Raw genomic sequence first — 72,089 nt, forward strand, 5'->3', positions numbered from 1 at the left:
GGCCGGGTCGACTCGTTTGCAGAGATCAACGGCGTCTTCTATGTAGCTGGTAAAGGTCTCATCAGCGCGCTGAACACGATCGTGTAAACGTTGTTCGGCACGAAGCTTACGCACTGCCGGGCGGCCGAACACTTCCGCGGAATTCTTTTGAAATGTCGACCAAGATGACAGGTCAGCCTCATGGTTGCGAAACCAGAGGTTCGCCACGTCCGTCAGATAGAATATGACGTTACTGAGCTTGTATGAGTCATCCCACTTGTTGTAGCTGCTTACTCTTTCATACGATGACAGCCAGTCGTCGACATCTTGATCGGCCGTGCCGCTGAACAGGCAAGGGTCACGCTGGCGCACGATGCCAGCACACATGATCGTGGGTGGAACGGCCGGCAGCGTCGAAGTGGACTCGTCTTGCATGGCGGTCGTAGAGGGTAGTGTACGGCTTCGCAGTTCCAGTTTGGGTGGGATCGTTTCCGGCACCTCCGCCAATTGTAATAGGGCGTTTATTGACGCTCAGATGGAGAGCTGTGAGGACAGGACCTTGCAACGGCGAGCCCAGCGTACTTCTTCTTTGTCTTCGTCGCACAACGCACAGGTGCATGCCGATGGCTGAAGTGCTGACTATCACAGTACAATATATATATATATATATATATATATATATATATATATATATATATATATATATATATATATATTTATATAAATATGTGTGTGTGTGTGTGTGTGTGTGTGTGTGTGTGTGTGTGTGTGTGTGTGTGTGTGTGTGTGTTTGTGTGTGTGTGTGTGTGTGTGTGTGTGTGTGTGTGTGTGTGTGTGTGTGTGTGTGTGTGTGTGTGTGTGTGTGTGTGTGTGTGTGTGTGTGTGTGTGTGTGTGTGTGTGTGTGTGTGTGTGTGTGTGTGTGTGTGTGTGTGTGTGTGTGTGTGTGTGTGTGTGTGTGTGTGTAATGCAAAAGAGGGGTTTATTGAGGCACTAGGCCGCGGTCCAGAAGCACGTCAAGAACAGTCCGCTGACAACCAGGTCTAGTGCACACACCGATAGCGATGTCACTGGCGACAGCGCACAGAAGCTTCATCTTTACGAGGGTCCCCGGGGAGAAAAGGCGCCACTCTGACGACTTACGGCGTTAGCAAAATGGCAGGGTCGTAATACTGTTTAAGGCGTTGGAGAGTTTCGCGGCCTCGTCGACAGAGATCTGGTGAAGGGGTCAGGGGTTCAACAATAAAATTGACTGGAGAGATGCGCTTCAGGACATGATAGGGGCCTGATACTTGCAAATAAATTTTGAAGATAGTCCGGGAGTACTTGATGGAATCCAGAGCCACGCAAGACAGCCAGAAAAGAATTGCGGTGTCGTCTGGTGGTAGTCGTGGCGGGATTTCTGGTGGGACTGGGTTTCAGTTGTGAGAGACCAGGCAATTTGGTCGCACTCCTCTTCGTGTCGGGCAGCAACAGAGGCAGCGGTATACTCAGATGCGTATGGTTGGGACGGAAGATTGGCGCATAGTGGAGCAGGAGGGTGATGGCCGTAAAGAAGATAAACGGAGAAAAACCGGTAGTTGACTGTGTAGCAGTATTGTATGCGTACGTCACAAATCGAAGGAGGAGATTCGAGTCAGAGTGGTCGGAGGAGACGTACTTTGAAAGCATGTCACCAAGGGTACGGTTAAAACGTTCAGTCACTCCGTTAGTCTGCGGATGATAGTCGGTGCAGGTTCGGTGAAATATGTGGCAATGTTCAGGTGAGCTTTAGCAACATCAGATAAAAAGACAAGTCCTCTGCCACTGAGTTGTTCACGTAGTGCGCCGAGGCGAAGGACGAATCACTGCAAAATGAATGAGGCTACGTCTGAAGCTCTGGAAGATGGAAGGGCAGCGGTTTCAGCCTATCTCGTCAGGTGATCAACAGCAACGATGGCGCAACGGTTGCAATTTTCAGTGTACGGGAGCAGGCCATATAAATATATACCGACGCGATCAAAGGGGAGTGATGGGCAAGGTAACAGCTGCAGCTCGCCAGCAGAATAATGAGGAGACTTGCGACGTTGACAGGCGATGCACGAGCGAACATATTTGAGGACGAAGTTGTACATGCCCCTCAAGTAGTATCTTAGGCGTAACCGATGGTATGTCTCGAATGCTCCCATATGGCCGCATTCGAGGTCAAAGTGGAAGCAGTCACAGACTTGCGAGCGTAGGTGGCGGGGAATGACTAGCAACCATTTGCGACCATCAGCACTGTAGTTCCGGCGATAAAGATTGTTGCAAATGGCAAAGTATGATGCTTGTCGGCGAGGCGCACGCGATGTAGAAGCAGCCGATGATCGAACAGGAGATCGATAAAAGAAGCGACCCAGAAGTCTCTCCGCTGCTCAGAAGGCATGTCACTGATATAAGGGGACGTTGACGAGGCATCCGAGGTGGAAACGATGGTGACGTCAGCTTGTAGAGGGCAGTGAGAAAGGCAACAGCGTCTATATGCTTACGACCAGAGCGGTAAACTACGTTGACATCAAATTCCTCTAGACGAAGAGCCCACCCGGCTAGACGGCCGGATGGGTATTTCAAGGAGGAAAGCCAGCACTGCGCATGGTGGTCCGTCACAACTTCAAAAGGGCGGCCATGCAGGTAAGGGCGGAATTTGGTCAGAGCCCGAACTATCGCCAAACATTCTTTTTCAGCTACCCAGAAATTTGACTCCCCCTTCGTGAGCGCTCTGCTTACATAGGCGACGACGTATTCAGCAAGTCCAGATTTCCGCTCAGCGAGTACAACGCCGAGACCGACACCACTGGCGTCGGTGTGTCGGTGTGTAGAGGCCGTCGGGTCGAACTGACACAGGACGGGCGGTGTTATGAGGCTGTGGGGCAATGTATTGATGATGTCGCATGACGGTGCCCAGAGCGAAACGTCAGAACTTCCTTACAGAAGCTGTGTCAAAGAGGCAGCAATGGAGGCAAAGTTTCGTATGAACCGACGTAAGTAGGAGCTCAATCTTAGGAAGCTGCGTAGTTCTTTGATGGACCTAGGTTTGGGAAAGGCAGCGACAGCACGAAGTTTGGCCAGGTCTGAAGAAACTCCTTCGTTGGAGATACGTGCCCTAAAATGGTCTGTTGACGGGAGGTAAAATGACACTTCTTTAAGTTTAGCTGCAAGCCGGCATCAGAAATGCAGGTCAAGACGTGCTTCAGGCGGTAAAGATGAGTGTCCAAGTCAGGAGAAAAGACGACAATGTCGTTGAGATAGCAGAGGCCGATCTTCCATTTCAGTCCACGCAAAATTGTGTCCATCATTCTTTCAAATATTACAAAAGCATTGCAAAGGCCGAAAGGCATAACAGTAAATTTGTACAGGTCATCTGAGCAACAAAAGCGGTTTTAGAGCGGTCGCCCACTTCTATCGCGACGTGCCAGTATCCGGAACGTAATTCTAGGAAGGAAACGAATTCAGCCTCTTGCAAACAGTCCAGTGCGTCCTCTATGTGCGGAAGAGGATGGACGTCTTTCTTCGTAATCTTATTACGTCGGTGGTAATCTACAGAGAAGCGGATGGAACCATCCTCCTTTATAACGAGCACAACAAGCAAACTTTACCGGCTGTTTGAGCGCTGAATTACACCGTTATGGGGCATCTGGTCTACTTGATCTTCAATAACTTGACGCTCTGTTGCTGAGACACGATAGGGCTACTGTCGCAGTGGTGCGTGGTTTCTAGTATCGATCCAATATGAGTGACAGTGAACTTTGGCCCAGGGAAGTTTGATGGGAGTTAAAGGATGGAGCTGAACTTTTGAAGGAGAAGTTACGCTTGCTGAAGCGGAGGAACACGAGCGTCGATTTAGTGGCGGAACAGGTCTGTTGAAGAGGAAGCTGGTACAGAAAGTGGAAGGCTGAGCGCAGTCATGGCGAGGCGAGGTGCGTCGTAAGTCTCTTCACCGAGAAGAGATTAAATGGGTTGTAGGCTCCCGAGACGTTCACCGTGTTGCAAACGAGGGGGGTAGTTAAACGGGTTAGAGACCCAGAGCACAGAGGAGCCAGCGGAAATAGTGAGTACAGCATAGGGCCACGGAAGGTACTTTCGGCACAGAAATGTATGTGCTGGTGTGAAGAGGTCAGTTTAGTCGCACACAGAGTCAGAAGTGATTTACAAGAAGGGCAGAAGACAGAGGAATGTCGGTGTCTGCGGCGACGAGGGCTTTAGCGCATAGAATTGGAATAGCGTTGTCTGACACGATGGTCGCTTAGGGTAACAAACTGGATTCCAAGGGAAGGAAAGCGTAGCAGGGGTCGGCAAAAAGGTAGGTGGGCGGATGAGGTTAAGAAGTTCGCAGGGGTCAAGTGGATGCAGCTAGCACAGAACCGGGTTAATTGGAGAAATATGGTAGAGACCTTCGCCCTGCAGTGGGTATAGCCAGGCTGATGATGATGATGATGATGATGATGATGATGATGTCTGACACGGGCTCGGGAAGCTCAGAAAATCCGACTTCAGCACGTGTATAACCGATTATAGCGGCTGGACGCGGCAGGAAATCACAGCCTACAATTACAGCGTGTGAGCAACTTGGTATCACGACGAACTGAATTGTATAAAGGCACTTCTGGATCACTACTCGAGCGGTACACGCTGCTAAAGGCTTGATATGCTGAGCGCTGGCCGTTCGCAACGAATGTCCAGCAATTGGCGCCGCCTTCACTTACTTTAAAGTGCTACATAATTTTACTTTCTTTACCGAAATTGCAGCACCAGTGTAAATTAGAACCATGGCAGAAACACGACGAAAACTTCAATAAGGTAGGCTGGCGACAGATGAGGACTTGGGAAGTTAGACGGGGTCGCAGTTCTCGCCTCAGGAACTACGGCCTCTAGTTTTCCTCACGTGAAGCGTTTTGTCGACGTCGCATTGGAGAGATAGAGCGGCGTCGCGGCGATGGTCAACGGTGGTCGGACATGGCTGAGCGGTCTGGGGAGAAATGACGGCTTGCTGGAGGCTCAGTAGATGCGGAATACTGCGGCGTCGAAGACCAGTACCCAGAGCCGTAAATAGGTGGTGCTGACACTGGGAGACGGTTTGGGCAATAAAGGGAATAATGTCCAGCCAGCCCGCAAGTGTAACAAATGGGCCGGTTATCTGTCGTGCGCCAGTGATTGCGTGGTCTTGGAGCCGGTCGAATAAACTTCGCAGATTCTCGAGCAGGACCAGGAGGCGGCTGAACGGAGCATATGTAGGTGGTGGTCGGGCAGCAACAGCCGCATATGTCAAAGGGGCCGCGACAGGCATGGATTGAGGGGCTGGAAGAAGAGATTCAGCTAACTGTTTTTACTGGCCCAGACTGGGAGCTAGGTATAATAAGGTTCTTCCTGGCAGGACATAAGGGAGAGCTGTCGGGTTATTTCATGCCGAATGAAGCTCTTTATTTGTGGCAGAAGCGCAGAATGTTCACCTGCATTTGTCAGGCCAGCAAGCGACTCAGTGTGCATGGTGTTCGCGCGAGTTATAGCCCTTTGTTTGCGCCTTTCATCAAAACTTTGACAGTGTGACAACTTCTGCGACGGTGCTGTGCGAATCTGAAAAGCATCGTCATCGATTCCTCGTAGAATGTGCTTGATCTTGTCGGCCTCTGACTTCTACGCGTTCACGCGCTTGAACAACTCGACGACGTCCTCGATATAACTCGTAAAATTCTCGCCAACCTGCTGAGACCGTGCACGAAAGCGCTGTTCAGCGCGGAGTTGCTTCACTGCTGGACGGGTAAAAACTTCAGAGAAGCTGGCTTTGAACACGGACCATGATGGAATGTCCGCTTTATGGTTACGAAACCAGAGATTTGCTACGCCAGTGATATAAAAAATCACGTTGCTGAGCTTAGTTTCCGCGTCCTTTTTGTTGTAAGCACCCACTCGCTCATAGAATGTGAGCCAGTCCTCGGCGTCATGGTCGTCAGTGCCACTGAAGATGGTGGGGTCTCGCTGGCGGAGGGAGCCGGGACAGATGATGGGCAAGCCAACTTGTGCGGCTTGTGGTAAGCGTCCTCAGGCATCGCAAGAGATGGTAACTTGCGGCTGCGGAGTTCATGGGCGAGAGGATAGATCTTAACCGGCAGCTGCACCAAATGTAGGATGGGGGTTTATTGAGGCACTAGGCCGCGATCCAGAAGCACGTCAGAAAAATCCGCTGACAAGCAGTTTCAGGGCACACACCGATAGCGATGTTGTTATTGTCCAAATAACTTATGGCACATACCCACAGAGGGGGATTGGCCAAGAATTGGGTAGCAAAGAATTTTTGTTTAAGTATACTTCCATAAAAAAATGATTTGAGGGGTAGAGGAAAGGAAACAAAACGGAAAATAAGTGAAATATAAAATGAAAAGTGGTAACACTCACGGGAGAGTGACACTACAATTGTAGAACAAGTGACGTTTAAATATTTAGCAAGGCAAACGATTTGATTGCAGTAAGAAATTTTGCATGGCGGTAAAAACATTCCTGTGACTGTGCCCAAGGATGGTGGCGCCAAATGATAACAATGTGGGGCTGCTTAAACTAAGGCCAAGCTGTTGCAATAGCCTTTCCATCAACTGTCTTCTCAACGTAGTGAAGCGGCGGCAAAACAATAAAAAGTGATCTAATGTTTCTTGTTCACCGCAAAATGCGCAGACGGGAGACAGTGCAAAACCAGACCTGTAAAGATAGAAATTTAATGGTGGGATACGGCATCACAGCCTTGTTAGAGAAATCTCAAGTTGCCGTGAATGACATAATTTTCTATTTCAAGAATAATTTAGATGCAGGTAGTCATCAGATCTTAAAAGAAGCCCATTTTTCATATTTATTAGCACGTTTCTCCGAAACCTCGCTGCGGTGATGTACGCTGTCGCCGGAAGGATAGATAATACGGGGCCATTAAGGCACTCTTTTGCCAAATTGTCAGCATATTCATTTAAAGTCACATTGCTGTGGCCTGTGATCCATACCATATGTACAATTTTCAAATGTCTAGGGATGAGGGAGACAAAGGTTTTTACTATTGAAGAATCCACCGACGAAGAGAGAGATGAACACAAGGATAAAGAGTCAGAAATTACAGCCACTTTAGAAAAAGAGGAGTCTAATTTCCGTAAAGCGAGTGCCACCGCCAGAAACTCTGCTTCAAAAATTGGGGTGAAGTCCGGAAGCAGGACAGAAAAAGACCAGTCTAAATGTGGATAATATATACCCACACCCGCCTTTTCATTACTTTGAGATGCGTCAGTAGCTACTACTAAACTAGCAGAAAGGCTTCTTAAATGATCTTCTAATAATCCGTTTAGAATAACGGATGATAAGTCTTTAGCATTATTCGGGAATATGTCGTCAAAGACAATTTCAATAGATGAACCGATGGTTTATATGTGTAGAATACTAGAAAGGGAAGAATTTAAAGGGTCCAGAAAATTTTTGACCATAACCTGCGGGGTGTGAAATTTAGGCAAATGGACACCGAAAAAGGAGGTCGGTTGACAGCAAAAAATAGACATAGATCGGTGAAACTCTGATTCATATATCCTTAGGTACGTCTGAACAGTTGGAATTTGTAATCTATATATCAAGGGCGGAATCCGGGCTTCAAGGTAGAGCACATTGTTGGCAACAAATTTTGGAAGTCCAAGACACAACCGAAGCGCTTCTCGCTCCAAGAGAACAAGCGGTCGAATTTTATAAGCTGCTGATCCAGAAAACAAGACTGAACCGAACTCTAAAATTGGACGCACATACATAACATAAACCATTAAAAGGACATCTCTCCGCATTCTAGACCTGGGACGACTAATTCGGCGCAACATGCCCACGGCCCGAGCCCCTTTCGTAGCAATATGGTTAATGTGGGGCTGCCATGAAAGGTTATCATCATAAGTGACCCCTAAATACTTTAATGATTTAACCTGTGGTATTATTTGCTGCTGATACATTACAGACAGACTTACAGAACCTTTTACATTGAATACGAGGACCGCGCTTTTGTTCACATTTAATGTGAGACGCAAGCCACACAACCAATTCTCAATAGAGTTTAGGTACGTTTGCAAGTGGAGATAAAGGGAGTCAATATCCGATGCAGTTGCAATAAACGCAATATCATCCACATATACGAAAGTGCGAACGTAATGATTAACTGGTATTGAGCTGACTAGTACGTTGAAAAGGACTGGTGAAAGGACTGCTCCCTGCGGCACTCCCCTGGCTTGCTTATATCTGCCAGAATGAACGCCACTTAATGCAGACTAAAACTCTCGGTTTTGGAGGAAATCAGATATCCAGGCACTAAATAATGTGGAAACTTAAGAGATATCAATTTTTGCAATAGAATGCTATGCTCAACGCTATCATAGGCTTCTTCTTCTTTATCTTCGCCCGAACATCTTCATCTTTACAATATATTGGAACCCTGGGTCTATTTGAAATGAAGGAATTTTAGACAGCCCGTTGGCAGCGGGTGGCCCCCGCTGTGGACAGGCGCTCTATTTTCACCTCTCTACTTCAGAGGCAAGCCATAAAAAGTTTCAGAGCCCCAGGTAGTCAGCGAGGGTGCTTAGGTGGTGCGATTTCCTGAATCTCAAAAAAAGAACGGAATTCACGACCTTCCTCAAAGAACAAGTTAACGCCAACACCTTTCCAGAAAAGGTTAGGAACGTGGTGATTTAAGACTGGTGTTTGGCATTTCGTAGCTGATTCTTGACACACACCTTGAAGCCTTTGCAGAAATTCTCAATACCGCTTGCCATTTTGGCCAAAACATCATGTTCCTATCGTACGTGTTCATTTTGCCCGCTCCAGATTGTGCCGCTTGAAGGAGGTGGATAACGTATCTTTTTGATGACGAGGTTTCTTGTTGCTGCGAAACACGAGAACATCCTGCGCGTGTATCTAGTCTCGGTACCCCAGGTGGGTCCGAAGTTGTTCTATGAGTCCGAGCTTGGAGTAGCAACGTCGTCTCTGCGTGATTCCTTCGCTCTGTTATGTAGTCCTCGTCAACAGGTGCTGCAAGTAGTGCGCCGAGACAAACTCAATCAAGAACATTTGCCTGCAATTGCTCGTGTTCTTCCATGCATGCTTTAGAGAGAAAGCGAGATAAATCTTCAGCGAGGAACAGTTATTTGGCAAATGTATACGTCGCCATGATTGGATGCCGCCCTAAAGCCAGCCGCTGCGTTGCAACAGTAGGAGAAAATAGTGGAGTCGTTTACTGATAAGGATGTCAAATCCCAAATGATCTGTCTCAACTGTTACTGCATGCTGTTCAAATATATAATCATGAAACTTGGTGAAACCGTGCGCTGTCACAAGAGTTCCTGTTTCTAGCTGAGCATATATTTACCGGGGAATTTGTGGGTGACCGTTACGAAAACGCAACGATTGGTGCAACTTGTATCAGAACGGGGCCTATTCCAAAGTTGCTTGCGTCAGAAGGTAAGGTAACGGCTTTCTGGAGGTCAACTTAACGGAGAATCAAGGCTGGCATCAGAACCTCGTACAACTTTTCGAAGCTTTCTTAATGCTTTTCTTTTCTACCCATGTCATTTCTTTGCGCCGCATAGACCGAAGAGGAGTGGTCACTGCAGACATGTTAGGGATGAAACATTGCGCAAAGTGTAATATGTCCAGAAAAACGTACAGTTCCTTACTATTGTTTGGTGCTGTCATTTCCCGAAAAAGTACACGCCTTGGGGATCAAACCGCAAGCCGCCTGCAGTGAGAACGTGTCCCAGGTAGCGTACCTCGGTCCGGAAGAATAATAATTTCTTTAACTTTAGTATCAGGTTATGTACGCGACAGCGTGTTAAACATAGCTGCTGGTAGTAGTCGTGCTCTTCTTTTGTCTTATCCCATAAGAGGATATTACGCATTACTATTTCGACGTTCGGAAAACCGGCTAGTACGCCCCCCCCCCCCCCCCCCAATGCATGGCTGCCTCAAACATTTCCGTAGCGGAGGCAATTCAGAATAAGCATACGCCGGAAGCTATAGGGTCCGTAAGGTTTGCTTAATGTGCAGAGCTTACAACCTGTGGCAGCGAGCTTTATTTGCCAGAATCCTTATTCTGCGTTTAAAGTATTAGCGAACGTGTGTCCGGAAAGCCTAACCACTTTTTCAAGGGTAGGCATGCGATAATGCTCTCGTTGAAGATCTTTCTTTCGTGATTAGGGGTCTAGGTAGACACCTACTTCTTTCTTGACTACACTGACCATACAAGTTAATGATTTTGATGGCTCATTTACCCTGAATATGGTGCTTTGTTTTGCGTGCGCTGGAGCTCCTCGACATTTTTTCGAAGTGCCATTAGAACTCTCCTCACCAGCACGACCCCTCGCACGGATTCGGGATTCAACTGCGTCGTGTATTCCATGCCTTTTAGCCATCCCAGTTCACTGAAACATACGACTGCATTGCTGGGTGCAAATGATCTGCGTGCATATTCTTCACGCGGCAAATAAAACCAAGGCGTTCAGCTGCGGACCCACTTAGAGTCACGGGTGCGTTACGGGTACTGGTTTTCAGCGTGCCAATGTAGCCTAATTTTTCTTTTGTAGCGAATTTGTAGCGAACGTAGCGAATTTCATATATACCTTCCTTTGTACCGGGCAAGTTACGCCAGAGTAAGTGAAATAGCCACAACGTCTACAAGGCCGTTTTCGCGGGTCGTCTGCACGGACTACTGCTTCTCCTGCTGCTTCGGTGGTTTCACTGACTTCCTTTCCTTGTTTGCGGTCTAGACATATTTGACTACCTTCTCATACAAATAGTTTTGAACAATAATATTTTACTATAAACCTTTGTTCTGCACTCCCACGGTAATGCGGCTGTGGAGCAAGCGGTTGTCCTAGGCAGTAAAGTCGATTCTTTTTTTTTTTTGCTAAGAGCTTTAGGTCTGTCAGCCCGTCCTTAAAAACTTCCCCTTGTATTTATTCTCTTCATCTGAAACAGAACTCATAAAATACTAGATTCGTCGATGGTTTGTAAAATTCCTGAAAAGTTTTAAGCAAATGTCGACATTGTTCTTGACCTGCTCGTTGTCAAATTTGAAGGTGCTATACGTTTTCCCGCCCTCTCACAACAGGTAACATCGCCGATTCTACTTCTTTATGCTGCCTACCTAACTGGGTGGCCGTGGAAAAAAGCGCACAAACTCACCTTTCCATGCTTTCCAAGTAGTCCATGTCGCCCAAGGTAGCTAATAGTTTCAGGTCCGGTAGCAGATTCGACGGGGCGGACATTGGGAAGGGCCACCGCTGCCACCATGTGCACGGCCGCACTTCAGGTGACAAACAACGTTTATTCGCCATAAGAAGTTATATATTAAATTGTGCTCACGTACTGTGCCATGCAATGCACAGATAAGGCTGGAGCCAGTGAGGTCATACTTGCTCAGCTCTGCTGCTTGGTTGAATCATCGCGCTATCAAACCTTATTGTTTTCCAAATTCCGAGTTCATTAAACACCTTAATAAAAAAGAACCAACTATGGTGGTTCAGTGGTTGGCCCATGGCTGCTTTACTTAGATGCTAAAAGAAAGACGGCCGTGTTCTGAGTAAAGTCAATGAGAGTTAATGAGCCTCAGGCGGACTAATGTAACGAAAATTTCATTGCGGCATCCCTTGTAGCTTGCGTTGCTTTGGTAGCTTAAACCCTGCCAAACGAAATTGATGTGTTAGAAAAATAATTTCAAGCGATGTGTCTACACGTTTTGCAATTAGAAACGGCAGGAGCGTTTCCTGAGTATGTAACACCAAAAAATATTTGAACAAAAAGATAACACATTTGCTATGGGGCTACAGCCCTGTATTAAAAATTGGGAAGAAGTGGAAGCTTCTCTTTAATAGTAGACGCGATGAAACTTTTAGCACAGAGTTCGCAATCTGCGAATTCTATATTTGTTTAAATTTGTTTTGGGTACCGGTTAAAATAAATGTACATAGATTGTCTGTTCCAGTCTATATCGCTATCCCTTACAAAAAAGCTTAATGAGTTTCTGATTAAATGTTAATTACATTTCTCATCATGCACATTAACATTTCTATACATTTTCTTGATGCATTTTTGATGAGTTTCACAAGAAAGTTGGCCACCGTGTTTCTGGTTGGTACCTAATGTGTGCATTTCTTGTGTGTTGTTCATGAGTGTTGACCAATGAGCACCTGATGGCTTTCACTTTTGGATAAAAAGTAAAAGCTAAAACGTAGCGAAGCACCTCAAGTACATTAAAAAAAAGCTATAAAATAAAAAAAATAAAACTGAGCGAAAAAAAAACTGCACCTCACGCGCGATTCGAACTCGGCACTTCTTACTCCGTAGCTTTCTACGCTAACCACTCGGCCACAACTGGTAAGGCGGGTAACGTATTTGCTTCTTATGTCTGGACTGCATTCATAAGATTGGGACTTAATGTTTCAAAGCATGTTTCGAAGTGTACAGGCCATTGTGGCTGCTCTAACAATTACAACTTCTTGACCATTAGAACTTGCATCTAATGTTCTGGATACCTATGCGCACTATTTTGTCCACTGGAGTCATTTTAACATGTCGAGTTTGGCATCGCTGGCAAATTTATCAGCGCTGGCTCTTCGGTGGTTGCTACCTTGGGCGTAATTTTCGCTGAACACGGAGCTGTAGCACGAACCTTTAAGGAAAAAAAGTGCGACCAAGCTTCAATACCGGCACGCGCAGCAGCTCCAACACTATTTTACTGGTAACTAAATCTTATTTGTATTGTAGGGGCGTGTTTATTCAGATGGATATAGCCGGTCAGGAGGAACTCGCAGCGGAGCGTCAGGCGTGGCGAACCAACAAGGCAGCGACCAACTTCTTCTTCCTCGAGCGCGCCAGCACGCGGCGCATGGCAGTGGCTATGAAGACGAAAGTTACCACACTACAGTATCTAAACATTTCGGGAAGCGATGCGATGACTGAGGGCTCGGCTAATCTATACGCAGAGCAAGAAGGAGCTCGAAATCTTAAGAAACACGCAAAGTATCATGCATTATAAAGAAGGCATTGCTTCTCGTGCCCTGGTCGCGCACATGCTCCCAGGACGGTCCAGTTCCGAGGCAACGCACGGCTCGGGTTACGTCCGCGCGTCGTCGTCGGCGCAGGCAGGGTACCCCTGCTGGTCTTTCCGAAGCGGCCTGCTCGCAGGTGCAAGGAGGCATTGGAAATGGAGCGGCCGTGCGTCCGTTTGCTTGGAGGCGCGGTGTGGCAGTGCGTCGGTTCGCGTACACAACAATATCCTTGCCCGTAACACCCTAAAGCATATTGTCCAAACATAGCACCCCTTCCCTTCGCAAGAAGTGATTTGCAATGGCACAAACACCCAAGACTCAGGGTGTAAGCGTGTTTTGAATGAAACAAATGTCCAAAAAGTTGTTTTTGTTTTTACAGTGCATGCTAAACAGAAATGAAAACATAGTAAAGTATATGCATTCGCTTAGTGATGTATACGTTCTCTCATTTGAGAAAGTCAATGTATTTCCACATTAGCTCCTATACAAAAATACTGAGTTTTCCAAGCACAAAACTGCTTGCGCAATCTCAAATGAAAGTCTGTTGCGGATCTCATGTTAAAACACATAAAAGTTGTTTCTTAGGCAACATCCTACATATGCTAAACAGAAATGCAAACATAGGGCTCTGAAAATGTGCAGTTAACAAGGAAAGAATATATATTCACTTCGTGATGTATACTTTTCCTCATTTGAGAAAGTTAATGTATTCCCACATTAGCTCCTACCCAAAAATACTGTTGCGTTTCCCAAGCACAAAACTTCTTGTGTGATCTCAAAGGAAAGTCTGTTGCGGATCTGATGTTAAAACACATCTAATCTTGAATCTCCTTTGAGTGGTTGATGACTCATCAAAAACACATTACGTGCGTAACAGAAATTCAATATCTATTTTCGTAAGGGTACTAGCCTTCAATTTCACTAGCAGAAGTATGCGAAATGGGAAGAAAAGTGGTGTGACGCCAACTTAAACTCTGAACACAGAATGGTTGCGAGATAAAGTTTATTCGCAATAACTGCTAAGTGTTGCCGTGTCCTGTGTGTACTTTCTGCAGACGCACTCTCTGAATAGCGCCTACGAACATCCCCTTGATCTAGGTAAGTTGGTGGCGTTCAAACCATGGTATTTTAAGGCTTACGCGGTGGGCACTTGGTAGAAGGTTATGTGGAGAGGTCGCTCCAAAAAGGATTCGCGTTTTGAGGATGCCATTGGTAAGCCTGGCCCTTTAATGTACTACCGTATGCGTATTACTGTTTTTTGCAGCGTCTTGTACAGTGCTACAAGATGCCCTCGACATCATCGTCTCGTTTAGACCTGAATGTGGCGTCCTTGAGGTTGGCGGAGCCGCGCGCTGAAAGAAATGCTTCGGCTGCGTTTCCATGACAGCCATGGAGGAGTTAAGCTACAGCAAACCATGTGACCCTGTTTAATCGAGCTTCCGGATTTTGAACTAGCTTCAGGCCTTTATTATAGTACTCTGGCTCAGCAACACGCCATAAAAGAGCATAAATGAGCTTTGGCGTGCATAACCAGGTTCAGCCGAGCTAAGCCGCAACCACTTTTTTCTTACAGGAAACTTCGGGAAGCGCTCTCTAAAGTAGCGCTTGTATCTACACATCACAGATGAGTCAATCCGCCTTTTACAACACCACTTTGCGCATGCGCGTCCCTCCCCTGTTGAAAATAAAACACCAGCCCCAGCTGTGCATGCACAAATCTTGGCCTCCGTGATCGGCGCAGAGATAGCTGATCTCGGGGGCCATTCGCAGTTCATATTTGTGAGAGGCGCATGCGAAAGATGGCGATATCTCTCAAGTACAGACGTAACCATTTCGCAGGCGGCTGCGTCTACCAATGACGTTTCCAACCAGTAACAGACGAATTTCCAACCGCTCCCAGAAGGCGCCACATCTAGTGCAAAAGGCGGATTATCACAACTAGCATCTGTCAGTAATCGTTGAAATCCTGCCTTCTGAACTCTTTTGTATCTTAAAGAATGTTTTGCATTTCAGGCAATTTGACCATCTCTTGTAAAGGAATGCGTCTTGAATCACTTGAGAGTCTGCAAAAACGAAACGATAAAACATTTGTCGCCTGGATGCTTCCAAAATGAATAACGAAGGTTTGGTGTGGTTCATGCGGTTTAACGTCCCAAGAAAAACTCGGACTATGAGAAACGCCGCATTGGAGGTCTCCGGAAATTTCTACTATTAGAGTTCCTTGACGTGAACAGACACGGCACGGAAAACGGGCGCTCGGCATTTCACCTTCATCGAAAAGTGGAAGCTTCAGACGGGATTAGATCTTGCATCCTTGGGTACAACAGTAACAAACAAGCGTAGGTATAAAAATTAGAAATTTAAACGTCGAGGGGACTTTAACGCACATAACAGGCCTTCAGTGCGCATTATGAACATTTTGAGAGAGAGCGGCGCTTTTAGGATACTGTCGCGCCGTCTGCAGTATCAAAGTGGTACACGCTTCCTACGCTGAAAAGATCTTTGCATGGGGAGAGATATCGACGTAACATGTTATACGGTCGCCGAGCTCAAATCAGCTCCAGATACCAACTATATAGGCCTGTTTATAGTTTACATTCCGTATGCGTAGGTCAGTTTCGGCTGCAGCTACACTCTTCTGGCATCTGCGCGGTGGAGGTGTAGAGGGAGAGTGTAGAGACCGCCTCCGCTTTTGAAGCGCAGACTCCTTTGGCCGAGCCCCGATGTGATCGCCCTGCCATACACGCTAGAGCGGGCTAGACAAAGTCGTTTCCAATAAGGCGGCGGTAAATTGGAAGGGCACGTAGAACAGTATTTTGTTATATGTCACGAGTTTGGCGTCAATGTACTCGTCAGAAATATTATTTGTTTATTTTTATTCAGTAATAATTTATTCATGCTGTCAGCATATGCCAAGAACGAAATTGAGGTTTTTTAACAATAGGGAGTAACATATTTTACAGCTGCGTGCATGTCACTGCACATGCAAAAATAATAAAATATATAACATTAGGACGAAACAATTAACAAGGATATCAATACCAGGCTCGCATAGTGCAGTTAATAATAACTTGAAGCACGTCAACATTCCTGCCGCGGCGTTCGCTTTTTAATGGAGGCGAAAGGAAAGGCGCCCATGGGCTGTATACGACGTCAGTGCACGTTAAACAACCCCAGGTAGTCGGAATTTCTTAAGCCCTCCAATATAGACTATCTCATAGCCTGAGTCAAATTGGGACGTTAAACCCTATACACCGAACCAAGCTGTCAAGATGATCTGCATTTCAAACAAATTCTCAAAAGTTTAGACAAGGAAGCGAAATGAGATAACGTGCGAGGCTCATCAGCCGACAGATACGAATTAAAACTCGCAAAGGCATATAAAATCCCAATTTCGACTTATTACAATATCTGCCCTGGTGATTTCTCAAAGGCATGCACATCAAAACAACAAACGGCCATTGTGGCAACAGTTCCCCTTGACCGTAAAGCAGAAAATAATGTGTTCCTGAAAGATTCGATTTCGTATAGTTTGAGGTGTAATGTGGTTTCAATAATTTGTCTTAGTAGAACCGAAATTCTGCAATATTCTATTGTTGTGGTCTGGCTTTAAATTTCCGTCTCAATCCCAGATTAATGCGGCGTTTTTTTTTCTACGATATTTGCGCGTTCTAGAGTGCTGCGCCTACGTGATGCCCAGCTCGAGATCCACAAACCGACTGAAAAGCGCGAGCGCCTCCGCGGATGCTCCAAGCGAAAGAAAATACATCAGCGAGCAGAAATGATCGCCTATCTAGGCACTTGAGAGAAGCTACGCTGTCCCTTGTTTTAAAATCGCGGGAGGCGTCATTTCAACTCTACTGTGCGAAATGTAGCAAGCGTGCATAAGGGCGCAAAATTGAATTTGGCGTACTCGGATCTCGGAGTGGCCGCTCGGCAGGGTTTTTTTTTCGACACATTTTTCTTCAGGAAAGAAGCATAGACATTTATATCCGATACTCACAAAAAAGCGACATTCTGCGCTTTATAAAGCGTTTATTGTTACAATATATGCGGCCAAATTGTTACATACCTTGTCGGCCCATGCGGCCATGTTGAGAGCAGCCGCTCAAGCCGGAAATGGCAGCTTTCCTCGCTGCTAACGGCGTGCGTCAGCAGCAGCTTCCGGTTTGAAAGTACACCGCGTCACCCGTGCGTTAAATGTATGGAAAATCCAGATCAGCGGCGGCGCACGTTTTCTTTTTTTTTTTTTTTTGGACGAAGGACGTCGCTTCCGCACCGTCAGGAAAAAAACGCCGGCTTGACGAGGTAAATAAGCTCCATGTATCCCTTCCCTAAAGGCTCGCTACATGAGCCCTCGAAGCGCGCGCGTCGGCCAGAGGCAGTCTGCGCGTGCACGACGCGCTGCCCACAGCCGAGCGCGTTCAGTACGCTCGGATCCGACAATGCCGATTCGGCGCGCGCGGCTCGCGGCAGCGCGCCTCCGAATTCCGGCGTGCAAGCAACGGCCAATCAGCGGGCGCTCTGCGTCGTGTATATCAAACATTGCATGTGTATCTTCCTGCGTTTTCATCACAGAGTCTCTAAATATGCTCCAGAAGCAGTGGAAGCGCCTCCGCGACAAGTTCCACCGATTATGCCGCGCGCGATTGGATGCGTAACGCGTCATGCGCTGGGAGTTTTGCACCGCCTTTTTTGCGCATCGGGGCGCGGTACTCACTGCACAGGCGCGCATGGCGTCTATGGATAACGGTGTTAAGAAGTGAAAAAATAATGCCTATTAATTCGCGTTTTTCGGTTCCCTGTCGCTTTTGTCTCAGTCCGACTACTCACTAGATTATAGCGTATGAGTTAAGATAAATACCCATGCTTTATTTTGTACTAGCTCCCATTTAAGCCCATTATATTGTTTGCACATCTCCTAGATGCGGCTAGCTGGAACGTAAGAAGAGACTACAGTCAATTAGACCGCCATCAATTTACTTTAGGCGTAGCGTCGTTATGTTTTTGTCATAATAACAAAAGGTTTGCATCGGTTATTGTCCACTTGCACTGATCAGGAGAAAGCTCGTGCTATATTCATTCGCTGATTTTCGGGTTCTGCAACTTAAACAATCGCGGTACCTTTTATACCATAAAGAAAAACAATAGATATTCCTTCATGGTTTAAATTCTATATATATTGTTCAACTTTTTAATAATTCAGTTCTATTTTTTTTTTTGTTATAGACGAGACCGTTAGTTTTTCGAATAATTTCTAGGTTCTAGTTTTCGGCAACAAAATTTATTCTATTAAAACAGTTGTATTATCTAAATTAAGTTAGGTTCTATGACTTCTCGGTGGTGATAACATGAGCTGTATCATCAATATCGATGGAGAAAAATAAAGGGCCAATTTCTGAAAAGTGAGACACATCACATCGAAAGGGTTCTCTGTTCTGCATGCGGAGGTCGGTGATACAAATCGTACCTTATTGGGTTATATACATCAATCCCTATTATTAACGGAGAGACAAGAACTTTTTTCATATTATGCATTTTTTTCAGAAATGCCATCAAATACTCTCGGGAAGTCGATGAAGATAATATGACTTTCTAGCTTCATGTTAACAGTTTCACTAATTTTAAAGGCAAGGTGTAAGAATTGAGGTAGTAGCACGTCAGAGTATACTACATTTTACGTACAACGCCCATACAACGCCCTTTTCTTAGACAAATTGTATTATATGCTAGACCAAAGCATACGGCTTCTTGCAGTACGTGTCTATCAAGGAGATTGATTGGTTATATAAGATATGATCTTTAGAGCCCTCTTTGTAACACTAATAATTTCGCCTATTTTCGATCCTTAAGAACATTACATCACAAGTGATTTCGAAAAAAATATCCACTAGATAAATTGAACGTCATTGAGCATGCCGTTTCAACAGAGTGTTTATATTTGGTTATTGCGTGCAAATTTGTTGTCATCACGGTTGAGAAGTAAATTTAGAACTAGATTATTTGTACTAATAAGCATTTACAAAGGCCTGTTATTATGAAAGTCTATTTAGGGCATATATTCATCCTCCAAAGAGAAAACGAATTGTAAATTGTCAATTAAGTGGCCTTTTGAAGCTACTGAAAATAGATTTATTTCCTTGCTTCAAGGACTGAGTGCCAGATTTAAATTTAGACCTAAATCTCCAAATGTTTCTCGCCAACGTTTCAATACAATTACCTAAATTTTAAGTCATATAAGATTGTTTCGATTCAATGACTTCTATTTGCAGCTTGTCTAAAATCTATTTGCTGAAATCCTCCCAATTCCTCAATTTGATCACGGGTTTCATTCAAAATCTGGGTTCCAGGTAACGACACGGCGCGAAATCGTTATAGCCTTCCTTTAAATAATCTCGTGACGTAACATTGTCTGCTTTAGAATAGTCAGGACGAAAAAGAGTTCAATTGCTATAAACTTTTTTGGCGATAACAATGACCACAATTGTGATCACATTTTTTGGTTGCGATACTTAGCGGACACGCAAGCGATCACAGTTCTGTAGTCAGTTATTCCACGTTTCCCTTAACACTAGCCAAAGATTGTGCTATAAATCTACTTAAAAACGCCAGATACGGAAATGATGAAGCGATACTTCCGAGTGCAATGGCCTTAAAGCTATAACATTAAAGCCGCATTCTGCATTAAGATCAGGCGTTCTCGCCGTTGTCATGATATTGAGCGAAACATCATGGGCATCGCTCTCGCTGGCGCTAATTGGCAGGTGATATCGCCCGGCGTTGATTTGTCGCTTTTGTGACGCAATACGACCGTGCACGCATCATAAAATTTGGGCCAATCTGGAATGCTCATTTGAGGTAAAAGGTTGAACAGGAATTACCCTTTCAGAACTCTTACATCCCGATGGAGGAAGGCGGGTTCCAAGCAGGCACACTAGAATGGCTTCGCTATAGTTGTTATTTACACTAATGTCGAATGGTCGCTTACGGCTGGTATGTGGATATAAGGCTTGTATGGTATTAACGATATGTGGCAGGCACAAATAAGTAGCTGCCAAATAAGGAGCAAATATTACGCGTGCGTAAACCAGAGGATCGGAAATACAGCCGCAGACCACTAGATTGGTAACCGCACTTTCGCACCAAGCACTTAAAGCAGGGCGTAAAATGCCTCCGATAGTTCCTCTTTCTTGTTCAGATGGTTAGTAGGCACGTGTACTGTACATTTTAGGCAAGGTTACCCGGCGACTTGTCTGGCTACAGCTGAAGATGGCTGTCGTCAGACCAACAGAAAATGGGGTTCCTGTGTCGTTCGTGGACGATTCGGGGGTGCAATATGTCGCTGGAGAATGCGCTCGACGAAGAGCTTGGCTTTATTGGCTGCGGTATGTTTGCATACAGTTTTTGCTTCGTTGTAGCGGGTCATGCTGTGTGTGGCCTAGATGATGCACCCATTAGCCTTTGTTGCCGTTGGGGTAAGGTCTTAGAGAGCTACGCCCATTAGTTGAAACCACTTTGTCAAAGACTTTAGGAGGTTCAGTAGCGTAGCTGGTCGAATTTCGGGCGTCCTGCGTAGCCGACACCGTAGACGCGTTTCCATGCAAAATGGAGCGCCGGCACCTAGCCACAGCCAATGATACTTCAATTAGATTCCACGTAACATGCGTGTAAACAAGAGATACCATACTGTCTTGAGATCTTGAGATGCCCGCAGAATGTCCTCCCGAATGGTTTTGGACACAACAGGATGTGTGGTTTCGTTAGCAGCAAAACTTGTTTTCGCGAGGGCATCTTTGTGTGAGGCAAAAGGCGACGACTGAAGCCTGAACAAAGCAGGAGGTTAATATTTCTTGCCTTCGAAGTAATCAAATACGTGTTGAAATTTTGGGGTCCCAGCGCAGCTGCTATGCGAGCCTGCTTGTGATCAACTGTTAAGGAAAGGCGTATACCGCGCTTTTTTGGTGGCATATCGATGAAAGATAGTGATAAACAGTCAGCGCCCGATGCTCGCGACGAGACTTCTAGATCACATAGATGTCGAACTCTTGAAGACGCAAGCTCCATCAAGGAAAGCAGCTGGAACGATATTTAAATTTCCGAGCCCGCAGAACTCGTGATGATAGCTTACAACCCTGAATGACGACAATAATTTAGCAAACGGTACTTCGAAGGGGAATATATGAAGGGACTGGGTCGTCGACTACATTTGAAAACGTGCTGTGATCGTAGGTGATCCCATTTTCAGCCCATCATTTTGCTTAACTAGAATTCCGCCTAGAGAGCCGACGCTTGTGTCCGTAAGAAGTTTTCTATCAGTGTTTTCGTTTAAATGCCGAAAGACAGAAGGGACAGCAAACAATGCTGAAGTTCCTTTAATGTATCAGATTGTGGCGTTGCCACTTCAATTCGCGCCTCTTTATGATACCTGGAATAATGTTTCGATGATTTGGATAAGTTTTTCACAGCGCGCCTGCGGCAGGTAAATATTCGGAGAAATTTGCGAAAGGCTTTTTTGCTGTTGTGAGTGGGAACATAGCGATAGCGGCCGTTTTCTGCCAGCCTGAACGTATACTTCTTTACTAATAACGTGGCTGAAGAACGGCAAATTTGATTAGGCGAAGGAACACTTTCCAAGATTTATCGTGAGTCCTGAAGACGTAATTGCATCCAGAATTGCCCTCCACCTTGCCGGTTTTGATTGATATTCGCAGTGGAGAAAAAGGCAAAGACTAACTTAAGCAGAATTGCCAATTTGTGCCGGACAAAACTGTCCATTACCGATTGAAATGTGTAGTGGTCAGAGAAAAATCCAAAGTCATGACTTTGATACCTCAAAGACCGTTTGACGTGATAAATTCCTTATTCTCGTCATCTATTTCACTGACCAGGTTTAAGGCGAAATTTTTTCTAGACTCATTGGCTGCGAAAATACCCTCTGGAAATGTTCGCAGGAAATATCTGAGAAAAAAAAAAAAACTTTCTCCAGTGGGAGTCTAACCACTATCCCCTACTCCCCAGCCGAGTGCACGAGCCACTCGGCGGCACTAGGCATTTTTCTTTTATCGGTTGGGAAAACGTCTGAGGAATAGAAAATACTCCAGCTTGCTCCTGAAATCACCGGCCTAAAAATGCAAGTACGCAATAACCCAGTAACTTCCCACCAAACCAAATATCAAAATTCAGGGAGGCACACTCAAGAATCGCAATGCGGTAGTGAACTTGGCGACACTTCGAAGGCAGCATACAATCCTCGCAATAAAGCGCACTGCTCCATGAATAATGAATTCGATTATCTTGGTGTTTCAGCATAACGGTCGACAATCGGCTTTTCCATACACAAAATAGCCACCTAAATATAAGCAAATTATAATGTACATCACAGTTCTTCCGACCGGGCGAAAATTGAATACTATATGCCGTGATTTCGATGCCTTTCTTAAGCGTCTGCTACAATATGTACCAGTAAAGCATAGCATCAAGGCACGTGTGGTTTCTACGTAGGCATAGGCCGCCAACCACCGCGGGTTCGAGCTTCGCGCCAGTCAAGGCCTCGATCAGCTTTACCCATGCGCACACCGAAACAACGCAGCACGCACTCAACCTCCGCAGGGAGGAGAGCGCTTCGCTGCAATGGCACAAGCCACAAAGTTCACAAAGGAGACGTTTATTCATCGCCGTCCTCCAGCGCCACACAAAAATTCCGTCACCGCGTCCAGGGAGGTCGCGAGGAGCAAGGCGCACGAAGTGACAAGAAATGCGCTCCGCAAGCATGCAAAGGCGTGCTGTGAACTCTCTATCGCGGTGATCAAATGGTTTCTTTTAGAGAGTGGGCACCCACCGGACCATGAAAAGGAAATAACAAGAAGAATAAGATTGGGATAGAGCGCATTTGGCAAGCACTCGCAGATTATGACTGGCAGCTTACCGGTATCGCTAAAGAGGAAAGTATACAACAGTTGCACCTTACCTGTACTCACCTATGGGGCTGGAACGTGGAGGCTAACCAAGAGGGTTCTACTTAGGTTGAGGTCAACTCAGAGAGCTATGGAGCGAAAAATGGTAGGGGTAACATTAGGAGATAGGAAGCGTGCAGAGTAGGTCAGAGAAATAACTCAAGTTACTGACATTCTAGTGGAAAATAAGAAGAAGAAATGGGCATGGGCAGGATATGTAGTTCGAAGAGAGGATAACCGATCGTCGCTTAGGGTAACAAACTGTATTCCAAGGGAAGGAAAGCGTAGCAGGGGGCGGCAGAAAGTTAAGTGGGCGGATGAGGTTAAGAAGTTCGCTGGGGTCAAGTGAATGGAGTTAGCACAAAACCGGGTAATTGGAGAAATATGGGAGGGGCATTCGCCTTGCAGTGGATATAACCAGGCTGATGATGATGATGATGAACCACCGCAAGGTACGCCTGTCGTGAATCGTTCATCATGATCGACAGGCTTGAGCTGCGCTCTCAGGTACGACCGGAGCGGGCGAACTCGAGTACGCACTGGTCTGCGTGGACAAAGGCCGGCGGACAAGAACCTTAGCGTACGCATATTGCGATGTCTCGGAGAAGCTGCCTCTCTGGACCCCGCTTTGACGGCCACGCTCGCGCGACCGTCCGAGCGGGGCCCAGAGAGGAAGACCCCTCCAAGACATCGCAAGATGTGTGGCCGTCGAAGCGTGTTCCCGCAAAAAGGCGCCAATGAGAAAAGCCACTGGGACGCCAGGGCGGCGCTGCAGCCGAACGACAGTAACAAGCCGTCCGGACAACTCTCCGTCGCCTAAGGCGGGAGAAAGGAAAGAGGAGAACAAGAGGGGAGCGGACGACGACCGCCTCAAAAGAGATGGGCACAAAGACCGAATCGCACTCCTCCTCTGTTTAATTGCCCTCCCTATCATCAGCGAAAGCACGATGCAGGCCCCCAACCTTGAAGAAAAGAATGCTATTCTCACCCACAAACAAATTGCGCTCCAGCTCCAGCCAGAAAATAAACATCGAATAGACCGACACTCAAGAAAGACAAACACCTGCAAGCCACACCAAAAAATAAATAAAACGAATAAGATGGCATTAATAATTATGTGTAATGTTTCACAAACATCCGAAGGCGAAGTACACAGAACTATATGCAGAACGACATCAGCGGCAAAGTTTCAAATTTCGTCGTTGCAGCACAGGAAACCTGCGGTGACACACCGCTCGTTGACGTCTGGGTGGCCAACATTCATTGCTGGCGGCAAATAATATCCGTCTGTGGCAATGCATGTTATGTGCAGGAACAGCGAACACGCTGAAGGGTCTTCAGGCATGGAAACTCCGTGACTCCGTGATGATCCAAGGTGCACATGCAAAGACCGCACAAGGCTTCCATTCCACCGCGCTCCGCACAGGCCGGAAAACACACACGGCGCGACGTCGTTGTCTCCGAGCTTGGGCACGCACACGCACAGGCACACGCACTCACACACCAAACAAAGGGTGACGCCGACCTAGAGCGGCGAAGGTGTCCCGAGCACCCTCGTAGCCGCGGCGGCCTTGGGTGAAAGGGGGCATCGTACACGCTTCCGGTTCCCAACCGCCCCAACTTCCCTTCCACACACACCGGAAAAGCAGCGCGCCGGGGCTGCCTAATGAGAAACGGTGACAATTTCAAGGAAAGGAGAGATGCGCTGTACAAAAAAAGAAACTGACTAGACAATATTTACAAGATAGGAAGCAAAAACGGAAACAGAAGAAAACAAAAGATGCTAGAAAAGACAAAAACAATAACACGCACAGGCTGGAACTGAGCGAGCCAGAAAATAGGGGTATCAGCCTTGCTTCCGGGTAGGATCTTACCAGAAAGCTCGCCAGCTAAGGGGGTCTGCCTTCGGTTGCGGAAAACGCCCGCCATCCGGCATCAATCACAGAGATGAATGTCACCTCGGTTGTACCAGTGCGGGGCACGCTTGCGTTCAGCCGCATTGGGTGTACTTCGGCGCTTGCTTGTGTGACAGTAGGCACCAGCTCAAGCTCATCAGACCGTTACGCAATGGCTTCAGGTCTGCGTTGTAGTCAAGGCTAGCTTTCCCATTAGAGGTATTCGCCAGTAATGAGTCCCTGCTTGTTACTCGGGAAACGGCCCATTAAATCACAGGTGGCCATCTGCCACTGACGCACACTGTCAGTTGGTGTCGTCATGTCCGGTTACTTGCCACCCCTCGACTTCCACATTTGACAGACGTGGCAAGAACAGGCAAGAACGGCAACGGCGGAAAATGTAGCACTTCATGTCGGGCTTGTCCTGATTGACTGTTTCTTAAAACCTTGGAGCCACTTAGATGAGCAGCCAATGGTTCGTCGTGAGAGAAACGCAAAAGAGCGGCGTTCAGACTCTGAGGAATAACCGCTTCAAGTGGTCGATGAACTCTCATCATCCTAGGCTATGTACCTGAGTGCGAGCCTGAAACAGCAAAAGGCGCACTAAACCTCCGCAGGTAGGAGAGCGCTTCGCTGCAATGACACAAGCTTCCAGGTTCACAAAGGAGACGTTTATTCAACGCCGTCCTCCAGCGTTACACAAACACTCAGTCATCGCGTCCCGCGAGCGCGTGCTCATGTGCGCGCATGAAGTGGCAAGGAATGCACACCGCAAGTACGCAAGAACGTTCTGTGAACTCTCTCTCGTGGTGGCCAAAGAGTTTCTTTGAGAGAGAGTAAGCAACGAACGCAAGATACGCCTTTCGCGGATTATTGGATCACGATGGACAGGCTCGAGCTGCGCTCTTAGGTACAACCCGGAGCAGGCAAACTTGATTACGCACTGGTCTGCGCGGACAAATGCCGCGGACAAGAGCCGTAGCGTACGCACCTTGCGATGTCTCGGAGGGGTCTGTCTCTATGAACCCCGCTCGGACAGTCGAGCGAGTGCGGCCGTCTAAGCGGTGCAGTGTTCCCGCCAAAAGATGCCAATGCGAAAAGCCCCTGGTACGCCAGGGCGCAGCTGTCGCGTCGCCGAACGACAGTGACAAGTCGTACGGACATCTCTCCGCCACCTAAGGCGGGAAAAAGGAAAGAGGAGTACAACAGGGGAGCTGGCGTAGGCCGCGGAAAAGACAGCAGCGAAAAGACAGAATCCTACACAATAAATAAAGCAGAGTTCAATGGTCTCTTTTAATCTATAAAGAAAGCAATTCACCAGCCAAGGCAGAAACATCTGCTCGGCGTAAGGTCATACCTGAACAGAGAGCGTTGATATTGTTACGTGGCAGCCCGTAGCAATATCGACCCGTAGCAATATTGTGCTCACAATATGTGCTGTTTGAAAATAAACGTCTTGCAGCAGACTGAATGCAGCTGCGCTAAACATGCTTCAAAACGCTAAGGTGAAGAAACTCTGGATAAAATTTGCTGGTACAAGGATATAGGAAACAAGAACTCAGTAAGAACCTCGCAATCTGCTTTCTATATAGGCTATAGGGGTGATATAATGAAAAGCGCACAGTGAGGAAGTTGAAAGTGCCGGCAACCTCGTTAAGAAATCCCTTTAAACTCCTTCATGCGCCTGTAGAGTCAGTACGAATAGGTGAGGCAAGTGATGGGACCCCTAAAAAGCGCAGGTAAGAAAATGAGATAGTTTACAAAGTGGGAAAATAAAAAGACGAAAAACAAAACTGGTCAGTAACTGGTGTACGGCCAAATTAACAAGACCTCGTCCGTCATATCCTGGTGGCAGAAATAAGTTAGCACAGTGCATGGCTTGCATCTCAGAGCACAATATGAAAGTTGCGAAAATTCTGTGTAGTATCTGCACCTTCCCTCTTGCATAACGTGGAATTTGCAGAACGTATGCAAGACTTGCAAGCACGAATGTTTGGCAGATTTTCGATTGAAGCAGCACCATACGTTTCCGATATAACTCGCCTGCGATTTTGGCCCAATTTTGCGAAGTTGTTGCAGAATGACCTCTAGGGTAGTAAAGGGGGCCGCAATCACCTTTGATGTCATAAAAAAGACTCGACCACGTAGCTTACTGGCAAAACGAAAACTAAAACGAAAACATTTGGATTCGTCTAAATTAAGAGTCGTACCTAATACCGCGTAAAAATGCTCTCTTAAATGCAAGGCTGTGGGTACACTTTTAGATCTAAGAAGAGCGACGTCAGCATTATAGGCCGGAATATTAATTTCACAATCAGCCAGACAGAAACCTAGAATAGCAGCACTTTATTAATTGAGAGAGAAAGGGGTTAAAGATATAAAGGGAAAATAAAAAACGAATAATGAACACCCTTGGAGAAAAGACGATTTCAGTTGAATCAGCTTGGCCAGCTCTCGGTTAACAATGAGTCTTATATAAGACTGGTCATAGCACTGCATTATGCACTTATGCAAAACTTCACATATATTTGCATGCTGAAAGATCGGGAACAAGAAATCGGGACGGACTTCAAAGGCTTTTGCTTGGTCAACCTGAATTAGAGATACCTCGTTAATCTCATCTGATGCCATTTCCAATACCAACCGTGCAACATGAACATGGGTTTGTGTAGTACGGTCTTTGTTGCCAGACCTGCTACATTTCTGTTAAGTTTTTGACTGCCAGCTGCACACAGCCACAAAGAACCTTCGAGTAAATTGTAATTTTCGGCATAACCGCTCCACAGTAACTCTTGCTGTGCACTGCCTTGATAGTGTAATAAGGGCAACACCAGAAATGCGTGTCAGCGGGCCATCCCAAGTGGTTGTTACATTCTCGACCTTAGCAACGAACGATCTGCTGATGATTGAGAAGTCTGTTTTCGTCTCAACTAAGTTTGTAATTGTGTAATAGTCGACCTCTAGTTCGAAGTTACTTGGTTGTGCCCTCGCATTGCTCGTTTGACTCGATGTCGGAGATGAGCTTCATCTTGCGCTGGGGGGGTCGCAGCTGGGGCACATTGCTGAGAGTTCGCTAGGCGGCGGAGCTAGTATGATAGCAGGTCGCGCGGTTGTTGATCTTGAAGTGCGTAACGGTGATGTATCTGTTGCAGCGTCGTCACTCGTCATCGGTAGTCGTGAGGCCTCGTTAGTTCTGCATGCAGAACCTGACCTCCAAGGATTGCGGTCTTAGTGGCCCCTACTGCGACTGGAGGACATTACCCGCATATAGCGGTTGCTCGGCTACACAAAGCGTGTGTGTAACGGCCATGGGGAGCCGGAAAAACGGCTCGACGAAGTATATCTTCAATGTACAAGGCATTGTCGACGTTATGTGGTCGTTTTCCTGAGCAGGGTTGCGAAGCATCGATGGCAAATCACGCTTGCAATTCTTCTGTATGCGCAGCGACGAAGGATGTGACTGGCCTAACAACAATTTAAACACAAAGACTGATTTGAGGTTCTCCAAACGACTTATTTACTGTGGCTTGAGGGTCATTCGTAGGTTTGGCGGGAGGGGCCAAGGCGTGTGCCTCAGGCACAAGTTGGGTGCTACTGGGGTATGCCGTTTATTGTTCTGGACGCCAGGTAACTTGCCAGCGCCGTACCTCAGGGTCGGTGGCGCTTCAGGAGCAGCTGTCGGCGATGGAGCTGCATCAAGATTTTTTTTGCACTTCTTTGCTGACGATGTAGCAGAGCATTGCTGCTTGTGTCGGTTGGGGCTGTTGGTGTGATGGTAGCAGCCGGCCGTTTTTTATTAATATGTTTTTATTTGGTTGGTTGGTTGGTTTGTGGGGTTTAACGTCCCAAAGCAACTTGAGATATCTTTTATTTGAGATATCTCAAGAGCCCTTCGGTGAGGGCTTTACATGATTGGTAGGCAAACAATCTCGTGTTCATAAAACAACGTATGTACGGCTTTCTTGGTGTAGTCCGGGCTTGTACGAAGAATAGCACTTGTTCCAATCCCGAGCAGTTTGGATAAAGGAGTGAAGATTCATGAAGGTGCAAGCAGGTGTGGGTGAACGGCCTTGTGTTGGCTTGTGTGGGCTAAAGATTGATGGACAGGCTGGAGTTAAAAGAAAACTTGGGATACATTTTATTGTACAAGCATGGTCTTGCAACCATACGGTGTTGCTGTAGGTTAGGTAGGCATGCATTTTTGGGGGACAATTAACACTGGTGGAGTAAATGTAATCTGAGTAGATAATCGAAAACGGCGTTTTTGAGGAAGTTGAATGAATTAAGTTGAGTGGGGTCCTAGACGGTGGATGCATACTCTAATTTCGACCGAATTAATGTTTAAAAGCTAGTAATTTAGGCCTTGCGTAAACATCGACGAATATAGGGGAGAGTTTTATTAGCGTTCTAAATTATGTGCCTAACGCGTGTAGACCAATTAAGGATACCCGAGATTTCAACCCTAATGAACTTAATGCAATTGAGGGGAGAGACACTGGAACCGTTCAGAAGATAGTTTAAGGTAGGGTAATTTTGTCGTCTGTGGAAGGACACAAGCACAGTTTGTTAGTGTTTAGGACCATCAGCAATCTACGACACCACTACTTCGAACTTTGTAGGTCATGCTGAAGAAGATTGGTTATCTGCAGCGCTACTAAGAGAACGGTAATCACACAATCGTCAGCGAATAGGTGAATATTTAATGAGATAATATGAGGTAAGTCATGGATGTAAATTTAGAAAAGGAGAGGGGCAAGGACTGTGCCTTGTGGCACCCATAGGAGTACGTTAGAGAGCGAAGCAGATTTATGGTTAGCCTCTACAAATTGGTGACGTTTAGCGAAGAAAGCATTCATTCTGCTGAAGACGAGTGGTTTAAGGTTAAGTTGCGAAAGCTTCAGTAGTGGGCGTTTGTGAGGGACTTCGTCAAAAGACTTCTCGAAGTTGATGAAGAGAGCGCCAACCGGTTTGTTAAGGTCTACAATAATACTTACGTCGTGAAGAAATAGTGCAAGTTGGGAATCGCAAGAATGCCCTTTTAGAAATTCGTGCTGCTTAGGGTGAAAAGACTTGACAGATGTAAGACAATTTGTGATTTGCGAATAAATAATATATTCCATAAATTTTGAATAGACGTTGGTTAGTGCTATAGGCTGGTAGTTATTAGAACGTGGCTTAGGAACCGAAACAACCTTACCCACTTTCCAATTACGAGGGATGATTCCGGATCACAATGACTTGAAAAATGGGGACAAAATAACACTGCTGATTTCCTTTGTGCTCTCAGCCCTTTAGAATTGATGTCGCTGATGCCAGCTGATAAATTCAATTTTAAAGACACGATTAGTTTCAAACTTCATTGGGATGAAATTATATCTGGCATATGTGATGATTATACGAGGAAACAAGCGGGAGGTTTTCGCCTCGATCTCCTGCGAAAATGAAGGAAGGGTTAGATTGAGTATTTCCGCTACCTTGTCATTGGGCTGTCTTTCTTCATCCACCAATCGCACAGACTTATATTTCTATCCGGGGTTAATTGCGTTCCACAATTTATTTGTATTAGTACGAAGTACGTTAAGCCGGGTAGGATCATAAGAGGAGCGCTTAATTAGGTTCAGTAACCTCTGCGTTATATAGTTTGGATGTAGCTCGGTATTTCAGCCGCGCCTGTGGACGTTTAGTACGTTTGGCTGCATGGAATTGTCGATTCTTATTGTTTTAAGAAGTTTAAGTGTACCGTAGAATTAAACAGGCAGGAGGAACTAGGGCCACTAACGTTATGGTTGGAATGTAGGCATCAATTATGTTATGCATTTTAAACTTAAACATTAACCAGTTTTGTTCGACAGATGGCGCATAAAAATTGAAAGATAGAAATTTTCAAAACCTCTTAAATTCTTCATTAAAGTCTAGATAATTACCTTTATCGTATAAATTGGGTTTTTTTTGGGGGGCTGCCCAATTATTTATTGTTGGGAATATGCTATGAATTACTTTTTATCGCTAACTTCGACTAGATATATGTCACAAACCCCCGCCTTTACAGTCAACCGAGGTGCGGGATCCCCTTTAAAGTTACCCGCTGTACCTCAACGGGGTTTGAAGACACAGTTAAAGGTTAGGCCTGTCAAGATGTGAAGTACGTGTGTCGGTGTGTGATTGAAGAATGAGTTCAAGAAAGTCACTTTTTTACAAACAATTGGATAGTTACAGATAGTAGTCCAACTTACAATGCATAATAATCGAGCAAAAGAAAACACCACAACACGATAGCGATAAAGACGGCTTGGTAAATGACAAGATCAAATAACCGATATTGAAGAAAAACTGCGATGAGGGAAGACCGTAAAGATAACAAAGCAAGTATTCCTAATACAGTAAGTGGGGGCAAGAGTTACACAGAGAACACAGCAGAATATACTAAACTAGTTCAAGGATTATTCAAAAGTGAAAACAATATTTAGTTAACCGACCATCGCAGAGTTGATCGCGAGCGGCGGCCGTATAAGATGAGGAAGAAACGATGTTCTTATTGCGGGCTAGATGAAGAAACAAGACACTATCCCAGAGCGAGCGGCCGCCTGAATTCATCGAGAGACTACATCTCACCAGAGCGCACTGCCGCGAGCATGCTGCGGTCTGATTTTTTATAGTCTCGGCTGGTTGCGCTGCGGCCCATTGTCAAGGCCGCTGGCCGGTCGCCGCCCCGGATATTCATGCCGAAGAATACTCGGAGGAGCGGCGAGATCCCGTAATTCCCGTTCTATATGTGAGGCAGCTTGTGCCACTGTCAGCTACTGAAGAATATTGTTTTGAAATATTCTAGACATCCACAAGCGCCGAGAACGTCGTTATTGCAATCCCCAGAGGGGTGCAGTAGGTTGGATTCGTCCGATGCACTGAAAATGATTCACTACTCGCTACAGTTCATGACGCGCACCACATATGCACTGATATGTACCCTCACAGCACCACAACACCAGTTCGGCAGTCCTTCTGAACCCGTGTTAGAAGTCACTGATCATCGATAACAATGAAACAATCATAGATATATATGCACATCATGTAAACTTTTATTACACCACTCAAAGCACGATGAAATTAGGTAGTAGTGCAAGCTGCAAGACATCGCTGCCTTAAATATGCTCGACGCGGAAGTTGTATTCCTGAAGCTTTATACTCCAGCGGAGAACGCGGCTGTTGGCAGATTTTATTCCTTTTATAAACAGCAAAGGCTGGCGGTGAGTTTGACCGAGAAACCTTCACCCATAAATAAAGGCTTCCTATTTCTCGATTCCCCAAACAAGTGCTAGAGCTTTTTTAACAAAGGTTGAATAGACTACCTCGTGAGGGAGCAACTTGCGGCTCACATAGGCAACTGGGAGCAGGCTTTCGTCAGGCGACTGAAGCGGAATTGCTCCAACACCTCCATCAGAAGCATCCATTCGCAGGACGAATTCCCTCTCAAACTCGGGAAGTTTCAGAATCGGCGCCGCAGCCAGTTGTTCCCGCAAGTTCTTTAAAGCCCTTTCTTGCTCGGGGCCCCATCTCACAACTGAAGGTGAACCCATCTGTGTTAGATTGAACAGAGAACTAGTCAGGTCAGCATAGGTCGGAATAAATTCTCGGTAGTAACTTCGGAGTCCCAACCAGGATCGAACCTGCTTCTTTGTCGTCGGACTTGAAGATTCTTGTATCTTCTGTACGGTGATGGGGAGGGGATACATCTCTCCGGACACAATTCGGCGGGCCAGGAACGCGACGGTTTTGCATTTCGAGCTCTATTTGAGCGGTTTGATGGTGAGACCAGCTTTCTCAATTCGGGCAAAGCCCTCGTACAATCTTTGGCGATGCTGTTGTCATGTCGCGCTTTCAATCAGTGCAACGTCGAAGTAATACGTCAGGTCGGCAATACCGGCCAACATTCTGCGCATCAGCTTCGTTTAAATGGTCAGCGCAGTCTTAATACCGAAGGGCATATATTGGCATTGAAAGCGCCCTGTGCCAACCGTGAAAGCAGTCATCGCCTTCAAATCGGATGGTACCTACCAATATCCCGTAGTTGAGTTCAGTTTGGAAAAGAATTTATTGCGGTCTATCGATGTCATACGGTTCTTCGCAATGTGTAAGAACTCGGCGTAGTCTAAGATGACTTAGTTTAGTTTCTGGAAGTTAATGGATAGCCGATGCGGCCCGTCAGGCTTGCATACGGTGGTCACAGGGGAGTTGAAGGGCGACTTCGATAGCTCAGTGATATCCTGTCGGAGCAGGCCCTACACTTGTGATGCAATTGCGTGCCTCAAAACGGGCGGTAGCGGATACTGCTTTACATTTATCCGCATGTCGCTCTCTAACTTAAGCTGGAACTCGATCACCGTGGCCTTTCCCGGTAGGTCCGAAATTATACCTTCGTAATGCTCTACGCTGGTCAGTTTCTCGGAAGCGTATGCATCATTGATAGACTCTCTGGGAGGGCTTAGGAAGCTCTATTTATCGAGCATCTGTGTCTTCTGCCGAAATTACTACACCGACGGCTGCACGATAGTGTCGTCGTTCTTTGCTGGTGTTTCTTTAGCATGTTGATATGGAACATTTTTGTGACATTGCCCAAATCCACTTTATAGTCGACATCGGCCTTGCAGCTGATGACTAAAAAAGGCCCCTTCCTTTGCATGAGCACCTTATTGTGCTCTGTAAAAAGAATAAGAACCTGTTCTGCTAATTTGAGTGAATATTTGCGGATCTTGATGTCGTAGTAGCGGCTGTAACGCTCTTCTGCACGCTCCCCCTCTTCGTGCGCATGTTTACAGGTATTTTCCACTCTTTCCCCTTGAACAAGGACGTACTCGTGCGTAGTTTGCAACTCGCCAGGGATGGTTCCTTTAGTGCAAGGTTCTATAAGTAGAGCCAGAGTCCCATGTACGTTTCGCCGAGTTCGAATGGGGAAAATCCGAGGCTTTCTTGGGGTACTTCCTGGCATACCAACAGTAGTGGAGCCAGGTAGCGATCCCGATCGGTCGGTCTCTCTTGAGACACAAGCTTCAACATCTGTTTAACTGTACAGTTAAGCTGTTCCACTAGGCTATTCACTATCGGGGGTAGGGAGAGGTGTGCAGCAGTCTTGCCGATAACAAATGGCTAACTCTTTCATTTCTTCGGATCTAAGATTAGTGCCCCTGTCGCAGAGGACCTGTCTGGGCACTTCTACAAGGGACAATATTTTGACTAGAACTTTGGCTGCCCTTTCAATCTCGATGCTAGGAAGTGCAAGTGCATCAGAGCACCGAGTGGCATAGTCGACTGTGGTCAGGATGTACCGATTGTCTTGAGTAGACTTTCGGTTGAGTGGACCAACAATAACGATCGCCACCCTCTGAAACGGGGTCTCAATGACAGGAACTCGGCCCAAAGGCGCTCGTGTTGTGTGACCCTTCAAATTTGTGAATTGGCATCGATCGCAAGATGCGACGAACCGCTTAGCGTCAACCTGAATTGCGGGCCAGAAGAATTCTGTGGGCATCTTCTGTAGAGTTTTCTTCGCGCCTTGGTGGCCTCCCATTAACCCATCTTGTGCCAGATGGGACAAAGATTACTGAAAAAGATTTGCTTTCTTTGAAATTCGATCACGCTTTACTGGGCCAAGCACGTGGCTGTAAAAAGGTCCTGAGCGACATTTATTTTAGGGTTCTTGTTTTCTCTGCAAGTGGTAGGTAGTTTTCTTTATTTTAAAATGGGCAAACTTCACTAGACTTTATCTGGTGTTAATTGGGGTAAACCACCGAAGCTTATGGACATGCTCTGTCCCTCACTTCAACGGGAAGTTTTAAATGTGCTTTGGTGATGGCTATTACCTTTCCTCAGAACTCGATCAACTTTCGCCACACTCATTATCCACGCCGTATAACACCAGATAGTTTCGCCACTCCCCGTCTTCGGCTTCGTTTGCTCGAGCAGTTAAATTCTCAATCGGTGAAGTGTTTGCCTTTGCGAATGTCTGAACACTTTTTACATCATCTTAAATTGCAGCAAAGTATTTGAAATCTTCAATTTTGATTAACCTTTCATATATATCTTGCAGCATTTTATCATTGTCGGTCGGCTTTTCCCGAATATTTCAGACCTCTTGTAAACGTTCTCATTCTCTTTGTGGGTTTTGCACCCCAAGCTCACTCCACTCGCTAATAACCAAATGCAGGAGCTTCCGCAAACTAATTGAAGTGGTCGGTCGTATATTCTTAACTGGGTGCCTATTGTCTTCATGATGAAAGACACTTCTATTTCAAATTTGGTGACGGTTTTTGGCGGCTTTCAAACAACTGTGGCATAAAGTGACTCTGACCGTCTCAAGAACAGCTCTGCAAAATAGCCTCTATATTTCTTCGGTGTAGGCGAGAAAGGGTTCATTCGGAATATCTATTCTTGTCTGTAGCTATGACAGAAGCCTTTGTTTTGTTACAATGCTTGAAAAAGGATTCGAAATCTATTTCCACAATTTGCCCGGTCTTTTAACCAATCTTCCCAGTAACAATATCTTGCACACCATCTCCGGAGATCGTAGAATTAAGCCTGGCTCCAAAATTAAGCCTGGCTCCATGCTGTCGAAGAGGTCGAGGCCTTCATATCTTAATCACGTTACTATTTTAACCAGCGTGACTGTTAGGTGAGGCTCACGGGTCTGGCAGAACACCAGGAGCGCTTTCTTTTCGCCGGATGCCATTTTCAAAGGTACGACGTCACGTTATGGGATTCAGCACCTTCAGCAGATGTCACGTGGTATTGAAAGTGCTGTTGGTCAGCAACAAAGGGACTGGCTTGGTCCTAAAATAACTCTTTATTGCACAAGCTTACGCCTCAAATAACTAAGCAACTCGGCGGGCGCTGATAGTAGCTAGCATCGTGGCTTTTCGCGAACTGCGAATGCCCAATGCATTCGACAGGGCTGCAGCGGTTGGGTGTCGCGGAACAGTTTTATAATAACAATAACGTTGAGCCAGTAAAAACCGAACAGGGTCGCAAGAGCGGGAAGAAGAAAGGAAAACAAAGGATTGTGGCCCTGCCATATCTGCACACCTTTCCCAGACGCCTAAAAAAGTCTAGCCGCAAAGCGGAAGTTTAAGTTTTGCTTAGTTCCTCGGAAAAACTAAAAAGTTTCGGCTTACATGTGACGTGATGCTGATGAGGCGATAAATTAGTTAAGGGCCTAAAAAACTCCTTGCAGTCGTTTTGTAGAACGTACGGAAGTCGTTATGAAATGTGGAAATAAGCCATCATCATCATCATTATCAGCTTAACTATACTCACTGCAGGGAGAAGGCCTCTCCCATATTTCTCTAGTTAACCCGGTTCTATGCTAGCTGCAACCAATTTACCCCTGAGAACTTAGCCTCATTCGCCCACCTAACTTTTTGCCGCCTCCTGCTACGTTTTCCTTCCCTTGGAATCCAGTCTGTTATCCTAAGCGACCATCGACTATCCTCTCTTCGCACTACATGTCCTGCCCATACCCATGTCTTCTTCTTAATTTCCACTAGAATGTCAGTAACTTGAGCAATTCCCTTGACCCACTCTGCCCGCTTCCTATCTCTTAATGTTACAACTATCATTTTTCGTTCCAAAGTCCACTGGGTTATCCTCAACTTAAGTAGAACCCTCTGGGTTAGCCTCCACGTTTCAGCCCCATAGGTGAGTACAGGTAACATGCAACTGTTGTATACTTTCCTCTTGAGCGATACCGGTAAGCTGCTAGTCATAATCTGCGAGGGCTTGGTAAATGCGCTCTATCCCATTCTTATTCTTCTCGTTATTTCCTTTTGAAGGTCCGTGTCTGCTGTTACTAGCTGTCCTAAGTAGACATATTCGCTTACCACACCCAGTGCTTCCCTACCTAACATAAATTGCTGTTCCGTCCCGAGGCTGTTCAACATTACCTTAGTCTTCTGCATATTGATTTTTAAGCTTACCTGTCTACTTTTACTCTCTTGGTCATCAATCATTATTAGCAGTTCATACCCCGAGTTACTTAGCAAGTCCAAGCCATCAGCAAATCACAGATTACTGAGGTATTCTTCATCTACCCTTATCCCTAACTGCTTCCATTCCAAGTCTCTGAACACTTCCTCTAAGCAAGCTGTGAATAGTACTGGGGAGATCGGATCTCCTTGCCTAACATCTTTCCTTATGGGAATTTTGTTACTTTCTTTATGCAGAACTATGATTGCTGTGCAGCAGCTATAGATATCTTCCAGCACTTTCACGTGCGGCTCGTCTATCCTCTGCTTTGCAATGCCTGCATTACCTCCGAGGTTTCAACTGAGTCAACTTCTTTTTCGTAATCAATAAATGGTATGTATTAGGGCTGCTTATATTCCGAGCATTTTTCCATCACCTGGTTGATGGTATGAATATGATCGATAGTAGAGTACCGTTTCCGAAAACCTGCTTGATCATTGCAGTCTAAGGTTTACTTGATTCTATTAAAGATTATCGCATTAAATACCTTATACGTAACAGACAGTAAGCTGATTGGTCTGTAATTTGTGAGGTCCTTAGAGTCCCCTTTCTTATGAATGAGGATAATGCTGGCATTCTTCCTTGGTTCCGGTACCGTCGATGACACCAAGCACTGCGTATACAGGGTGGTCAGTTTTTCTAGCATGATATCCCCCCCCCCCCCCCCGTGCTTTAACATATCTGTAGTTATCTGATCCTGTAGTTATCAGAGACTTGGAATGGGAGCAGTTAGAGATAAGGGTAGATAGAAAATACCTCAGTAATCTGCGATTTGGTGATGACGTTGCCTTGCTAAGTAACTCGGGGGATGAACTGTAAATAATGATTGATGACCAAGACAGGAAACGTAGAAAGGTAGGCTTAAAAATCAATATGCAGAAGACTAAGGTAATTTTCAACAGCCTCGGGAAGGAACAGCAGTTTACGTTAGGTAGCGAAACACTCGAAGTAGTAGGCGAAAATGTCTACTTGGGACAGGTAGTAACCGCAGATCCGGACAATGGAAAGGAAATAACAAGAAGAATAAGATTGGGATAAAGCGCATTTGGCAAGCACTCGCAGATTATGACTAGCAGCTCACCGGTATCGCTCAAGAGGAAAGTATATAACAATTGCATCTTACCTGTACTCACCTATGGTTCTGAAACTTGGAGGCTAACCAAGAGGGTTCTACTTAGGTTGACGACAACGCAGAGGGCTATGAAACGAAAAATGGTAGGGCTAACATTAAGAGATAGGAAGCGTGCAGACTGGGTCAGATAAATAACTCAAGTTACTGACATTCTAGTGGAAATCAAGAAGAAGAAATGGGCATGGGCAAGACATGTAGTGCGAAGAGAGGATAACTGATGGTCGCTTAGGGTAACAAACTGGATTCCAAGAGAAGGAAAGCGTAGCAGGGGGCGGCAGAAGGTTAGGTGGGCGGATGATGTTAAGAAGTTTGCAGGGGACCAGTGGGTGCAGCTAGCACAGAACCGGGTTAATTGGAGAGATATGGCAGAGGCCTTCGCCTTGCAGTGGGTGTAGTCAGGCTGATGATGATGATGATGATCGTCTCTCATCAGATATAGCAGGCTCCATAGTGGAGGGCTCTGGGTTAGTTTCGAGCGCTTGTGCTTTCACTTTCGCGCTGCATATGCGATTGTTTTTCATTCCGCCACCATCGAAATTGCGCTGCTCCGATCTGCATTCGACCCAACTTACTAGTGCAGTGACCACGCTGGAGCAAATACATTTATATGCACATGACAGAAACATTGAAAATAGCTGTGTCTTGACAACCGAGGATCTGATACTAACAGGGGATGACAAAAGAAAAAAAGTGGGGTCAGACCCTTTGGAACGGGCGTTCCCCTATCCAAAAACAACAGAAAGAACAAAAAGGCAGCAAGGGTCACCTGCTAGAGACAAAATGAAGCTAACTACTAGTACGCCTCTTTTCACATGAATGGAGTCATTTGTCGGGACGACTGGAGCGTAGCAGCCCAGTCATCTAGTGCGCACAGGCCTGATTGGACGAGAGAGCCGTACCTTCCGCAGTGATGCAAACATGTTGTGTGACGAAGATAAAATACGTCTGCACAGCTTGGAACCCTTCAGCAGTACATTGCAAAGATAAGTACCGGGTTCTAGATTCAGTTGCACAGATTTTGCCGGGGATATACATTAATTATGTTTCTCCAGAGGCTTTGAAAGAAAGGCTGCAATAGTAGCACTTAGTAGTAGTAGTAGCAATAGAAGAAAAAATCCGCTGACGTATACTGTGACTGTTGGTATTGAAAGAGCAAAATATCAGAGCAAAATATCAGTTCGCGCAAATCATCTCTTCAAAGTCGGTGACATTGCCTCAAATACTGATTTATTTGTATTGTCTTTCCTTCCAAAGCAATGCCGGATTTAAACAAATTGATCTAAGGCATTTGTTCTTAATATCGAAAGCGTGTTTCAAAGCAAAATCTTCCTTACTTCTAGATTGCCGTAACTAGGATCTGTAACCTGAACATTTGCACCGAACGAAAATATGAAAATGAAACCCTGGTAAATGTGCACGAGAAACAAACTCGGGCCATGGCCTGCGATACGTGGATGCTGCCACACCGCCGTGAACATTTATTTTCTTCACTTCCTGGCTTTGACACACAATATTTTGACCTTTGTATCTGAGGAATGGCACGTCTAGTAAATACAAAGGTGTCTTAATACGCAGTTGCTAGTTAAAATGCATGACACAGTTTTAATGGTGGTCGGAGTAGTCCCATTATAAACGTAAGCGTTAACAGAAGCAGCAACAGAAAGAAGCCACCAAACAACCGAACGTAGGCACAAAGCTGTTCGCCTTATCGCATGTAAGGATACTTAATAGCCCCCAGAATTCCCTTTTTCATGTCACACTGGCATTTCGGTTTTGTGTTGTTCTAAAAATTTCACCTTTTCCTGGTTTATCACTGAATATTTATGCGATATGATGAACAGCACTACACACTATAGGACGAGGATCAAGAATCAGACAGGATGGGCGCTGACTTGCAACTGAAGTTTATTAAAAAAACACACAGTATAAATATCCAAGCCAAGCCGCACCAAACGACACATTAAACAAAAACCAACTCATGATGACCCAGCACACACACCAGGTTCAAAAACCCAAACTCATTATCTCTTAAAGCTATTGACGGTTCACAAACACCTTTTTCACCTAATCGCATAATATGCCTGGCCTCAATGATTTCCCAGTTAATCTGTGCCGGTTGGGCATCCAAAATACCTGTCTGTTAGAAAAGGATGGAAGCCATCACAACCTTACAATGTGCAGCCAGATTAGATCCTCTACCAATCTCTAATGATCTCTCGTGCTCTCGTAACCGAACATTATTACACCGGCCCGTTTGACCCACATGCACTTTATCGCAAGATAACGGAATCCTGTATATCACTTCTACTTTACAATGGAACATAGGAAAACTAATGCTTTATCCAACACGTGTTTCTTTCTTGCACTTTTTTCGCTGCTTTGTTGTTAACAATGCAACGTATTTATGACAGTTTATGTCACCCTACCAACTCGCCCAGATGTTTCTTCTATAGCAGTATATTTATGGGATGTTGAGTTGTTCCTGTGCTAACGCTGCTTATGAAATGTCTTTTCTATATGTTTGCACTTCACACTGTAGCCGATCGGATATTAGAGAAACGAATAAATAAAAAGTTATTGGCAGACTTCCGCTCAAAAACAGAGAATACTGAATCCTGTAAGGGTATGATTATAAAGATGTGCTTATACTAAATGGCGAATTTACACAGAATTTTAATTATCGATGAAGACATAGAAAGGAACAAACAAGAACGAGTAGCAAGTGCCATTACACAATTTCAAAAAAGAATCTTTCCTCTTACATCCATCTATCCACCATAGACATGAGGGACTGGGCTGTCCACAGATCGAATTCGCGCTTCTGGCTCACGCAGCTCAGGACAGACTCCAGGCTTTCCCTGATGTAAACAGCTTGGCTGAAATGTTATGAGCAGTGTACACGTTGGCATGTATTTTTAACTTTTCTGATTTCTTCTGTCAGCGTACTCTTCTTTTTGACATCGTGTCTTTATGCAATATATGACAGTGAAGGTGAGCGTTCTTTTTTGAGCTCAATATTACTAAGCCTTCACAATATACCCTTATTGAGAGCCGCACAGTTCGTTTCTTTTTGTATATCTTGCAATATTGGTAAACATATTGCGTTGTTCCCTGACGTTATTTTACTATTCACACAGGTGCTTTTTTCATACTAAAAAGCAAGCTTGAAATAAAGGCATGGATTGTTCATAGTTCCGTGATGTAGGTGCCAAGTTTCCTACGCGTACACAGTCAATTATCCGCGCTGTGTCTAGACAACGCTGTACTCTGCAAGTAGCATGAGATCACTCACAAGCTTATGTAAGCTCTATAACTACCGGCACTTTTGACTATTTTCCTTGTAGGGCATCAACGGGCTGACTAAATGGTTGAGACGCTATTTCACTAAATCGAGGTACCCCATTCTAACCCGACCGAAGCAGCCGTGTTTCGTTGGAGGAAAATACAAGGGCATCTGTGTGCTTTGGTACGACCAGTGCGCTTTAAAGATCCAAATATGGTAGAAATTCTTCTCAACCTCTCTACAATGACACCTTTTTCCTCTGCCTCACCTGCATTTACGCCCACCGTCTTTCCTTCCCTTATGGTGAGGGTGAGGTCCGTACATAAAGTTGCACATACTGCTCCCTATGTTTCCTCTAAAAACGTTTTTTACACTGTAAATGTTATGATATTGGGTGGTTATCGGAAATTTTGTCGCGAGAAATAAAACTCGCATAGTTTAAAATGGCGAACTGATTTTTATAGGTAATCATGTAAAAATGTCCCCCAAAGCCAGGTGAAGCAAAATGGACGTTCATATATATATTGTACTGAATAACATTGCATCACGTTTCTGGCTAGATTAATTGCTTGCTGTGTAAATATCTTCAACCTGTTCACGCTCCGCTCAGCAAAACCGAGTCTTTAAATAGTGTTCAGTTGGGAAAATGTATCAAGGCATGTAAACAAATGGAAGGCATGCAAGCGCTCAATGTAAGAAATGCGCAGAAATAAGCGGAGCATACTTCGTTTATTGAAGTTTAAATGCGTACTATGTGCATTCAAACACAATACATAAAAGAAATTTTATACACGTTGCTCTGCAGGAATAATTCCTACATTTTATTTAGGCGGCAATAAATATGACTATTCGCGCCAAGCGATGTTCGTTATTGTGACAATATTTGCACAGGAAGCGAGACGGCTGGAAAAAACTCACTGCGCATAAAAAACTGCATTGTTTTATTTTACTTCTAAAGAGCGAAGTACACACGATGGTTCTAACCTAATTCAAAACTTTAGCTGCAGTTTACCGCCATTGCTGCCACTCATAGAACCCCAGCCACTACTGGAGAATGCTCCTCCTGACCTACTGCCAGAACCGCTACCGCAGCCGCTACCGCCTGACAATTCACCATTTAATCTGCCTGAGCTTCCGCCAAACCCACCTCCTTGTACACTTTTTTGTGGTCCAAAGGACCAGTACTGGGGTCCCCATGTCCAATACAGAGGGCCTGAAGTCCAGAACCAGCTGCTGCTTCCATGTTGCCCGGGGCCACCAGTGCCTCTCTCGATAACTCCCAATTTTCGAAGGAATTGCATAAAGCTTAGGCCCCGCCCTCGGCTTCGATACTTCCAAAGCAGACGTCTCAGTCTGCCTTGTGAAATCCGCTGGCCGAGACGAGAAAGTAAAATTTGGGATACGCCTCCAGAGTCATCGAAACTACCAATTCCTCCATCTCCGGGGCTGTAAGTGCTGCTTAGAAATCCTCCACTACCTCCTTGACCTCCCAGTTTACCCAATTCATCACGGCCTTGTCCTCCACTGAAGCGTTTAATGTACCTCTCAATAATGCTAGGCTCACTGCCAAAACTCGAACTACTCTCTTGACTTCCCCTTTGGCTAAGTAGTCTCCTTATTCCTCGCAAACCACTGCCACCTGAACCCTGAGAAAGCAATATTCGTCGGAGGCCTCCAGAGCCGCCAAGGCGACCTATTCCGTCAGTTCCAAATCTAAAGATATCGTTGAGAAACCCTGAACTTCTTCCTTGACCGCCTAGATTTCCAATCCCGCCTTGTCCTCCTCCATAGCCTAGGATGTACCGCCGGATAATGCTGGGTTTGCTACTGCTACTCCATCCAGCGCCTTGTCTTAGGTGTTGCCTAAACACTCTGCTTAGCATTCCGTATCCCCCAGTGCCACGTTTACCACCTTGTTCACCTTGGCCCCATTGTTCTCTTTCATGTCCGCCACGGCCTTCGAATTCTCCCTGTCTGGAACTCTCTCCATATCCTCCCTCTCCACTTTTACCATTGCTACTGCCCCTTCCTATCAACTGCCAACCAAGACCTCGCAGTGTTCCAATTAGACCTTGCCTAACTAAGCGCCCCCTAGATCTTCTTAGCCAACTTCTTCCTCCTTGGTTGTTACTGTCGATTCCCAATAACCATCCATATCCTCCTTCACTATTATCTCCTTGTCCACTAAACGACCCACTAGATCCTTCTAGATGCTTGCTCCCTCGTAACCCTCCACTGTTACTTCCCGATAGCCAGCCATATCTTTGTCGTTCAGCAGACGACCCACTGGATCCACCTTGACTACTGCTGCCTCCTAGACTTCCATAATTCCAACTCGATCCTCCCTGTCCTCCACTGCCAGATTCCGATAGCCAGTCATGTCCTCCACGTCTACCAGACAGCCAACTAGAACCGCGTAAACCAGAGCTTCCTCCTAGACCTCCATACTTCCAACTGAATCCTCCCTGGTTCCCACTGCGACTTCCTAACAGCCATCCGTACCCTCCTGATTCACTTCCTACATCCTTACCCGAAAACCAGTTAGATCCTCCTATACCGAGACTGCCTCCTAGGCCTCCATACTTCCAACTGAATCCGCCCTGTCCTTCACTACCACTTCCGGATAGCCAGCCATATTTCTCTCTTCCGCCAGACAACTCACTGGATCCTAAATCGCCATAGTTCCTACTGGAGCCTCCAGCTTCTCCATTGCCATTCCCCGATAGCCAGCCGTATCCTAGCCATCGACCAGAAGACCCAATCGATCCTCTTTGCCCGCTACTACCTCCTAGGCCTCCATACTTCCAACTGGATCCTCCCTCACCTCCACTGCCACTTCCTAACAACCAACCATACCCTCCTGCTTCACTTCCTCCATGTTTACCAGAAAACCAGTTAGATCCTCCTAGACCTCGGCTTTCGCCTAGGCCGCCATACTTCCATCTCGATTCTCTCTGTCCTTCACTACCACTTCCTGATAGCCAGCCATATTTCCCTCTTCCGCCTGACAACTCACTGGATGATCCTAGACCTCCATACTTCCAACTAGAGCCTCTTCGTTCTACACTGTCACTTCCTGATAGCGAGCCATATCCTCGCCGTCCACCGGACGACCCACTGGATCCTCCTAGACCGCTGCTGCCTCTTAGACCTCCATACTTCCAACTCGATTCTCCCTGGCCTCCACTGCCACTTCCCGACAGCCAACCATACCCTCCTGGTTCATTTCCTCCATGCTTTCCCGAAAACCTGTTAGATCCTCCTAGACCCCCCGTGCTTCCTAGACCTCCATACTTCCAACTGAAGCCTCCTTGTTCTCCACTGCCACTTCCCGATAGCCATCCGAGTCCTCCTTGTCTACCAGACAACTCACCGGATCCTCCTTCAGCACTGCTGCTTCCTACACCTCCATACTTCCAACTGGAGCCTCCTTGTTCTCCACTGCCACTTCCCGATAGCCATCCGTACCCTCCTTGTCTGCCAGATAACTCACTGGATCCTCCTAAACCACTGCGGCCTCCTAGACCTCTATAATTCCAACTGGAGCCTCCTCGTTCTCCACTGCCACTTCCCGATAGCCATCCGAGTCTTCCTTGTCTACCAGACAACTCACCGGATCCTCCTACAGCACTGCTGCTTCCTACACCTCCATACTTCCAACTGGAGCCTCCTTGTTCTCCACTGCCACTTCCCGATAGCCATCCGTACCCTCCTTGTCTGCCAGATAACTCACTGGATCCTCCTAAACCACTGCGGCCTCCTAGACCTCTATAATTCCAACTGGAGCCTCCTCGTTCTCCACTGCCACTACCCGATAGCCATCCATATTCTCCCTGTCTGCCAGACAACTGACTGGATCCTACTAAACTATTGGTGCCTCCTAGACCTCCATACTTCCAACTGGAGCCACCTTGTTCTCCCCTGCCACTTCCCGATAGCCAGCCATATCCTCGACGTCGACTGGATGACCCACTTATTCTTCCTAGACCCCTATTGCCTCCCAGACCTCCATACTTCCAACTGGAGCCTCCTTGTTCTCCACTGCCACTTCCCGATAGCCATCCATACCCTCCTTGTCTGCGAGATAACTCACTGGATCCTTCTACACCACTGCTGCCTTCTAGACCTCCAAAGTTCCAACTGGAGCCTCCGTGTTCTCCACTACCTCTACCCGATAGCCAGCCGTATGAACGTCGCTGACCAGATGATCCACTGCACCCTTGTAATGTGCTGCTGCCGCCTCCTAGACCTCCATACTTCAAACTAGATCCTCTGTGTCTTCCACTGCCACTTCTTGACAGCCAACCGAATTTTTCCTCTCCTTGACTGATTCCATGACGACTTCCAAGAATTCCACTGGATACAAAGTTTCCTCCAAAACTGCCACCCAGATCTTCCTCCTCAATCCATTTGGGTAATGCATCTTGGCGACTGCTTTTTCCTAGACTTTTCTTTGCCCAGCGACCATTCAAGGATCCTTGACCACCTTGGCCACCCCAAGTATACCATAATATTGGCGAACTGAACAATGATCCGCTTCTTCCAAATGGCTTTGATATCCACCGCCATGACCAACCCGGTGTACTCCATGTCCAAACATTAGCAGGAATGTGCTGGAAGTAGCTATATGTGCTGCCTCCAGTGCCACTGGTTCCGCCAAATACGCTGTTATGACCACTTCCGGATTCAATTCCACTGCCGCTTCCCAGTCCGCTGCCTGACGCCCAGCTTCCTCCATTCATTCCACTTTCAGCACTTCCGCTGTAAGAATAGCCACCTCGTGAGCCACTGCTACTTCCACCTTTAGCTGGAAATAAAAGATCAAATTTCCATAATCATACTGCTTTAGCATGGGATGAAACTGAAAGTGGTTTTTGTTTGATGACAAAGTGAAAATACGACAATTGACCCATAAATTGCACCAATAATTGAATGGTTTTGGGTGTTATTCTAGGTTCGTTACTACCATTTTCACTACAAACTTACCGCTGCAAGAACCGTGAAAGCAGCACGAGGAAAGCCATGCAGTCGGTTTTTCAAAAATACACTAAAAAATAATAATCCAAGCAATGGCATGATATAAGCATTGGAGCTATTCACTTTTTCCGTTATGTTGTATTGTCAAAAGAGCGGCTATACTAATATAAGTTTTCTTAACATCACGGCGTGGTTCAATCTGTGTGCCATATTTTTTCATTTTCAGAAAGAAACCAAGGGACAGCCTTTTGTATTGTTGCTTAGGGAAAATTTATTGTGCTTTGGATGTTGAAATGTAACCAATTGTACAAATATTAGGCTTAAACGTTGAATTTTAGCCGACTCGTTGATGATCCATTGCGAAATTTGGTTTCGTATAACTTTAGGATGAATTCCTAAAAATACCGTTTATGTACTTCGTATCAGGACGGTACATAGTATGAAAATGCGTTTTGTGTAGAAATCCTGTTCAGTATGCCTCTCCTAGTATCCATCAGCCTTAAGCTTAACATATTGGGTCTGTCTTCCAAAACCAAGCTTAAACGTCAAGAGAGCGAAGCTTTTAGCTGGTATTACTGCAAGCCACTATTAGTAAAACTGCTCAAATCAGTTGATTCTCAACGGTTTGCTGAAATAGATGACTTATTTCTTAACAGAAGACATGCGAGCTTCACTTTCAGTCTTCAAATTTATGCTACCCGCTCGAGCTGGATAAAGATACTATGTGGCTACCAGTGACAAATATTGCGCCTCTGAAGTAGTCGATCATTGTTTAGAAGCCGACTTTGGCGCTTTTTCTGTTGTCCACTTTATCCCGCTCATAATAGAATTCGCACGAAATGTTACTTCCGCCTTTTGGATCTTGTCATAAAATTTCGTAGCGGCGCCATTAATTGTAATGCAAAAATAAATTTAAATTTTAGAATTTCTTGGCTCTGCACTAGAGCAATTATTGCGGTTGATGATTTTCAAGAAAAAAGTATATTTGGCGAACGTGTCGCTTGCCGCAGCAGGTTTAGTGAAATTTCAAGCCCACAAAAGGTTTCATGACGATATAAGCAACGTCACTGGAATCGCGTCATCCTTTCGTCGGAAAGCAAGCCGGACCGATTTTATAATTTCATATTATATTTTGCCTCTTTAAGTACTTCTCGGTTGATTCAAAAATACTTAGTTCATGCCCTAGAAAGGGGCTTTAAGCAATATGTTACGACAATACTTAGCAATTTTTTTTAAGTTGTTCGGCTTAGAGTGGGTGGCTACGATTAAAGCCAAGATGATTGTCTTCTTATGCTCACACTAAGAAGCATATAATTAATGCAGTGCCTGTCGAAAGGAAGGTTACGATATGTATTTTCGAAACAGGAGATTCCTCTTTTTTACTGATGTTTGCGAACAAAATAATAGATAACAGGTGTAAAGTTAGCCGTCCACAATTTTATGTACTATTCAAAAGGAAAAAATCGGGCTTCAGTTTGTGTTATAGATAAAGCGGAAATTCGATACAAGACGTACAAAAAGCTTTTATCTCACTCCAATATTTTGTGAAACAAAATCACAGCCAAAGGATTTCCTTCGTGTAATGAAAGCGAACACATTACACTCAATGTAAAACAATTACAATCACAGAACGTTGTAGCATACCTGCCAATTTATTTTGTAATAAAACTCAATAAAACCACGTTAGTAAATTATGTTTATTCTATATATTTCAAATTCTTTTATTTTCTGATATTTGTTCACTTTTTGTTTTGTGCGGAAAAATTTCCCCTATAATTTATATTTCAATTTTCTATTGCTTTATTTGTTCCATTACCTATTTTTCTTGGGCAAGAATCTGTTTCGGTAACGCTGCTACTGGCCTTCACGCTTTCTATCAATGTGCCTGTTATTTTGCTGTCTTCCCTATTTTCTGTATCGCCTGGCCTCCTTCGTCGAGTATTTGTAATGTATTTCCCAGCTTAAGTGGCTGAGGCTCTAGTCTCTAGTGTAAATAACTCAATGATAAGCACTCCCTATGACTAAGAGAAGCGAATGAAGCCATAATTATTTATATACTGATGGCTGCTAGAAAATCAGTAGCCCACGTAGTAATAAATACAAGGACTGGCTGAGTTACCTTAAGCCTATGATAAAGTTGCAGTTAGTAGCTATGTCAGACTGAACTTCAAAAATGGCATGGGAATTACTTCTTATTGTGAACCATTGTTCCTTTACGTGATGCTGTTTTAGTGCCTCAACATAGGTACTAAAAGCTTAGTAGCCGTCGCTGCGCTTGTACAAAACAAACATGACTATAATGGGTATGAATTTGTCACGGTTAAATAGCACACTGAAAGCTTTACGACGCCCTACTACAACTTGATCGGAGCGCATTTCATGTGGCGTTCAACGTGCCAAGCTGCACGGCCTCCACGCCGCCCGCTTCTTTGCGCGTGTGGCACGCTTAGCCGGCATCTTCCGCTTCTTCTGTTGCTTCACTTCGGCATCGTAAACCCGCTTTTTCTTCTTCACACACCTGGCGAACTTCATTTGTACCGGCACTTACCTTCACAATAATTAAAAATTGCTTGACACGATGTCACACAGCCTTCCAGACCCCTGCCTACTCTTTGCTTCCTCCGCTGCCCATCAGGTTCGCCTCCTGGTACCTCCCCGTTCAAAATGCCCTCTATACCTTCATGTCTTCTAGAGTTGTAAGGACAGTTTACTCAAGGTTAAAATGGCATTATATTGAATATACACAATTAGCAGTAGCTATAAGTATCCGCTGTTAACGCCTGAAGTACAAATTCTGAACGATGTCGCTGAACAGTTATTAACTACGCATGTCCTCCCCATTCCAAACGCCCTCGACATCTTGTGCTGTCTGCAGCCAGCTGTGTTATCGTTGAGATTCGCAGACATCCATGGAGGAGTCGCGCATCTTCGCTTTGTCTACGTAAGTTTAGCCATTTTAAATCATTCCTAAATTTTTATTACCAGCGGCTGGAATCTGCCTGGCAAAACGTATGCGCTTTGTTGTCACGGGCGTTCGCCTGGACGGAAGCACTCGATGGTCAGCTACCTAACAATATTAACTATAAGAACAGAAGTACGGAGGCCAGTGTCGACTACTGTGATAATGTAAGCGGGCTAACATTCGCTTGACTGTTTGCGCATGTTGCATCTGTAACGCTAAATGCCAGAAAACTATACACAGAAGGAGGTGTGCGTTTCGGCGTAGTCCCTAGTTTAATTCGGGAAGTCGGCACTATTAAATATTTTCAGAAGCGCGACCGCGTTAGAGATATTATTTCACGGCAGTAATTCTTGAAACAGTATGTGCTTCATGAGCGCTGAAAGACTTAAAGAAGGTATCCAGTGTAATTGCTTGAGCCAGTGCACTGACAGGTCTAACTTTATTGGAGACTTCAGCTTCAACAAGAGTTCTATCTTTCTTAGCCTTCATATATGTCCAAAATATCACACATTGTATGTGCTTCCCTAGAGATTAAGCGGTTCCTGGACCTATAAATACTTTTACCTGGGATAACGCATTGTGCACCAATCCGCGGTGCGTAGGCATAATAGGACTGTCAACACATCTCCCGCACGATAGATTCGCAGTACACAGTGACACTTTCAGTGTACAAACAGTGGAACGTAATGCTTCTCACTGCACTGACCAGTTAATGAGTATCAAAGAGTGCATTTGTGTAGAAAAAAAAGGTTTTTCAACATTCTGACCGCACTCTCTCGAAACATTGCCTTATGTATGCCGCCCAGAATGTTAACATTTCTGCTGGGATTGAAAACTGAATCGCCTGTCTGTTTTACAAAGGCGTGAATAGAGTGCATATATATATATATATATATATATTTACTAACTGTTGGCTTGGAGCACATCCCAAAGCAGCTTTCAGATCACTATAACAGAAAATAGACCGGATAGTAGGTTAAGCAAATTAAGTTCATGCATGTCCGCTTTTTAACTGCTTTGTCGACTGATCAGCGCTTCCACGTCTGATGGAAAGCCTGAAACTATAAAATAGCATTGATGCCTAACAAGACCCACACTGGACCACAAGAAGTGGTAAGCCTTCTGTCGATATGGTGGCATGTATGGAAATTTCACGCTGATTTTCTGTCGACGCACACAGAAAGAGAGAGAGAGTTGAGGTAGTGAGTGCACTATGAACCAAAACTGATAATGTAGGCTTATGCACGCTTCGAAGCATAACTAGGTGTATTTCATTACCGTTTCGACTGGGGATCAGCCTTCATTGAAATTTATTTATTTGGTTAGAGAGAGGGGTAGGGAAAGTGCAAGTCAAATTTTTAGATAGGGAGCACGCCCAGGGACAGTAAGAAAAAAAAAGAAGAAAAAAGCATGAAAAATAAAAGAAAACATCTAAAAATGTGACACAGACCATGCCTACCCTTAAAACAACATGCTTGAAACCATAATCTTTACATTTTGATAAGGACTGGTCCCCAGTCGAAACGTTAGCAGGGAGGTATTAAAACGTACGCAAACAATATATATATATATATATATATATATATATATATATATATATATATATATATATATATGTATATATATATATATATGTAGATGTATATATATATATGTATATATATATATATATATATATATATATATATATATATATATATATATATATATATATATATATATATATATATATATATATATATATATATATATATATATATGTATATATATATATATATATATATATATATATATATATATATATATATATATATATATATATATATATATATATATATATATATATTGTCACGACTCAAGCCACAGGCAGCCGTGAAGGTACACCTAGCCGAGGACCCGAGAATAAGGTCGGTGTTCTAGCTCCGATCTCAGAGTCCAGCACGAGCGCGCCTCTCGAGCCAACAAACACTTCGTCGTCATCGGCACCAAGCACGGCAGTCGCGCGGCGCTAGGCACGTGGGAATATATATATACATACATATATATATATATATATATATATATATATATATATATATATATATATATATATAGAGAGAGAGAGAGAGAGAAAGAGAGATGTTTGAGTAAGCTACGGTTTCAATACAGAAACGTTTTCGCATGTGGCTCATACTTACAGCAGCTGGCTTGGCTGACTGAAAATCCATGACATACTGCAACAGAAGGCAGAACACAAACTTTAGCCTTCTTTGCATGAGGCGGACATCAGTGGGTTATTGTGGATATTTTGTCCTTGAAGTTAGATTTGTTGCCTTTTTTTCTTTTGTGATTAGGTCGTCACAAAAAAGTGGTACTCTCTCATTTTCGTAACCGATCGCACCTTTTCGGAGGCAAGCACTAATGCGAATGACTGTAAAGATACATTTCATTGTGCGCCTCACATAAAAACATTACTTCTTTGTACTAGTATTATGCAAGAAAATAAAATGAGCGCTTTAAAGACGCATAAGATAAAATCTCACTCCGTGAGTGTATGCAGCTTCTATCAACCCCAGTAAAATGCAGCCAATATCGCTTCTTCTTGAGATCGAGGCATTTAAACCAAATTATTAGAATCTCTGAGCAAATGTATTTCTTCATCGAGAAATATTTATAAATATATTGCTCTTCTCCATTTGCAAAAGATTGTGTCCTCCTACTCTCCCTGTTGCGCTTAGTTTTCTGTTATTTGTCAATTTATGGTGATCCTAACTTTACTATGGACAGAACGTTTCCACTATAGGCGCTATTATCCTAAAGCCTGTAGTCCATTCACAATACATTGTGTATTAAGTAGTAGGTCTCTCCTGATGAGGCTGGGGTAGATAGGTCACCACCGCTTGCGGCGGGGACTAGCCTGCCATAGCATTTTTATCTGTTGTAGGCCGTCATTGCCACCACTTCGGTGGTGAACGACGGCTGTTGTTGCGGCGAGCGTCTTTCTCTCCCTCTTCCTTTTCTTTCTTCTCTATTTTCTCTTCTGTCTTTACGAGGCAGCGGAGGTGGCTCAGCTACAGAGCCAGTAGCAGGCCCGTGCATTTTCTTTTCCTTCTTCCTACAGCCACAACAACAACAACCTGTATCCTGCACTATTCCTCGGTTGCCTCAAACTCCGCGAGTGTCGCGTTGTATTTTGTCGACATGTTGTAGCCCTGAACCTAAGGCGCGACTCGTTTTCTTGACATGATGCTATTTTTCTGCAGACACGAAACATAGAGGATGTATGAGCCTAGAGGAAGCAAAACGTTTCCCACTATTACATCGTGTACATTGATACCATTAAAGCGACCGAGTCAATTTTGAGGTTTTGTTTCAAAATGATCTGAAAAAAGCTTGCCTTCAATTTATCAAAGACAGTACTAAGCACCATATTGAGAGGCCGAAGATGCAAATTATTCATATCAGATATTGATCTTGAAGGGAGAAGGCATGCTCAAGGATCTTCGAAGCAAAAAGAGAGAGCGAGTTTGAATTCTAGCCAAAAGCAATAGACAGCCGTTATAACATACATTCATAAGTTATAACTTGAGAATTGCTGGTAAAATACTTAGCGGAAGCCCACAAGGTAAAGTGGATTTGTAATAAGGGGGTAATTACTCATTGACATCCATCCAAGTGCAGCCATGTGGCTACAAAGGAATACTATATAGCTTTATCAGAAAGATGGTAATTAACGAAAATTGGTCCTTATCTGCGAATAAAACTGAGGTGTACTTTTTTAACCCCAGACACGTCTGCAAAACTATGCAAGATAAAAGCGTGCCTGGCAACAAACAATGCCAAGGAACACATAGTCTCTGCGGTCCCATGCACAAAAGGAGTTTTACACGATTGCAATGACGTGTGGTAAGACCTTCCTTGCTTAAACGGGGCGATGGTAAATTACAGGATTCGCGAGCAAAGGAAAAGCTTAAAGCAGAAACGGGGGTTCTTTTGGCGTCCATTGTCAGTTTAGCAAGTGTCAGTCCTGCTACCAATAGACTGATGTAATAGGCCCGAACCGCTGGTTGAACTACCTGGTTGCGCAGAAGCATGCATGACCAGCAATTTCTTATCATTAGATGCAAAGGAAATGACGGCTTTTGTACAAGAGAAATTGATGCAATAGGACTTTGGAACACTTTTTAACATTTCACCAACTGCTTTGTTCAAATAAAGAACACTTCAACTATAAAAATTCAGTTTTCCGTAGAGCTCATTATGTATGTATCGCTTTCTATCTGTCCGTGTTTTGTAGCGCTGTTTTTTAAAATCATAAAAATCATAAAACAGAGACGCCACATTCACTGAAAATACTGCTTTGATATACTGGAAGAGACCGTAAAAGTAGTTACAGGTACCGCCACAATACCACCATTGCATTTCCCAGAAAGATACGTCCAAAAACCATTGCGCATAACTGCGCAGATTTGTTCTTGTGCGTGTAACTGTTCGCCATTGTTTATGCATGGCAACAAAGCGATTTCTTGATGACTAGTAATAATAGGGTCTCTGTCTGGCTTTAGAGCGGCGCATTGAAGGAAAAATAAAATTTCGCTAATAGGAAATTTATTTTTTACTACCGGGCAAGCAATAACCCTGAGAATAGAATTTCACAAAGAGAAAAAGTTGAAGGGAAATGTTTGCAGCATCCCTCTAGAAAAAAACACAAGGTGAAAAAATAAAAGGCGGTCCTGCGATCCGAGTAATATGAAGGAGACAACAGGTGGTGGACGCATAAAATATTACAGCCTTATTCCTCAGCGTGTTCTAACTTACCCATGAGGCTGGCGACCACCGTGGTTAGGCACAGAGACCTCATGATGACGCCGATCTGGTGCGCAGCTCGGCCCGCTTGACATTCGGGTTTCCGAATCTTTTATATAGAACGCCCCTGAAGTCCTTGTAAGAAAATCTGACCGCATCTTCGCTATTCAGACAATGGGTTCGCTTGGCATTGTTTCTTCCAAGCTTGAAATGAAAACTTTACCAATAAATTCAGAAAAGGTCTTTTCAGTATACTATACCGATCCTTTTACTGTTCTTTTACAATGTGACTCTAACAAAAAAAAATACAATCTTCTGTTTATGTCGCTCGACCTTGCGTTTTGTTTCGAATTAAGGGTAACAGGGTCGTTTTTTCACTCAAAAGGGTCAACTTCTGCCCTCCCTGTGGTCTCGTTTGATTGCTTAGTTATACAGACATGTTCACAGTGAGGCTCTAAGATATTTTTGGGAAGAAATTATTTCGCAAAATAAAGTGACAATCAAGTCGAATGAACCATACCCACTGTGACAAATGTATTAGCCATAACGGAAAAGTCTGCCGTCCTCAAGATAATTTCGCCGTACTAAATAATTGAAACTTTCAACATTTAGCGTCAAGACAAAATTATTCCTTTTAACTTCCTTATGTTCCGCTCAATATAAAGCTACATCAAGTTTGTGTATTCATAGGAATACAAAATCGAAGTCGCTTTCGTTTTAAATATATCGATTGATGAAGCGAAGAGACTCGATGTGGCAAAACTCAATTTATATTGTTTATCTTAAGCTTGTTCCCTGTGCCTACTGTCCACCTGCACTTATGTATTTTAGAATGTGCAGCTTTAACCAACTGTAGTTTTTCACAATATTATTCTATTGTAATGAAATGATCATGAACGTCATCCTACATTCGCCACTAAATCGAAAACGCACTGTATATTTCGCTCTAAATGTTTCATTAAACCCATCTTGCATTGTAACGTCACAATAAGGGGAATCCTAAACTAAGCTGTCAGCTTAGATATTGGCAGCATGGCCATGCGATTAAAACGCAGGCCGCCATCCTAGATTGTGACGTCAAGTGGTGGCCCGCCCTCTTGGATTCCGAATCCGAAACTATGCCACCGACTTTGATTATGTTGTAAGCGCCATATGGTTACTAATAATGCCTCCTTTTTGGCTGCTTCATGTGACTTATAGTGGCTGCGATCTTGAATTCTGAATCAGAAACTGTGCCGCTATCATCTATTATGAACAAAGAGTTACGTGATCACTAAATACGCTGTCATCTTGGCTACATCACTTGGCCTATGCTGGCCGCAATCTCAGGTGGCACCACTTGACTTAATGCGGGCTTCAAATAGCCGCCATCTTGGCTAGCATCCGATCACCTAGGATGGGCCTTAAGGTAACCACCATCGTGGGTGGCACCAAGTTGTGTAGAGTGGGCCTTGGGATTGCCGCCAACTTAGGTGGCAAGGGTGGCAACGAACCACGATGAGCAAGAATGCTAAATTGGGCGAGTTGGTGCGTTTGCATTACGGGAACATACCGCAAAGAAGACGAGGACAAAATGAGGGACACACAAGAGTGCTAACTCGCAACTAAATTTTTATTGGAAATGCTAACAGAATATATAGTGCAGAAAAAGGGGCAAGAGACAAATTCATCAGAAGAATAAAGGACAAAAGATATAAAAAAGCAAGTCTAGAAAAACACAAAAAATTCGCGCAGAATTACACGACAATTGGTTAAAGGTACGTGATCTTATTTTTGTTAAGTTGATATGGTGCGTCATTACCACAATTTTCCTATCCTTTCATGATTGGATATGCCTCAATAATTTCTCTTGTGCGCTGATTACTCCCTGTGCCAAGCGCCACAGTTTTATAACTTGTTTTGTTCTTATGTTTACGCTACTTTCCCATGATGTACCATGCTGAACACGGTTTCGGACTCTTCCTTGGGGGTCACATGGCAGACCTGAACAAACCGATTTGGAATTGCCAAACGCGAAAGGTAAAAGCTGCCGCACTTTAACGTCCCCAATTCGCTCCTTCCTGTGAGCGGTTTTTGGCTCTCTTCTTGTGTCCCATAACAAAGACCGGACTTTTTCCTACATATTATTGCGCTTGATGTCCTAGTTAGCGCACAGTGTTATCAGACAACTCCCGTCCTTCCCATTATATGATTTTTGTGACATTTGTGGTATTGCAGGATGTCCCCGTCCCCTGTACCCCAGTTACACTAACATGAACAGCTGACCAAGACAAATTCTAAGCAGTTTTTGACGTAGCCCACTGCTAGAACACCGGCCGCGAAATTAATAAATCGTACGGTCGTGTCCCATCGGCGTAAGTAGTAAGAGCTAACGCTCTTAAATACCACGTACTAAGCCTCTATGGAAGCAGCCAGGAGATTCTATCCAATCCATTGCATTGTTATAACATACAAAATGGAGCACTGATTCACCATTGCTATGATAAAAGCACCCCACCTGAAGAGAAGTATAGCACGAGAATTTATTTGGAATGTTTCAGGCTTATAGGTGGAGCGTCGAAAAAGCATCCTACAGTGTGCTTCGATGCGGGTCATTCCCCTTACGGTGACGACAGTCGTATCGTAACTACAGCAACACTATTCTGGTTCCCATAACATGGCGGCTCGTTCGCGGAAGGAGCCCCGCTCGCTTGTCACAGGTGGCGGTATTTCAAATTCATACAATAAGAAAATTTCTGTGTACAATATTTGATCACGAAAAGAAGAAGCGTACGGAACACTTCATTTGCTAAAGGTTTTTCATGACGTAACAAAACGACAAAGTAGACAAAAGCACTGACAATGAAAGCTAACCGCGAAAGCGTATTTCCCCAGCACGCTTTATAAACAGCAGCGGCGATGTCTTCAGCCCGCTAGAATATCCAAAGGGTCCCGATAGTCTTAAACGCAGCGTGTAGATGCCGACCCGCATACATGTATTTGAATGGTAGCTATCTCTATTAAAAGGGCATTTTGCGTCTAGCCGCATCGAGTTCATTAAAAAGAAGCTGTACCAATATTTTACTCTGAAATTCCGAATAACACTGTCGGCGAGAGCCGCACTCATATTCCGATTTTGCGTCGTTAACGAAAGTATCGCTATCTCCGTGACCTAGAGTCATCTGATTGATGGAAACATCTGATGTGCCTGCCACCTCCCGTTCCGGCGTTTCCACCAATTAGATGACTCGAGGTTTGGGAGATAGCGACACTTTCCATAACGGCGCAAACTAGGAATATGGACAAACATTCCCTACGAATAGCTCTACAACTCAGCTGAGAAGCCCGTAGCGAAAATTTTACTTTCCGATGACGCTTACTATGAGACGGCCAGTTAAACTAGCTGCATTGTGTTCTTCAGTTCTCCGCATCTTCGAGGTGCTCGTCGATTTGGCGGGTGACACGACGAATTTGACGAGATAACTTTGTAGACATTAAAAGCACAAAATAGAGCAGCTATTTACAAAAGACTGAGTGGTGAATACACTACAAGAGAGGCAGAACGAACATTAATCACAGCCTCTCGAGCTGCCACGCCTAGACGTGAGCTCCTAGCTGACTTCGCCTAAGCCTGGGCGTGCCTGCTACCGTTACCGTAGCTTCGTCGAGAACAGGTGGTCGTATCGCGGAGCGCTCATAAATAACGGCGAACGAACATTCGATACGTATAGAAGGAGGGTTGAAAGAGCACGAACAGCGCATCTCTCGCAAGCTATGCTCCTCTCCTTTGACCCAATAGAAACACCTCAAATTCTCTGGAAGCAGTAGTCTGCACGCGCGGTTTCCGACATGATGCGAGGAGGATCGGTTGTGTGCGGCGGAATGCATACGCTGGCAGCTGTGCACCTTCGCGCTTGTGTTAGAAGTTTCTTCCGGCTCCCGTTGTGATGTGTCGAGAGACTGTTTGGCGGCCTTGTGCGGGTGCGCGGGGTCGATGCCGAGATTGCGTAATCGATTACGCTTCCTTCTGGATGCCTTTCGATGGATCCGCTTGCGCCGCTTCTACTGCTATTGCTTACTGTCACTATCTAAGTTGAAGAAGGACCACCGTAACCTTACAGGGCCTATGGTTTGAAAATGGATCCCGCTTTTTTTATAACACATTTCTGCAAAACACAAATCCGTCAACGCCCTTCAACCTACCTAGTTGCTATAGGCGACGTCACTCTTTAAGCGAAAATAATTTGAAGAAGAATGAATGTAAATCCAATGAGTGGTGTGGAGATATTCAGCTATTCTCCTTTTTTTATAGACATTTATTGGCATTATGTTTTCCGCAAAAAATCATATTGCAAAGTTTGGTTTGGTTTGGTTTGTGGGGTTTAACGTCCCAAAGCGACTCAGGCTATGAGAGACGCAGTAGTGGAGGACTCCGGAAATTTCGACCACCTGGGGTTCTTTAACGTGCACTGACATCGCACAGCACACGGGCACATTGCTTTTCGCCTCCATCGAAAAGCGGCCGCCGAGTAGAAGCATTTCGTCGAAATTTCCGAAGCTGGAGTAGCGGAAGTGGTGGTCTTTCTCCAGGTCATTTCAAAAATGTAGAATGCGCAGCTCTCACTCCGACTTCCATTCTTATCCGTTTTGAACGCGCAGCGAAGAGCTCACATTTTTGTAAATTAAGGTAAACGTGCGCATTCTCTGCCGTTCTGATATATAAATACTGCCTGCAGGCAGCTTGCCCAGCATTCACAGCTGTAGCCTGTTTGGATGAAAAATCACGTTCTCTTTTTCGTATATCTAGGTCTGATTAGTTTCCTTGAACACAGTGAAACAGTACACCCACTTTTTGCGCTGGTGAGTGCGTCTGTGTTGCACCTGCGCGCACTAGCGTGGGCGGGTTGCTTGCATTCATGCGTTCCCGCCTGAGCATTTATGCTTTCTGCGTTTTATGTATGCGCTCAGGTGTCTCTGTAGAGACGATTACAGTACGTGTGCGCACGCATTGGTGTGTATGTGGGCAGACATGTGCGAGTAGGAGCATACTTCACACTTCATTCAGAGGTTTCTGACTTTTGGATAGAGACCTGCAGAACTAAATTATCAATTTGCGAATTTCGGTTTACCGTGCCAAGGCAACCCATGGGTCATGATCGAATGATGCTGTAGTAGAGTATTTCGAGAGTATTTGGACCACTAGGGTTTCTTTAGGGCGCACTGAAATCGCACGACGCACGGAAGTTTTTCATTTTGCTGCAGCCGAGATGTTATGCCCAGCAACTTTTGTAATCACAATCGATACTTGTTGGCCGTGCTGGGTGTTAATATATTTGTTAAAACCGTGTCACATCAAGACGCAACAACAAACGGCACACTAGAGGGTTCTTGAATCATCCAGACCAGGAATATCGCACAGGCAGGTTATAGGTGCATCAGCCAGGAACCTCTAGTACTATAAAAGAAAAAGCGAACATTTTTAGATGCTTCGAAATCAACAAGAGAATATTAGTATCTGTTGGCTGCATCACCACATTGAAGTCCTGCAATTATTTCAGTGCAAATTACTTAGACGGGAGCCATCCAACGATATATGAATAATAATTTATTGTAAAGTTCTACACAGTTTCAGTTAAGTAATTGACAACACCGACACTTAGCTTAGTGTAATTGTACTCACCTTAAGCTACCCTTCGATATAGCGCTTGTGGCTATTAGGCTCTTCATAAGCTGCAATACCTGTTCGGGACATGCTGTACGCACATTCCGTCTGAACCAAATAACGATCAGCCCTAACATTGGTTTGAAGGCAATATCCGTCTTTCTGTTCCTTTTCTTGCCGGCTATTCATTTTGCGTTGTTCTTGGGCCCGCCTTGAATGCGCCGCAGAAATATGATGCACTCTATCTACAGCGACAGCGTAATAGGGTTAAAACAGAAGCTTTGGCATGTTGGTAATCCATTGTGTAGAACAGCGCGAAAAACGACAGGGACGAAGGAAGACAACAAGACAGCGCTCGTCTTGTTGTCTTCCTTCGTCCCTGTCGTTTTTCGCGCTGTTCTACACAACGGAATAGGGATAAGCAGACCCCTTTATAAAATTAGAGGCGAAAGGACAAATATCTAGCTATTTGTGACACGACAGCTGTTTCGAGGCTTTTCTTTTTCAGCGTCTGCAATATCAAGCACTAATAAACTATTTCTTGAGTCATATAAACCGCAGAAATGCAAATATGGAAACATTTTCGTAGAACAAAGCAATGTGGACGCAACAGCATTCCGCGTGCGTCACTAGCTCACGTGGCCACGGCCGCCTTAGTAACCAGAATGGCAGACAGTTCTCGAGAAAATTAGTTTCCAAAGCGTTCACTAGTTGAGATTGGTATTGTCTTATGCGGAGGCACGATCATCGACACACCCTAAAACGACATTACTGATAAGCATCAAGTTTTGCGAAATATTTTTTATCAATAGGACGGTTGTGAACTCTGAAGTGAAAAATATATCATCCAACCGAATACGGTACTTGTGATATGCTCACTCATATCAGTTGAAAAGTTTAAGAATGACTGCCCGGCTAATCAGTTTCGGCTGTTCACAGGTTTCTTACTAAGATGATCGCTCTTAGAAACAGAGCAGCCCAATATTTTGCTCAAAGAATGCTGACATTTACAAATGATACTTGAGTAAACACGTATACGCAGCATCAATCCAATTGAGTAACAGTCAAATGTGCGAAACATGTTAGCATATATATAAGCCAACATCGATAGCTACGTACGCAAAATACCGTGGCGCTGCTGGCAACTAGTTGGACAGAGTGGGGCTGGAAATTATGCCTCGTATGCAAAGAAATGCTTAAAAATAAAACAGGAAGGCACCTTAGTACTTTCGCAGTGAACCTACGGTATCGCATCTTCGTGTTGAATAACAGTGAACGTCCTAAAATAGACGTGAATGTATGAACATTGCATTAGAAAACAGTATTTTAGAACGTCTTAGAACATAGATGTTTTGAGTCGCGAGCTTGACCTAGAAACATGTACAAGTAGCACTTACCAAAATATTTTTCTCCTTTCCAAAAAGCACGAGTGGTGGCAGCGGGGCATAAAATGTGGCAAGTACTTGGAAGAAGAGTTGTAAAAATTAATGCTTCATGCGCATCCTCTTTTAAAAATACCTCAGAAGAGCGGGCTCAGAAAACTAACAGGCTGAACAAACGTTCACTACCTGCTGGGTACTTCTCCGTTTCCCGCAATTGTCTTGTGATCCGATATACTGCAGCGCACGCTACATTCCTATACTGTCATTCAGACAATACAGAATATGACATGAAGACGGCGCTAAAACAAGCTCGATAAACAAACCGCGTACAGTAGCAGACGGACAACGGCGTGTTTACACAAAAAGGTGCATGCGTCCGCCGGTGCTAGTGGCGTCCATATCATCTGCGCCGTCGTCTGCTACAGTACGCAGTCTTATTTTTTTTGCTCGCTGTGGCACTTGAGAACTGCGTTAGTTATGCACTGATGCCTAGCTTGCATGATTTTTGCAAGAGTAATATTGAGCCCTTTTTATACCCCTTGTTATACAATTAGAAGGAAGCAATAAGAGATCATAGGAGAATAATTAAAGCAACTATGAAATGCCAAAAATGAGGCAAAGAAAAGCGGTCGAGACAAAGGTACAACCTCACAAATCAATTTATCGCGAAAATGATTCAGCTAGCTTTATTAACACCGGGCATATCGGCGATTAACAGCTTTTGTCCTCCTCTCTCCCACTAACTCAACACTCCGAGACTATCAAAAACAAAACAAAGGAAGGAACTAGGGAGCACTGCACAGCCCATGAAAACATCATCAGGTGACACCCGGATAGCAGACTTGCGGTAGTCGCTCGTTTTCACGAGCATTGAATTTCTGCTTCCCACGCCACCCACACATTCCTCCGTCTCTGTCTTTCCTCCTGGTCTGCGTTTGCAAAACTTTCAGCCTTCTGTAGTGTCTTATTGGCCTCCGGCTTCTGCAGTTTGACCGCTCGTAATTGTGTGCGACAGCGGCACGAACAACCCGGGTCGTTCGCGAGCGTATGCCTGCAGGTGGGCACGCTTCTGTCGACGGCTGCGATCGCCGGGCAGAACCAGTTCCCTTCATATCTTTCTTACTTGAGCGCAAATTACCCTGAACTCATGCCGAGTACTTCTTTCTACAAGTGCCCTTTCTTCTCTCACACTGCCGGTCAGTCTCCCACGTTTTTGTAGCTTTGGTGCCGTCGTCTGCGGTTTGATCGACGGCAGACGGCCTCCTCGTGGAGCTGACGCGATAGCAACTACTCTGCATGTTTGCTGGCGGACGAGCGTGCAAGTTGGATGCATGCAAACATGCCGTCATCGTTTTTAGTCAGAACGAGTGCTTTCACGATGGTCGGCGACACGCATCTCTTGTGGTGCATAGCGAATGCAATGTACAGGGGTAGTCACATGTTCCCAGGCCGCTCCGAAAAGCCGGGTGCTAAGGTTGTCTGCTATCAGATGCGCGCCTCCCATGCGGCGGTGGCGAGGGTATTCACTTTGATGGGGTCCAGCCACTTCGTTTTCCCTCTCCTTAATCGAAAAGCAATGAAAAATAGTGTGCGGCATGCGCTTTTACGATTCCTTTTTCGGATGCCGCTGTGCGGCAGACCATGGCGCTGCAGACAGTGCACAGGAGTGAAGCGAGATGCTGGCATCAATATATAGTTGAACAATTTCTGCCTTCTTGGCGTAGGATGACACGCGTTTGCCATGACACTAGCTTTTTCAAACCTAGCGGTCCGTAACGCCCCTCTCTAATGGTTTCGCTTGCGGGAATGTTTCGTTTGCACGAATTGTGACAATTACATGAATTGGTCGCTTGTGCTTCGAAAGGGATTTCTTGTGCTGCCTTATTTCTGCTGCGTTCTCTCAGGCATTGTATTAGTGTGTGTTAGCTCAGCACCATACGCAGGTAAAGCACTTAAAGACGTGCAAGTTTTTGGAATCAGCATGTGTTGCTGATGCTTCTGCGATATCAGGTTATGATTTTGCACGCGACATGAACAGTGAGGGTTAGGCTTTCAAAGCCTGCGCTGCGTACGCCTTTAGCTCTCATAAGAATCAAGAACGTAATTTCCCATATTGTCAGAAAACAAGCAGATAACGTATGCGTTTCACGAAATTCGGCAGTAGCCAAAGTCTTTGTTAGATTAGACGACATGCTCTTAAACCCATAGCTTGATTCTAGATTACACGCTTCTTGTTGTGCGGACCGATATAGTCGTCACCGCCGCAGAGCAGCTAATCAATATCTGTGATTACCTGTATTTTCTGTGATGTGTTTCCAGTTGGTATCGCCTTTTAGCTGTCACTATCTCAGCGTTAAAACATGTTGCTTTCCTCTTGTGATTGGAACTAATCATTTCAAGCCTACTAAACTAAACGCATTCCTAATGTTAGCACTTGTTCCTGAAATGAAAGTGACTTTACTACTTTTGCAATTTAATTTTTTGCAAGAAACCCTTATAGAATTCCGAAATGGCATCTTGAAAAAGACGTCATGTGTTCATGAGAAAGTATGCTCTTGTAAGCGAAGCAGTGGCCTATCCCAGAACACTTCGTAAATTGACATGGTCAAAGAGTGTGCCACAGTTCGTGGTTCACTGTTTCTTTCGTAAGGAACACGGGCGCTGACCTGTATATGCCCATGTTCAAACTGTTTTATGGTAGGTCATTTGTTGCCCGCTTGTTCTGACAATAAAAATTTTCATTCCCTTGAGGGCGGGAAGATGAGCGCAGCCACAATTAAAACGCAACTCCGAGGATTCATACATCGTACGCTTATAAAATACTTCGCAGAAGTGGTACTAACATGCACCGAAACCCCACATACATTGGTCTTAACGTGCGTAAGGATACTGAACAAGTTCACTAATGCAAGGTTCTAGAGGTGAAACTGGAAATTACGCACCAAATAAAACCCTGGATAAGCACAAGCAAATAATCCATGTTCTATCCCGATTCGTGGGCAGCAAGGCACCAGCAAATGAAATGATTAGAGAAGGCTCACTAATGGCCCCGGGATCTGAGTAACAGCTGACATCAAGGTAAGCGCATGTTTGCGAACGCCAAGAAGGCGGAAAGTACGCAGAAGCGCAATTAATTATGCTCCATACCGGCGAATGGTCATCTGGCGCGACACGAGCTGTATCGCAACGGAATCCAAACGAACTGCGAAGGCGCACGCCGCCCTATCATTATCGATGCTCTGTCATCAAGGAGAGCACAAAAATTGAGGATGGACCCCCTCTCAGCGCATACCCGCACCACCAACGTGCAATGGGCCGCGTGTGTGATAGCAGCGCCGAGATAGCGGAGACCAGCTGCTCTCTGGCTGTTTAGAGTGGCCTGGGAACTTTTGAATACTCCTGTACGTATCATCGTTGTTTTTGTTGTGGCTGTAGGAAGAAGGAAAAGAAAATGAACGGGCCTGCTAGTGGCTCTGTAGCTGAGCCACCTCCGCTGCCTTGTGCAGACAGAAGAGAAAACAGAGAAGAGAGAAAAGGAAGAGGGGGAGAAAGACGCGCGCCGCAACAACGGCCGTCGTCCACCACCAAAGCGGTGGCGGGTGCGATGACGGCCTACAGCATAAAAAAAATAGGTGACAGCCTAGTCTCCGCCGCAAGCGGTGGTGACCGACCTGTCCCAGCCCCATCAGAGGAGTGTACGTATCATCGGTGTGAGCATGGGCTGATCGTTTCAAGAGATCGCTACAAAGTCCTAAAAATTGAGATTAACAAATGAGCAGCGTAGTGTTTTTTTCTTTTTTTTTTTCCAATCCTATCGGTCATCATTTAGGAAGCGCCAATACGTAATGTGCAAGTGTGTTTCATCTTATGTGTATGCATTGTCCGGGCCAGAATTGCCGGCGCAAAACATCAGTAGAGCAACTCGGCACATGCAGTTTCGGGAGCGCAGGTTGTCATAGATTTCCGCGGATACTTGCATCAATCGCGCAGAGAAGCACTCGAGCGGCTAAGTTAGAGAGGCAACGAAGTAAACGATTTGAAAACGGCGTCCTCTGTGGCTTCGATGTTTGTAGCCCGTAGATGCCATTCAAACAAGGCCGCCTAGCGACGACCAGGAAGCTGCGCACTGCGGAGTGCCGTCGTCCGCAGGGCTCGCGGACGCCAGTTTTGCGGTAACCTAGCGGCATCCGGTGCTACACTTAACCGATGCGAATGTTTTTACTTTGCGGTGCAGCTAACAGCAGAAAATTTGTGACGCATGTTCTATTTAATTATCAACACGCCGCACAAACGACATATGCTGCAAAGACGAGGCGAGACTACGTACGCTGTTTCTGCGATGTCGGTCGCTACTCGAAGGTTGACGCCGCCTATTTCATAATAATAATAATAATTTGTTCACAGGAAGGGAAATCGCTGTAGCTGTCTCACTTGTGTTCTGTGGACGCATGAACCGCTCCATAAGAGAAAGGAGGCAGGTGGGAGTGAAAGTAGAAAGAGAGAAAGAGGAGCCGTAGTGGAGGGCTACGAAGTAATTTCGACCACCTGGGGATCTTTAACGTGCGCTGACATCGCACAGCACACGGACACCTCTTCGTTTGACCTCCATCGAAACGCAGCTGCCGAGGTTGGGTTCGAACCCGGGAAATCCGGCACAGTAGTCGAGCCTCTGTAGTGTAGTATACAATCGCTACGATATTGAATCGGACCATTTCAGGTGGTTTTCGCATTCAAGTGCCGACGCGCACTTTTACTCAGGCGCCATCAACTTCTTGGTTGACGTCGTGTACCGAACTACCGCGAGGCGCCAAACTCAGGGGTGCAGCTCTCAAGTAGAAGACTTTCGCAGATACCGGAAGTGTGACCGCGACATCGCTGCTGCAGCCAATTGCAGCCTGTCGCTGTCTGTAGCTGTGAAGTATGTACTCATGATTGAATTATTCCAAATGTCAACGCCACGCAAGAACCAAGCAGAATGCGAATTAAAAAAAAAACGCTGTTTATAAAAATTAATAATAAATTGTTGACTATGTTGCAAGGAGTTGTATCGTAGGCGAATGCTCGGAAGCAATGGTTCTGCACAATAAAAACGTTCATCAGTGGGCTTTCTGGCCATTTCATAGTCCCTTTAAATCCTGAGCGTTTAATTGAACTATCGCCTCTTCTTACATTCAGTAACAGTCAATTTCCACACAAATATTATACGTCTATTAAATTATCACAGTCCATCTTTCCAAAACAAACAAGGAGCAAATCATGAAGCAAGAGTAAAATAAACAAATGGGGAGGTAACCGAAGTATGAAAAAAGAGAGGGTAAAGATGTACATGAAAATAAATTATAACGCTGTCTTGAAACACCTCCATGGCAATTATTGTACACTAACCCTTTCCTTTTTTTTTTCAATTTTTGTTTTCCTTTCTATTGTGCAATGCCAAAGATCCTTTTTTGCCCGTGTTTTATTTTTTGTTATGCCAATTGCACTGCGCGGCGTTGCACATGTGAAAAAGACAGACGAGGTGAATGCGCGAGGACTGGTTTTGGAGCAAAGCCTTACTGTGACTGTACCTGGCTTTCATGAATTCCCCGCATATTTTGGAAATAATAAGCTCACAACTTTAAAACTTGAGACGCTTCGCAGCTTGGACAGGCTTGGTTAGACCTACCCTAAGAGCCATGGCAAGCCACGATGCCACGATGGAGAAGGTCACTCTTTGCGCTCAAATGGAACTGCTTTCAACCCAATCCGTGACCATCAAATACCGGTCTGTTTCTGGCCGCATCAGCGTGAGTCCTGCACATTTTCTTGTCCGGCCGATGAGGATGTATAGGATTCGCTGACACACTACAAATGTGTCAGCAAATACAATTGCTGGGACTCGGTCATGAAACTCGTGACCATGGTCTTCTTTCTGGCCGGCATAGCGCTGTTGCAGTTCGAGAGCCACCAAGACAACCTCTATATATGGGAGAAGTTTGTGCAAAGATCACTAACTGTATGGGACACTAGCATTAAAAAGATCCATGGCAGAACAGCAGAACACACCCTTTCCCAATGATGAGTTTCCTGGAGAGACCTGCACCACTGACATCGAGAATGTCCTGAAGCTCTGCCGCATTGTGAATAGACGCATGTCCGTACCAGAAAAGATTGGCCATCTTTTAAAGGGGTTCGCCGAAGATGTTTATCATTTTATTATCACAATAGAAGTTCTAGTCAGTACCTCGGACGTTATCCAGTGCTTCCGTACATATGAAGAATTAAAAATGCGGCGTATTTTATCCAAATTTGGACGCCTCTCTAAAGTCCCAAACGTGGCCATCGTTGACTGCAGTGTCCATGACGATACCACTTCTCCGCTTCTTAGAGTCCTGAGTGAAGGGCTGGCAAAGCACCTGCAAGGCATCGACGCGCGACCTGTGTATTCGGAAAGCGAAGTCCAGCCACAGCAGGCTGAACCCAGCAGCATGGGCATGGCAACCAGAAATTCTATGCTACTCCTATGGTAATGAGTGTGCCGCTAGACCTCTGAGGACCCGGCTTTCTCCGCACTCGAACGTACGTCATTCACTTCCCACCATCTATCAATCACCGTCGAATTCCTCTGGCTTCAGCACCTACGCTTTTCGTGACTCGCTCGCTTGTTACAACTGCAGCTGCCGTGCCCACAGCGCCGTTTTTGTCAGCGCTGGCGACAGCAGGCCTCACGTTCTTGGACACGACCTTGAGCAGGTTTCCAGGACAACAACAAGATTAAACGGAGTCAAGCTTGCCCACAAGGCCTCGCCCAGGCGCCTTTCTAAGTGACTCTCCCTCTTCTGGCTGCAGCTGCACACCACCACACCCGCGCAGAAAACGCTCACTGTCACCACGTCGACGTTCGCCTACGTCACAGTCGGGAAGCTAGCAGGAGCGGACGATGGATGTGAGGCTGCGGGACGATCATCTTCGCCAATATTTATGCCTGCGGTGATGTTGAACAAAGTGCATGTTACTGTAAATTGTGTTATACGTTTGTTTTAGTGGATACTGGTTCCACAGTTTCCGCAACGAGTATAATTTTTAAACATCACCATAATGTTTGCTTGGAACCGAAGTGCCAGCTTTCTCGATGCTGGTGGAGGTCATTTGCGTCCTGTGGGTCTCTGCTGCGTGTAAGTCGTACTTGCTGGAGAACCGTTTCGAGCTGAGTTTGCAGTTTTAGGATGGGCCACACATGATTTTATTCTCGGCATTGATTTTCTTCGCGACGTCGAGCAATGGTCAACTGCGCATCAGGAAAAATTTCTCTGCGCAGCAACATTCTATCAACGTTTGAAGAGGACCCGTCTAACTATAGTGAAGGCATATTGTATGTCACCAATGATATATTGTTTCCGTCTATGGCTGCAACGTTTGTGACAGCTCACAACTCTGCTGAGTGACACTATAAGGTTCGGTATGATGCAGATCATGCTGCAGTCCCTAACGAATTCAGAGATTTGATTTGGCTGTGGACGCCATTGCGAGCCACGGACTGTACCAAACGTTCGGTGGCAATACGCCGCACCATTTGTTGTTTTAGGTCAGCTGAGTGAGGTAACCTACGATATCGCTAAAGTAGCATGGGCAAATCGCAGCTCGCGGAAGACTCAGCTGGCTCATGTGTCACTAATTAAAGGCTACTATTCCAAATATTATTTACTCGGTCGTGGACGAGCTTCAACTGCCCCGGGGACAACGTTTTTTGTTCTAAGACGTGCCATGCGGCATATAATGATGCGGTCTTTTAACTTAAAGTAAGTCATGGAGTCTTCCTCGAGAAACCGGAGCAAGTTCCGGCTCTTAATTCTTAATATTTTCAATTACCCACAAGTGTTGGTCCTCCTCCTTTGTGGCCGACAGTCTAACTCGTTGGAGTCGTCCTATGTTTGACGGCTGCCTTCCTGGGTATGTCCCCCCCGAGGAGCACTGTTACGCAAATTACGCTGCGCCGCGAGGCTTTCCGCATGTGAAAGAGAAGGACGACGTGACTGAGCGGAGACTGGTTCTGGGAAAAGGCTTACTGTGACTGATTTTTGCTTACATGTGTTCCCCGCCTATTTTGTAAATGAGAAACAGCCCCCAGTATATTATTGCTTTCAATCAATTGTGCTTTTGGCGGTGACGGCTGGCTAACACTATTTCTCTTTCTTTTTTATTTCTCCACACTAAACTGAGTATATACGAATACAGATTAGCAAAACAGAAATAGGCACCCAGCGAATAGCTAGCCTTCTGCGATATGCACGACTTCACAACATCCATTTATAGACTCGTTTAAGGCATATACTTCATACGTAATGACGAAGCATAATTTTCAGTTTCTACTTAAAAGCACTCGCCGACATTTAGCAACCCGTCGCTTTCACTGTACTTCTAAGAAGAAAAAAAAAGTTAAGTTTTGCTTGCCTATAATTCTGTGCGCTGCTATCCCTAATCCTACACTCACATGTTTCGTGGGGCTTTGAAGGTACTCCAACTCTAAGTGACATTTTATACTTTTACAATCAGTCATAAATATTTGCAGTGAACTCGTTACCAAGGGCCATTTGGCACATAGTAAAAAAAAAAATTCCTAGATTTATTTCTTCCATTTATATCAATCGGCGTTGGGTGTACTTGACACTCCTGTTTTGCCCTTTTATTTCTCCTTTTACTGAAATTAAAAAAAGCGTAAAGGAAGAGAAAACATTAAACCATTTTAAGATAAATCAAGAGGAGCAAAACGCCCGAAGGAAACGAAGGAATAATTTCAAGAAAAACCGCAATAACAAAACATATAAATGGTAAACAAAGTACAAGACAACATAGTGACGGCGCACAGTTCTGCGAAGCAGAAAAAAGGAGAGAAGCAAGAGAAACGATAAGAAAGCAAAAAAAAAAAACGAAAAAATACAGAAAAGATAAAATAACATAGCACGGGAGGAGAATTAGTGGAGCCGTGCGTCACAGACAGCATCTTATCGTAAATAGCTGCAACATCAAGCGGGTGCGCTGTAGAGCTCAACAATAGACTACATTTTATTAAACCCACTTGTAGGCTTTCCTACCATTATCAATATATTTTCGAACTAGCAGGAGGGGGTAGTGGATAATCACACCAAAGAACAAGTTCAACATATAGATGCTCAAATGCTTACGAGATACAAGGGGAATATTTCAGCTTTATTTGAATAATGAAAGCATATTATCTAGGCTGATAATTTAGAAATTATACTTTAATAATGAGGCAATCACTGCGTAACCTAGAGATCACCGCACCGGGTCTTATGTTTGGGTTACTTGAAAATTAGCTGCTTGGAAAGGTCTTAAATATCATTATTTCAAATTGTTCTCAATAAAAAAGAATTCACTGCGAGCACAAGTGATGAAAGATAGAATTCGAACTGAATATTTATCAATACCACACTGCGCAGACTAAAAAACATTTCCTATGTTTGTAAAACGTTTATAGTGCTTTTTTGGAAGATTTGCGCGATATATTGATATAAACGTAAGTAATATAGTGTAATGTAGTTTCAGCAATCAGTGTGAGCAAGATGCATAAATACTTGAAACTCCGCTCTGCATAACGCTTCATACAAGAATTGTGAATTTCTTCTTATTCAGGAGTTTCGTTTACGTCAAGATACAAAAATAACTTCAGAACACCTGTCTTGAAATTCAAGAAACCTGCAATAGACAGCTAATTATTGGAACAAAAAGAAATTTGTTTTGCTGCATAAATATATCAAACACACCAAATAAATGAAAGCTGTGCCCACAAAAGCGTCTTCACGTGCACGCGTGGTATGCACTTTGACTGTATCATAAATCGTGAGGCTGTAGTAATCTGCGTGCCGAAATTCTGGCCGGATCCTTTAAATAAGGAGTAACTTAGTAGACAAGACTTTCCTTTCGTGAGAAATCTGAAGCTTTATTTTCTCTGAATTTTCATCATTGGTTGCTTAGGAACAGTTTCTGACTCCTGATATTTTTCGTTCTTTTTGTTTTTCTTTGCGAGCTCAATGCCTCTTGTGTGGTCTTCTGGTTAGTTTTGGAAACCCTATTGCAGTGTTTTGATAAAAAAATTGGTGGGCTGATAGACAAGAGCATTGAATAATTTACGTAAGACATTCCCATTGCCACTGAAATTTGTAAATGAGAAATAAGGAGCGTATACGTATCAGCATATGATTCTTCATGCGCAGGACGAAACATTAGGAGAGAAACTAGCTACCTCGGCGATCACAGTTAGCAATTTCAATAAGGAAATTAACAGATTTGTGATCATAAACACTGGTCCTTACGTGACATTTGATTCTTCGTGTCGCAGCGCATTTACAAAAAATAATTCAATTAAATCAGAACCACTGTCAGTTCTAGGAATACCATTAACTATCCGAAGCAGGACAATGGCAATGAAAATACTGGTATTGACCTTACTCGCTAACGGATGACATTTACTCAGCCCTGCAGCCTCGAGCCGCAAAGTTAACCAACATTCATCACGAATTCCATCCCCTTTTGCGCTACCTTATGCGAAGAAAACGTTTTTTCGCATCCTGAAGATCAAGAAAACAAGCGGACGGCATTCATCTGATTGTGTTCTTGACGCCAGACAATTCACTCCATATGCATAAGGATAATACAGTGATATCCATTCACTGACGTATATTTTAGCTATATTTTTCTCGCATCTGTAACTCAGTTATACCGAACTGACATGCTATTCCAGCAAACGGTATCTCTTGTATTGAACACATTTTACCTTTCTCATCGAACTACGATGCGCTGGACAACTGTACATCAAGACTATAAACCAAAGAAACCCCTCCGGAATGTTTAATTGACTAGAAATCAATATATGCTATATTTATAGACATCCGAAATAGACGTTTTCCCATTTTGTATTGAAAACCCACACAAACAGCTTGAGAGTAATCGAGAGCCTAATGAGTAAGCTCCTTGCACTGATCGATTGTTTTCGCTCGAGGATGTTATTCCAAGGGCACCTAACGTTCCCATTAAC

At 44.9% G+C, this 72,089-nt stretch overlaps 1 protein-coding gene across 1 annotated transcript; it reads right to left on the reverse strand.

Moving 5' to 3' along the window:
• Positions 1–42,106: 42,106 nt before the first annotated feature.
• Positions 42,107–51,457, reverse strand: LOC146195730 (uncharacterized). The gene is made up of 2 exons (XM_084597888.1): positions 51,427–51,457; positions 42,107–46,117 (listed from the first exon to the last, which is right to left on the reverse strand). The coding sequence occupies exon 2, from the start codon at positions 46,050–46,052 to the stop codon at positions 42,300–42,302; it is 3,753 nt and encodes a 1,250-aa protein (XP_084454014.1). The 5' UTR covers positions 46,053–46,117; positions 51,427–51,457; the 3' UTR covers positions 42,107–42,299.
• Between the last annotated feature and the right edge of the window lie 20,632 nt (positions 51,458–72,089).

This window comes from Amblyomma maculatum, chromosome 3 (assembly GCF_055883805.1).
Source record: "Amblyomma maculatum isolate TAMU_Amacu chromosome 3, ASM5588380v1, whole genome shotgun sequence".
In the NCBI taxonomy this organism is placed as follows: Eukaryota; Metazoa; Arthropoda; class Arachnida; order Ixodida; family Ixodidae; genus Amblyomma; species Amblyomma maculatum.

Coding starts and splice junctions, on each gene's coding strand:
- LOC146195730 (XM_084597888.1), bottom strand. CDS start 46,052: ATGAATGGAGGAAGCTGGGCGTCAGGCAGCGGACTGGGAAGCGGCAGT.